General features: G+C 36.1%; 1 protein-coding gene and 2 pseudogenes across 1 annotated transcript in view; 1 reads left to right on the plus strand and 2 right to left on the minus strand.

The window, feature by feature from the left end:
* Nucleotides 1–28,007: 28,007 nt before the first annotated feature.
* Nucleotides 28,008–28,107, minus strand: LOC113300735 (annotated as a pseudogene).
* A 38,190-nt stretch (nt 28,108–66,297) lies between these two features.
* LOC113298667 lies at nt 66,298–68,865 on the plus strand (annotated as a pseudogene).
* Nucleotides 68,866–68,968: 103 nt separating this feature from the next.
* The window catches only part of LOC113298668 (exocyst complex component SEC8-like), an 11,798-nt gene continuing 8,677 nt past the window's right edge, over nt 68,969–72,089 (minus strand). Inside the window, exons 20-27 of the mRNA XM_026547465.1 lie at nt 71,749–71,834; nt 71,178–71,376; nt 71,010–71,087; nt 70,781–70,882; nt 70,579–70,653; nt 69,834–69,929; nt 69,709–69,758; nt 68,969–69,490 (exon numbers count right to left, since the gene is read on the minus strand). Of these exons, the coding sequence (XP_026403250.1) occupies nt 69,403–69,490; nt 69,709–69,758; nt 69,834–69,929; nt 70,579–70,653; nt 70,781–70,882; nt 71,010–71,087; nt 71,178–71,376; nt 71,749–71,834 (774 nt within the window). The 3' untranslated portion in view covers nt 68,969–69,402. The remainder of the gene's footprint in view (nt 69,491–69,708; nt 69,759–69,833; nt 69,930–70,578; nt 70,654–70,780; nt 70,883–71,009; nt 71,088–71,177; nt 71,377–71,748; nt 71,835–72,089) is intronic.

Genomic DNA, 72,089 nt, shown 5'->3' on the forward strand with positions numbered 1-72,089 from the left:
AAACTATTCCTTGGCAGCAGCAGCACTCTTCGGTGGATGGGTAGCACCAGAACCCTCCTCCTCATCTCCATCAACGACATCAAGAGCGTAAGGAAAATTCATACCCGCGAAATTCGGACGCCAAGGACATAAATCTCCATAACGAGCAGGAGGAGTTTCACGAGGCTTGCTGTTTTCAGAAGGACGCCAGCCGCGCGGACCAGGAATCCAACCATAAGCCCAAGGACCAACTACCTCAATAACAATAGCATGCCATTCATAATCATGGTCACGCTTAATCCTTTCAAGAGCAGGAAAGAGTTTCCGTTTAACAGATCCCTCAGTACCAGGAACATAATTCAGCTTGGCATCACTCACCTCACTCAAAAGACGAATTTCACCACGGGGAACAACAATATTACGAAGACTAACACTCCACGGCTTACAGTTTCTACTGTTGACATAATCCCCAAAGGAACTGTTAAAATTCTGAGGAGTGTACCACTCTATCTCAGCAGGATTTGGAACATAGCAGGTCATCATAGTCTCCCCCTTGCTTCGCAGGTAACATTCCTTCAGTGAACTTAGATAATTCCCAGATAGTTGTGACACGGAACGATTATGAGTGTTCGTGGAAGAGCCTTCGTGACTAGCCAACACGTCATAATAAAAGGAGTCACCCGACTTATATAGGGGCAACATGAGACCCTCCTCGAAGGCTCCAACCGTAGTCAACAGATGAAACTCGTCAAACTGATACTTAGCAAGGAGCTCGTAAGTAATATCATCGTCAGGGGCATAGAAGCGAACCTCAAAAGCTTGAAGCTCATGTTTTTCCTTGAACATCTCAAGATCAATATGCTTGAAAGTGACCTTCTTCTTACCAACGGAAATGCTGCGTATCACGGGGACAGTTTCTTCTTCATCTGCGGAGTCAGTAGTAGGACTCAATTCCGAAGCTTTCCTTTTAGAAGGAAGATTTTTAGACGGATCAGATCTCGACATAGTACCCTTGGAGTACTTCCCTTTGAAAGAAACCGTGGGGGAGGCGGCAAAGATTTCTGCGGAGGCACTGAAGGAGGAGCCGTAGAAGAAGGGGCGGAATGCTTCATTACAAGGAGGAGGAGCCCGCGTACTCCTAGAGTCATCACGAGGGGGAGCCTGCGCACTCCTAGAATCTTCACGAGGACTAGAAGGGGCACGGTTAACAGCATACCTAGACCCAGAAGAACCCTTCGGCACATCCCCTTTCTTAGTAGGCACAACCTTCGCACCAGAGGAAGATGAAACCCTATGACCCCGAGGATCCGATTGCGAATACTTGGAAGGACCTTCCCCAAGTGGAGATCTGTCAGAATCTCGACGCGGAGGGGATCTTGGCGGACTAGACGGCGGGGTTTGGTAAGGAGCCCGCGGACGATCAGACATATCTACAAGGAAACACAAAAACAGTTTAGAGAAGAATACGAGGAGATCACTAAAGATCAAAAAACCCATAGTTGATGGTTCATCCGGATAAACATTAAAAACCCTAAGAACTAAAAATAACCAGAAATACTCCATCCAACTCCAGGGATAATAATTAGATACAGATTCACAGACTTTGTAACAAAGAACAGGGGCAGGCATATGTGCTTCAACATGTGTGTTCTTCATCACAAAGCCAAGAATACAGCAGCAGGAAACAAACGGGTAGATACATGGATAAATAAATGATGAGCAGCTAATGAAGAACCCCATACTTGTATAAGAAGAGGACGACAAGCACCAACACAGTCGAAGAAAAGAAGATCGGAGATATCAAAAGCTAGTTGTCTGCGATACAGGGGAAACAACAATCGAGAGCGAAAGAGACAGAAAATTGAATGTTGTTATAGCTAGAGAAGACAATAACTGTCCCTCGTACCAAGTAGCAGTTATGGGGAAAGTTAATGCAAGGTGGGAAACGTGTAGGACGACCTTTATTCTTCTAAATTGCAAAATGCGCCCAAGTCAGAAGAAGAGGGGAAAATTATATGTACACCTTTCATCATTCACCACGTGTACAGAAAGAGACACGTGGAAGGCATGCAAAACAAGATATCAAAACATGATAACAAGCATCTCATCAGAAGATGCCACCGGTCAGCAGATCTGGCGGTCAGGGACAGAGGATCACAGAGGTATGATGTTTTAGAGGAGCACCAGATAATACCCCTTGGGTGTTAATACACCCAATCCCGAGGAAGATCCCAGATCAACGGCTGAGAGGAAGTTTGACTGACACAGATGTGACCAGACTAAGAGACACTTGTCTGACACGAGCAGACATCCATCTACCCGCATTAAATACCAAAGAGATATACACGTGTCAATCAGCTCGTGGAAGAGGCGAGGATAACCCTTCGTATTCAAGCTCAGGCCGCAGCATATGCCGAAGACCTCTGCGTAATGGGAACAAAGCACAAGAAGATAAGATTACAACGAACCTCAGAAGTAGGACCCACGTTCCAACCCTATAAATACCCCTCTCCACTAAGAGAGAGGGGGGTCGACCAATCCAGAGCAATTATAGGAGAATATAGGAGAGAGAAATATGAAGAGTAAGTAATCCCCCTACTTCCGCAGACCTATGTATACTCTAAAGTCATTCGACTATCTTTGTAATCATTCAATACATAGTGAAACACCAGCCCCGTGGATCTAGGCATTAGTGCCGAACCACGTAAATCTTTGCCTTATTTACATTTCAGCACCTTACATTCAGCGTTGAACTTCATGTGCTTTACATTTATACTTGATTCTCTGTTTATTCCTTTATAGGAACATTATTTATGATAATATTCGACTAGACAATGACAAGCTCGAAGGCTTCGAGTCGATGAATCGATATAATCATCCCCTTTACACATACAACGTACAATTCTATAATTAGACTGCATGCGAATATTGTTTGTGAACACGTGGATGGCTTCGTGATTTATGTGTTCACATCGTTAGTTATATCTCCAATCTTTTGAGATTTAATCTCCATTCTTGGGACCACATTTTGAGATTTATATCTTATACGTATGGAAGGATTGTTCTTCTTAGTTCCATCGATTTAGGCATCTTCGTTAGTTATTAAGACAACCATGACCTGCAAAAACAGAGATAAAAAGATAATTAGGCATACATGTGTCCATTGTGCTTTACTGTTACAAAATCAAAATGAAAGCAGCTTAATCTGGTCATGTATGTGTTCAAAATCTAAAGAGAAGTACAATAAACAATCAAATATTACTTGAAGCGGTCCCAAGAAAACCAATATTCCATCCGTTTAAAAGATTTATGCCATTCAAAAGTTATATCAAATATTTACATTCAAATCAGTCCTTAAATAACAACCATTTGGATTTCAGGCGATTTTCTTCTTCTACAAATTTTTTAAACTTGCTTGCGTCGTCAAGTATCTACAAAATAATCAAAATCAAAAAGAAGAATTTCAGCACATATCTGTTAAATCAGAGATGCAGAATGATGATCATTCAATTTAAAAGAAAGAAACGGAATAGAACCCGAACATTGATGAGTATGTTACGCAATGATCATTCAGAGGTGTTTCAAATTGATAACCCTACTAATTCGTCTTTTAAATTTTCGCTTCAAATATACGGGAACAAAGTGAATCTACGCATCTCTTCATATTCTCTGTTTCACATTCTCGATCGAAATAAAGATATATAGATTAAATATCATGGAAGGAACTGAAATCTTACCACCATTACATGAAAGACTCATCCTTCCTCTCAAAACAATCAAAATTGAGTAAAACCTCGTGACTCTACAGCATTTGAAAGAGTCTGTGAATAAAAGATACACAGAGGAAGGGTTTGACGCAGCGTATGAGGGGTCTGGATTCGACCTCATTATTAAAGCAACTGGAGAGTCGTGTCGGTAAATCCAAAAACCTATTCAGGAAGACTATCTTCTCATAATATTTGATTGAATCTTTTAGGAGACCACCGTTTATGAAAGACGTATCTATTCAGTTTTTTCTACCTATGTTCCACTTGGCTTACTTCTATTGGAGAAAATATGAGGGTTGTTGTGGTTACGACACATCAGCAAAATCATTCTCCTTTATATTAAGAAGAATTGATTGAACCACTAACTACGGCCAAACTATTTCCATCAATAATGTGCAACAACCGAGTAGGTAGCATATGAAATCAATTGATAAAAATAACTAAAATAATGAAGGCGGATCTGCTCATATTACGAAGACTAACACTCCAAGGCTTACAGTTTCTACTGTTGACATAATCCCCAAAGGAACTGTTAAAATTCTGAGGAGTGTACCACTCTATCTCAGCAGGATTTGGAACATAGCAGGTCATCATAGTCTCCCCCTTGCTTCGCAGGTAACATTCCTTCAGTGAACTTAGATAATTCCCAGATAGTTGTGACACGGAACGATTATGAGTGTTCGTGGAAGAGCCTTCGTGACTAGCCAACACGTCATAATAAAAGGAGTCACCCGACTTATATAGGGGCAACATGAGACCCTCCTCGAAGGCTCCAACCGTAGTCAACAGATGAAACTCGTCAAACTGATACTTAGCAAGGAGCTCGTAAGTAATATCATCGTCAGGGGCATAGAAGCGAACCTCAAAAGCTTGAAGCTCATGTTTTTCCTTGAACATCTCAAGATCAATATGCTTGAAAGTGACCTTCTTCTTACCAACGGAAATGCTGCGTATCACGGGGACAGTTTCTTCTTCATCTGCGGAGTCAGTAGTAGGACTCAATTCCGAAGCTTTCCTTTTAGAAGGAAGATTTTTAGACGGATCAGATCTCGACATAGTACCCTTGGAGTACTTCCCTTTGAAAGAAACCGTGGGAGGAGGCGGCAAAGATTTCTGCGGAGGCACTGAAGGAGGAGCCGTAGAACGAAGGGGCGGAATGCTTCATTACAAGGAGGAGGAGCCCGCGTACTCCTAGAGTCATCACGAGGGGGAGCCTGCGCACTCCTAGAATCTTCACGAGGACTAGAAGGGGCACGGTTAACAGCATACCTAGACCCAGAAGAACCCTTCGGCACATCCCCTTTCTTAGTAGGCACAACCTTCGCACCAGAGGAAGATGAAACCCTATGACCCCGAGGATCCGATTGCGAATACTTGGAAGGACCTTCCCCAAGTGGAGATCTGTCAGAATCTCGACGCGGAGGGGATCTTGGCGGACTAGACGGCGGGGTTTGGTAAGGAGCCCGCGGACGATCAGACATATCTACAAGGAAACACAAAAACAGTTTAGAGAAGAATACGAGGAGATCACTAAAGATCAAAAAACCCATAGTTGATGGTTCATCCGGATAAACATTAAAAACCCTAAGAACTAAAAATAACCAGAAATACTCCATCCAACTCCAGGGATAATAATTAGATACAGATTCACAGACTTTGTAACAAAGAACAGGGGCAGGCATATGTGCTTCAACATGTGTGTTCTTCATCACAAAGCCAAGAATACAGCAGCAGGAAACAAACGGGTAGATACATGGATAAATCAATGATGAGCAGCTAATGAAGAACCCCATACTTGTATAAGAAGAGGACGACAAGCACCAACACAGTCGAAGAAAAGAAGATCGGAGATATCAAAAGCTAGTTGTCTGCGATACAGGGGAAACAACAATCGAGAGCGAAAGAGACAGAAAATTGAATGCTGTTATCTTCCTCACAGGAATAACGATAATAAATGACTAAAGAACAAGAATAGAAAACAAGAAGAGGATGAACACTGACAAGAAGAGGATAAAAGTTTTTTTTTCACATTCTCTTTCCTATTTATGAAGCTAGAGAAGACAATAACTGTCCCTCGTACCAAGTAGCAGTTATGGGGAAAGTTAATGCAAGGTGGGAAACGTGTAGGACGACCTTTATTCTTCTAAATTGCAAAATGCGCCCAAGTCAGAAGAAGAGGGGAAAATTGTATGTACACCTTTCATCATTCACCACGTGTACAGAAAGAGACACGTGGAAGGCATGCAAAACAAGATATCAAAACATGATAACAAGCATCTCATCAGAAGATGCCACCGGTCAGCAGATCTGGCGGTCAGGGACAGAGGATCACAGAGGTATGATGTTTTAGAGGAGCACCAGATAATACCCCTTGGGTGTTAATACACCCAATCCCGAGGAAGATCCCAGATCAACGGCTGAGAGGAAGTTTGACTGACACAGATGTGACCAGACTAAGAGACACTTGTCTGACACGAGCAGACATCCATCTACCCGCATTAAATACCAAAGAGATATACACGTGTCAATCAGCTCGTGGAAGAGGCGAGGATAACCCTTCGTATTCAAGCTCAGGCCGCAGCATATGCCGAAGACCTCTGCGTAATGGGAACAAAGCACAAGAAGATAAGATTACAACGGAACCTCAGAAGTAGGACCCACGTTCCAACCCTATAAATACCCCTCTCCACTAAGAGAGAGGGGGGTCGACCAATCCAGAGCAATTATAGGAGAATATAGGAGAGAGAAATATGAAGAGTAAGTAATCCCCCTACTTCCGCAGACCTATGTATACTCTAAAGTCATTCGACTATCTTTGTAATCATTCAATACATAGTGAAACACCAGCCCCGTGGATGTAGGCATTAGTGCCGAACCACGTAAATCTTTGCCTTATTTACATTTCAGCACCTTACATTCAGCGTTGAACTTCATGTGCTTTACATTTATACTTGATTCTCTGTTTATTCCTTTATAGGAACATTATTTATGATAATATTCGACTAGACAATGACAAGCTCGAAGGCTTCGAGTCGATGAATCGATATAATCATCCCCTTTACACATACAACGTACAATTCTATAATTAGACTGCATGCGAATATTGTTTGTGAACACGTGGATGGCTTCGTGATTTATGTGTTCACATCGTTAGTTATATCTCCAATCTTTTGAGATTTAATCTCCATTCTTGGGACCACATTTTGAGATTTATATCTTATACGTATGGAAGGATTGTTCTTCTTAGTTCCATCGATTTATGCATCTTCGTTAGTTATTAAGACAACCATGACCTGCAAAAACAGAGATAAAAAGATAATTAGGCATATATGTGTCCATTGTGCTTTACTGTTACAAAATCAAAATGAAAGCAGCTTAATCTGGTCATGTATGTGTTCAAAATCTAAAGAGAAGTACAATAAACAATCAAATATTACTTGAAGCGGTCCCAAGAAAACCAATATTCCATCCGTTTAAAAGATTTATGCCATTCAAAAGTTATATCAAATATTTACATTCAAATCAGTCCTTAAATAACAACCATTTGGATTTCAGGCGATTTTCTTCTTCTACAAATTTTTTAAACTTGCTTGCGTCGTCAAGTATCTACAAAATAATCAAAATCAAAAAGAAGAATTTCAGCACATATCTGTTAAATCAGAGATGCAGAATGATGATCATTCAATTTAAAAGAAAGAAACGGAATAGAACCCGAACATTGATGAGTATGTTACGCAATGATCATTCAGAGGTGTTTCAAATTGATAACCCTACTAATTCGTCTTTTAAATTTTCGCTTCAAATATACGGGAACAAAGTGAATCTACGCATCTCTTCATATTCTCTGTTTCACATTCTCGATCGAAATAAAGATATATAGATTAAATATCATGGAAGGAACTGAAATCTTACCACCATTACATGAAAGACTCATCCTTCCTCTCAAAACAATCAAAATTGAGTAAAACCTCGTGACTCTACAGCATTTGAAAGAGTCTGTGAATAAAAGATACACAGAGGAAGGGTTTGACGCAGCGTATGAGGGGTCTGGATTCGACCTCATTATTAAAGCAACTGGAGAGTCGTGTCGGTAAATCCAAAAACCTATTCAGGAAGACTATCTTCTCATAATATTTGATTGAATCTTTTAGGAGACCACCGTTTACGAAAGACGTATCTATTCAGTTTTTTCTACCTATGTTCCACTTGGCTTACTTCTATTGGAGAAAATATGAGGGTTGTTGTGGTTACGACACATCAGCAAAATCATTCTCCTTTATATTAAGAAGAATTGATTGAACCACTAACTACGGCCAAACTATTTCCATCAATAATGTGCAACAACCGAGTAGGTAGCATATGAAATCAATTGATAAAAATAACTAAAATAATGAAGGCGGATCTGCTCACATTTTGGATGTTATTCTTTTTAAGATAAAACTTAACGGTAGCAGATTTGAAGCTGATAGTTTCAGAATATATTCTTTTTACAAAATTCTATAACCTATCAAAAATAAACGTATTCCGAAATGTATACCACCAACATCTACTATTTTTAAAATTACCCAGTGAAAATTGACTATTATTAAATACTGAGAATGATATTTCAGAATGTATTCATTTTTAATATGTATATCGAGTTATGTGAAGAACATATTATAAATGTAAACTTAAAATCTGCTACCATTTAGTTTTTTTTTTAAAGTATAATGGTGTTTAAAGTGAGAGATAGTGTGAACGAATCCGCACACAAAATTAATTCCCATTCATAAAATCAAATTCCCATCACTAATACTTACATTGGAGTCTTGGACTGCAATTGCATGTTTAATATCTATTTCTTCACTAGTCAGTTGTTGATGCACGGTTGACAATTGACATCATCATTATTAGCTAATACTGCTTCAAAAAAAAATTATTAGCTAATATTGAAAGAGTGTAAACAGGGTGGTGTAAATTGCTTAAAAAAAAGGGTGGTGTAAACTGTAAAGTGACACTCCAGGAAAAAAACACGCTCCAATAAAGTCATTACTTGCGGTTGCAAAACTTTACAATGGGCGTCGATGTACTAAAACATTCAATATGCCGTCTCCCTTGTTCACGGGTTTAATGGTTGTTAAAAACGTGGTGAAGAAATGAGAATGGGATCTTCCAATTTTGATTTAGTGGGGCCCTGATTAACTTATTGTTTCAGAGCTCCACTTAGAGTGATTTTGATGTGTTGTTTTCGTGTTTGTGAGTGTATCTGATGTTCTGATGATCACTCGCTTCTTTACTTGTTTTAGAAAAAAAACAATCCTAGTATTGGGACCCGATTCGTAAAACCATCCTACTATTACAAATTATTAATAAAATGATCACATTTCCGTTAAAAAGGGAGTTAAGTGGTGACTCACGGTTAAATATGTTAACCAAATTACCTATGTATTCTCCCTACTTATCCCTCTATATACAATTTTAAATTTTGTCTTCATTGTAATTATTTTGACGGTGGTGCTATTTGTAAGTGGTGGTGCCGCCACTTACACACTGTTACACCGCATTCAGGATCGTTCCACCGCGTTCAGGTTCGTTACACCAGATTCAGGTTCGTTACACCGCATTCACTCAAAGGGTTCACCATTTCCCATCTGAGGTTTAGTGAAGATTTTTAAGCTTCCACCACCACCACCACCTCATCACCACCACTTCAACTAATTAGTAAAATGGAAAATGGAATTTTTAGAAAGAGGGTATTTTATAAAAAGATAACACCGTTTTATTCAAAAGTGTTAAATCGGATTGAAGTATGACTCTTCTGTGAACGAATTACAAAAGTGTGGCCATTTTATTATTCTATTACAAAAAGTATGACCATTCTGTAAATGGCCCAATAAAACAAAAAAAACTTGCTTCCTTGCTTTCTTACTCACGCACCTGCCGAAGCAATCGATTGATCAGTCAAAACAGCCGTATTGGTTAAAGATTCAAGGTGAGCAACGTCCAAAAGTATAGACCTGAAGAACAAAATAGATCAAGAGATTCACAATCTTTCATTAGTAATGGTCGCCGAAAACGTATCAAACAGATCAAAATGGGATCTTCGAATATAGATTTGGGGGGTCTGTAAGAAGTAATTAATCTATTGTTTGGAGACTTTGCCTTTGATTTGATGTGTCCCACTTTCGTGTTCTCCAGACATCTATGCACACAACCACTCCCACTGATCAAAAGGGTACTCAAAATCTAAAAGATTTATGGTGTTCAATCTTTTATTTTTTCACTCTTTCAAACAAACTCGAAATTTACGATAAAACAAATTATCTAAAAACTCCTTAGTCGTGTATAAATATAAAACTCCTTAGCTGGTATACCTGGCATACCTAAACTAATTGGAGGTCAGGTAATAAAACAAAACAGGATTATTAGGAAATAGAATCTATTTGATTAGTTAAGTAATATATATTTAAATTAAATTAGTTAAGTAAATATTTGTGTCATTGTTTTTGTTTGATTTAACTTTTGAATCTTATTGGAAAAGAATTTTGGAGAAATTTTGATTTTTAAGAATTTTATAACGAAAATGAATTATTTTGGTGTAATTCTTTATATAAAAATAGAGTTTTTTCGAGCGACGTGGTTAATCGGAGTTTCTGGTTGATTTTGGACCTACCATTCTAAATTTCAGCCAATAGAATTTCAAGAGAAAATTTTGGGCCCACGAAATATCATTTGGCCAATCACATTCTAGAAAATAATTACCTAAAATTACTAAATCTTATATAATCTTATAAAATTATGAAACAAAAAATATAACTTTATGTAATTATTTTAATCATAAAATTAATTTTAAAATTAAAAAATATTAGGCGCAAGATTTATTTGGGAAAGATCACATCAAGATATACAATATCCATCATGATTTCATCATAAAATTAAATCGATCATAAAATTTTTTAGAAAAAAGTTAATATTCTCTAGTGTCCAATTACACTTTTTATAAAAAAAAATCATCTAATTACAACTCCAAACTACCGATAATTAAAACCCTTAATTTCAAATTACAATTAAACTTCCAAATGAGATTAAATTATCGAATTATTAATCAAAATTTAAAAGAAAATATGTGGACGGGTACAAATCAAACTTCTACTAATTGAATTACTTCAAATCAAATTTGAACCAATGATAAAAATTGAAAATCAAAATTATAGTTATGGATACTTACATGTAGATCAAAGTATGCCTCTTCTTCCACAACAATAAATAACTAATCCTGTCAAATAGTCGAAACAAAATTATTGATGAAAATTTTGATGAAAAATACATGATATTAAGCATAATTTTGAGAACGATATTAAGCAAACAATATTAATAGAAAAGTGCAGTAGACAATCATCATAACGAATTTCAACATTATTTTGTTTTTGTTAATATTACTTACTTATTTCACAAAAAAAAACTACAAAAGTAAAAAAATTTATACATCTTCCAGAAGATTCTACCAAATTTTTTAGAAAATAATAGTTATGGATACTTAACTGTAGATCAAAGTATGCTTCTTCTTCCACAATAATAAATAACTAATCCTGTCAAATAGTCGAAACAAAATTATTGATGAAATTTTTGATGAAAAATACATGATATTAAGCATAATTTTGAGAACGATATTAAGCAAACAATATTAATAGAAAAGTGAAGTAGACAATCATCATAACGAATTTCAACATTGTTTTGTTTTTGTTAATATTACTTACTTATTTCACAAAAAAAACTACAAAGTAAAAAATTTTATACATCTTCCAGAAGATTCTACCAAATTTTTTATATACCAAAAGTGAGGCTTTGGAAACTCTAAAATTGGAGAGTTTTTCATATATTTTTAGTAAAAGAAACCTCACTTTTATAATTCTATTCTACGACATTTCAGGATATACACAATATTTTATTGGACAAAAATAATGCACCAAAAAATGTTCGGCATTCGAAATACAGAATGGTTAAGCTAAATAAAAAAAATACTGCAACAAATATTGCAAGAAATAATCTATTTCCATTTTTATGGGAATTTCGGGTTTGGGTGACTCTCTATATAAAGCCTTCGAGCAAGAAATATTTTTTTTTACGTTTTCTTTTCTTGCGATTTAATGGTTTTTGTCTGATCTATTTGGTGTTTTTTGTTATGCAGTACCGTGTAACCAATCGGGTCTAATGCGATCTTGAGCATTAACTTGAGGTGAAACAGGATAATATTAGTTTTTTTGAAGCTTGATGGTATCGAATTTGAACACACAAATACACTTCTTCTTTTTTTCTTCTTTTTTTGTATTAACTGTGATATGATATGATTCCCTGTACAAGATGAGGTGAAAGAAATCATTTCGTTTTATAAGTGCATACCTCTCGCTTTCTCGGCACAGGTTTTCATAACGAGGTAGTATTTTCATTTTCTGTCGTTTTTATTTTTTTTTCCTATTAAATTTTTTTATAATAGGGGATTTGATTTGGTTATAACTTTGTGTAATACGCAGAGATTTGATATGAAAAATTGATACACAATGCAGACTGAGACGGGTTTTGAGGAAAGAGGTGGTATTTTAACTTTCGATTGTTTTTCTTTTTTTCAATTCAATCTTTTGATAAAATACAATCTTGAGATTCGAGGGTATTTGATTTATAATGTAGGGTTTTACTTTCTGTTGATGGATTTGTGATTTTGAAAAACGAAAGTTAAGATTTTCGGTGTCTATTTTACTATTTGTGGGTGATGGATTCTTATTATTTATTTTTGATTTTCAGTAGAACCCTTGTGTTTAAATATTGAGGTTTGAGCGGATTTACAACATGTAAAGAGAAAAGTCTAACCAAATTGAGCATTTGTGTTAACATTATTTATTTATAGGACTCATAAGTTCGGATGGATTTTCCTTCTCTTGATGAATGAATAATTATTAAATCAAGACACCCTAAATTGTCCCTCTCTGAAGTCCGATGTTACAAAATATATTGATCTCGCTGGAAACTTGCTTTTCCAAACGAAATAAATTAATTATATCATCCATTGCTATTTGCTATTTACATTTTTGTAGCTTAGTTCTTATAAAGAACCTTATAATGAACTATATAAAATTAATTAAATATTTTTTTTTACAATTGATCCTTTATGTCAAGTGTCACGGGTTCGGCTTCACCAAGTGAGTTGACTTTTCTGCTGAGAAGTTCTCGGTGGCTTCACTTAATCCTAATCAAAATGTCTCTTTGTGTCAGTCCAAGCGAGAGTGCTTTCGAAATTCTTTCAGGCACTTATTGAGGTTATACATTAGCATTTGTTACAAGTATTACAAGTGATGATGATGATGAAAGAGTCTCTTTGTGTATCCATGAGAAACTTAAGTGATGACACATATTATTATCTGATTTCATTTGTCATCGTTGATCATATATTCTCATTTCCGGCATAGTGGAGGCTATTAAGTGTTAATCCTATAAATTACAGTTTAATGATATCAAATATGAGCTTATCCATAGTGAATGTCGTTTAATAGCCTTCCTGGAAGATTCTCTTCCAAGGCAAGAGATATACAAAAATCTCCAGTTGGAGGAAACCATTCCGCTGACATAAATGAATGTACGTTTGTGCATCTATTAGACAAGGTTAAGGGAATGACATAAATTTGATTTTATATTGTCCTATGTAAAACTCAGTATCCATTTGGTTGATATAATTGGAGATCATTTATTTCACAATTTGAGAAAGCGGTGTTTAGGATGATTATATTGCATCGGAGCCGCTTCATACGGTATTTGAGATTACCGTAATGCATTATGTTTTTTTTTTCTCGCAATATGCTTTTATTGGGCCGGTACTAAGACACGGGGACAGGGACTCCTCCCACTCCTTAAAAGAGAGACCAAAAATTACATTTAACTATGGCAGACTTGGCGTATAAAGGTTCATAACAGCTTCTATGCCAGCAAGTGAATGCAGAGTTGGCAAATTAAGAATGCGACGAAATAGACTTTAAGATCCCAGCGAAGCCAAATCTCATAAATGTATACAACTACAAGGTTATGGACAAGGTTATAACAGTTAATAATGTAAAGAAGTGAAGTAACCGTCCAACACTGCATTGATTCATCAACTCCCTTATTTACCAACAAGAATCCGGCTTTAAGCATTCGCCTACGGATTAATAGTACAATATTTATATTTTTCATTTTTCTTAGAGATTAAAATGCAGTTAGATGATGTCTTTGTATTAAAATGCTTTAACACTGACTGGTGCCATCCTTCTTGTATGAATATCTTAGGTATTAAAGTTAGCAGAAGCTGTATTTGGACAATTACAGGGCTGCATGTAATTTATTGTTAACAAAGTTTACCTAATTTGGTAATAAGTGTTACTTATTATAATCCATTTTAATCCACTTAGGAATCTTAATTCGAACCGGATTACAACTTCTGCTTATAAATGATGAATTATAATCCAATTTTCTACGTTGCCGATGAATTATAAACCATGATGCAATGTGTGTATCCGGTCCAGAAAAACAAAACTCTTTCTAGAGCGAGACCTCTTTCTGGTAGTAGATAATTTCACTGTTTGTACATCGATATATGGCTAGAGAGAAATGCTATGACTAAACTGAAAAATATCTTTTACGTGGTATAAACTTAATTTATATGTTGCCTCTTAAACTCGATTTTAATCAACCCACTCCGAGAGCTTAATTTATATGTTGCCTCTTTGGATCATACTGTATCACTTCAGAGAGCTTTTATGGGATCAACATCCTATGTGACAAATGTTTCCAAGTGATTCATATATTCTCTGGGATTCCTAAGTTGCCAAGATGGTACCCTTCGAAGAGTTGAGTGGTTATATTTACGACAAAATCTGCACTCCAGCGAAATGTTATTAGATGAGATCATAACATAACCTCCATGTGAACACCTGACTCAAGGCATTGATGCGAGTATCCTTCTAATCTACTGCTACCTGCAAAAGCTACATATATAACGAGAGATCGGGAAAAATTAAAGATTATGAGAAAATTGGTTTTATTGTTCGTTATGATGTTCCAAATGAAAATGCAGAAAAGTTCACAATCTCTTATTTTCGCACTGATAAGCGGATTATTTGGACCAAATCAGAAGCTTCCAATGCATAAATACTAAAAACAACAAATTGATTCAGATAAAAATAAATATTAAAACACTCTTCACTTACCGAACCAAGAACAAAACAAAACAAAACAAAAAACATTCAGTTCAGACTCTTCACTTACCATGCCCCGAAACTGTGTCGACTGTTTTCCTTCGCATCTCCAAATACAACTACTAATACATGCAATTTGGTATATGGGCACTTGGAAACCAGAACTCAACTTCCACATTAATGCATCTTCAAGGATACTGATAGACTAGAGCATTTCCAATGGTAATGTGGTGTAGATCCCTGTAACTCTTCTTTTAAAGATGTGAACGTAATTTCCTAGATTTAAGGAGGCGAGAAAAATTCTTCTTCAACTATAGAACTTCTCAGCTTATTTAGTTGTGCAGGTGTATAAAAGTTATCGGTTGAGAATATTTAGGACCACTAATTATATAACTAAGTATGTAATCCTAATCTTAGATATTGATGACTAGGATGTCTACACATTCTCTAATATAACCTCTAAAACTAGAGGATCACTTGGAGCATCTCCAACAGCTGGTGTCAAAATCCTACCTAGAATTTTACTAAGACCCTTACTCATGAGGAATTGCACATATCCTAAATATAGGACCCCATAACTAATAAATCATCTCCAATGATATAGAGGTTTGATCCTTAGAAACCCTTATGTGATGAAATCTTAACCGTTCAATTGTATATCATTTAATTACGAAAACTAAAAAAATATGACATGGAAGTCATTCATGTGGTCAAGATAAGGATTTCTTCAAAACCTTCAAAATTAGTATTTCATCCCTCCTATTTTATAGGACTTACTGTTGGAGATGGATTGATTAAAATGAAGGTCTAAAATCCTATATGTCACTAAAAAATAAATCTTCCGCCTTATACTAGAGATTCTCTTAAAGGTGGAGAATTTATCCTCACATTCACTTGATTATTTTTCTGACACATCACAATGCACTCTCTAACACGGCACAACACATCACAATAAGCCTTGATTTCTGACATATCACAACACGGCAAACAAATTTCTAAACAAATGATTTTGTAGTCCAAGATGGGCTGGAATGACACGTTTTACACCTTTATATTATGGATTAATTGGTAAATGACTCTTACGGATATTTCTATTGGCTTCATTATTTATATGTGTTCAAAGTGGTCTATAATAACAAGTAAAATATGAAATATGAGGGAATTCAACCAGTAAAATATATCTTACTAGATTTCCACTTACCTTAATAAAATACCAACAAAATCACCATGCATAAACGAAATAGAGGAATTTATAAAAAGTTAAGCGGTCGGACGATATTTTTTTAACGATATAATCTAACGTGATCTCGGTGACGTTTCTATAGACGGAGTGAATGAGCACGATAATTCGATGGACCAAAAGAGGCAAGAGTATATAAGAAATAAAAGCATGATGTTAAGAAGATCAGCTTCCGAAAAAAATCTGGAGCGATATAACTTTTAATCAATCTTTCAATTTTAAATAAGTATTGTTGGCACTTGGAAGATGTCGTGTTGGTTTTTTATCAGTTTACTAAAAAAAATTGTCAGTTTCTAAGGCGTGAACTTCTTGAATTTTCATTAGTTTAATTTATTTGTAATGAACTTAAATTTAAAACATGATCCAATAATTTTTTTTAACAAGAAACAGACCCATGCATCGCACGGGTGAAAAACTAGTACTTTTCAAAAGGGAGTTTCAGATAATTTTGTTGGTTTAATTCTTCAAATAACAGAAGGAATCTAGACTTTCAGAAGTCAGTCCATAAAAGTCGTCATGCTCGACTGAAACAAAACATGCCGACTACACTTAGTCGGCAAAATGGTATTAAAACAAAATGACGACTATTAATAGTGACATCGAATATCGTCATGGTTTATTTATTACAAACATGTTGACAAATTAGATTCAACCCTCGCTATACTCCTGAATTTTATACCATGACAACTATCTGGGGTTTTTCATTCAAAGAATGGTGTGATAAATGCCTCATGATATTAAATTCTTAACATTCTAACTTATTTGGTGTCGCCAAGGTTAGGATTTTTCATAATACCTATTTTGGTACTTGTACTATTTGTTTTGTCAGAGTCGTTATTTTTCACTAGACAAACGCTAACGACGTTAAAGTAGTCGGCAAGTTGTGTATTGTTGAATCATGACAACCATCAACAAAAGTGAAACTCAAAAGATGTAATCTAATTTATTTGCTCAACGTGGATTGATTTAAATTCTAAAATCTAACTCACTTTCGTAGGCATCGCGGATGCACTTAGCATGTGCAACAAGCCTTTTAACCCCTAGGCGACCCTAGTGGATGAGTTATAGTCTGGTGAGGTTTTACGTAGATATATCCCCACAAATTATACTTAAAATTACTATAAGTCTCAATCTTCATCGGAGGGATCTTTGCCCGAATCATCGAATAACATATAGTCCGGGCATAAACTGGAAATTTAGACTTCATGGATTCACAACTTGCATCATGTACGAATTTTTCTCATTTTTTCCTCCAATTAACTAGTGTATTTTTGCGATTCCCTCCTACACAAACCAAACAAAAACACAACCAAACTTACTTTGTAAGTGTTGTTTAGTTGAAATATCAAACAAGCTCACTTATGTAAGAGAAACTCGAAAAAATAATTACATATTGTTGGATCGACAAGCCTAAATGGTTACGGCAAAAAATCCGTTCATGTATGGATACATAATCAACTATCCCTTTCTGGATAAGTTGGCACCTGTCGTGAAACTGTAGCAAAAACCTTTGCATCGTATTCCCATAATCTCGCACATATTTGATATACACCCTCCCTCAATAAGTTTCAAGTTTACCTTTTCGGCTTTGACCGATGGGCTCCACTATACCATGTTTTGAGTATGGTCAAATTTTCAGATGAGTCAAATGATGCCATGCTTGCATTAATTGTAGAGGAGGCACTAAGTGAACTGAAAAGAGCAGATAATGAAATAAAATTTGTAGAGTATATAAAACAAGGTGTGTGTAGTTTGGTAGAGAAAACAAGCATATCTATAGGATAGTTTCGAAAACTAACCTTTTATGAGAGTTAATAAACGCAATTGTACTTGTACAAGCATTTGAATTTTGAACTCATTGTAATGGTTTACTTGTAAAACCAGGAGAAGCTCAAATTTAAGCACAAGTGGTCAATAACACTCAAGACTTAACCAATGATCCACAAGCACAAACTGATTTTGTAAATAAAGTTTTCTTAGAAGTGTCTACGAGAGTTGTAGCAAAAGAGAACATAAAAACGAGAGGGTAGCAAGTACACCACCAACTATTTCGTTCGGCCACTTGTATGGACAAACCTAATACAATCGCAAGTAGACCTATTTAAAGATCCTTGAACAATATGTATATAGAGTTTATATCTCTTTCTCTTCACAATAAGAAAGTCAAGACAATAAAGTCCATGAGCTGATTATATAGAAGACTAGTTGGACGATCTTAAAAATCAATATCCAAGATCAATCTAGTCGTATCAAAAATAATCGAATCTGAATTCTCCCAAGTATGAATTTTACAACAACGACTCTCATATTGGCCACAGTTAATTTGGACTTATCTACTAAGCTTGATTACGTACTACGTGTTGTTCCTATTATAAATATAAAACAATATAATAAGATAAAGGAAAAACACAAGACACCAGAAGTTTTGTTAACGAGGAAAACTGCACCTGCAGAACCTAGGAACCTAATCCAAATTTGAACACCAAACTTTATTAAGCCGCTACAGACACTAGCCTATTATCAGACTTCGAACTGGAATGTAGTTGAGACCGAATTAACCCTCTAAGTAATTCAACTGCGGTCATGCTCCTTACTTCTCTTGAACCTCGCAAGGCTCTATGCAATTGATATCCTTAATTGACGTCCTTTATAGCCTAAGAGAAGAATTTTGATACTAGTCTGCCTCTAACAGATAAGACTTTTTTGATTTCTCTTTATATCGAATAGATCGAGTCTTGGAAATGTATTTGCAATAAACAAAGCTAGCAAATCTCACAAATCTGGAACACTTACACTTAGATTAGAAGCCCGGATTACTAACCACCTCTCAAGAACAATCTCAAACCATTTAATTAAGAAGAATTTTATATATTTATCTTGAGGAATCACAAGGTCTGGGACGATTTGTGATTTCTATATTTCTCGTTCCTGAAGGAGATTGACGAAAAACTTCGACAACAGAAAGAACAAGATCAGTATACATAAACTATCGAGGTAAAGATAGTCGGACCTGGTTTCACGAATCCTTAAGTAAAGTCTTTAAGTCGTAAACCTAATTATATTTCTCAGAGGAAACCTATGTTGTAGAGGATGGCTTTAGCATACAGCTAGGATACACAGAAGTGTAAGGTATTAAAATTCCTCGTTATTTGAGTCTCTCTATTTGTAGACTTTCAAGACTGAGGGTTGCTCAGAATCTAAGATAAAATAACTCGAGAGTCAAGAAAACACTTTCTCTGTTTATATGAAACTATAGTTAGGAGTTCATGTAAGCATGTGAGAAGTTTATCTTGAAATTACATAGAAAAATATACATTATGGTCCAGGGTACCGGAATCGTGTATAATGATAGTCCATGGAAAATATGTTTGACACTTAAGAATTGAATCATGATGCAAAAACACAGAGCGATCAAGTGATCAAAGATGCCTTAGAGTATATATGAGAGTCGTAAATACGCCAAACATATTAAGAAAATAGTCTGAATACATCTGCTTTAATTCGTACAGTGTAGGTATGCTAAAGGGTATGCATACGTATATGTCAGTTCATGAACTCAGACTGCAAGGGTACGCATACTGGGTACGTGTACCCCTAGCATTTCACTAAATCGGACCTTTGAAACTTTCACAATTTCCATAGATGATGAACATCATTGCTTGGGAAATTTCCAAATGATTAACTTGAATCAAAATGGTTCATGAATAATAAATTGTTCTTAAATAAGTTTATCAAGTATATAGAACATCCATTTATTGAATCATATTTCGATATGTTTAATAAGAAAAACTTTACTCGAAATTTCTTCTTTGAAATATTAAATATACTAGGAGTCATATGATATAGTCTCATATAAATAGAATGGTAATCAAGTGAGTAAATAGAATGTTGTCTTCACATACCTCTTTGTTGATGAAGCTATCCAGATGTGTTCATTTGATCTTCAATCTTTGAGGGTAATTCAGTAACGTATGATACTCAACTGCAGACTTCTACTCCTAGTCCGAGGCTTAACTTTGGTAGACTAGAAATCAAGATATAATTTTGTGCAACCAACATTGACAAAAAGCTTGAGATAGCAAAACTTGCGATTTTGACCGGCAATACTCAAACAGAATAATCATGTAAAATAGTTTGTGGGCTTCTAATAATACTGAAATTGGACAGGTTTGAAAACGTATCCGTTGCACTATCAGTTCACGAAGTCAGGCCCAAAGAGTTTGCAAACTTAGTTTCAAACCTTGGCAGTTGGCAAAGTCAGATTCAAGGGATTTGCAAACCTTCCCACATTCTGTAATACATGGTTCGGAAACCTCTACAATCTGCGAAAATTAAATTGACTTATTAGTTTATACACACAATAGCCATAGACAGTATGCATTGTTTATTGGGTAATTCCAAAATTTATTAACTTAAAACAAAAATAGTTTGTGAACAATAAATTGTTCTAACTAAGATTGCTAAGGATCTACGAACATTCATTGCTTAATCATATTTCAAGAGTTTAACCAAGACAAGCTTGAACTCAAAATTTGTTCTTTGCAATATTAAATCTACTAAAATTATACGACATGGTCTCATAAGATAGAACGGTAAATGCCATTAGTAGATAGAATATGTCAGTCTTCACATACCTATTTGTTGATGAAGTTCTCGTAAATATCTTCGTTTTTTCTTCAATCTTCAATTTTCGAGGGTTATTCAGTGATATCTGATACTCAACTACCATCTCTAATCCTAGTCCAAGACTTGACTAAGTAGACTAGAAATAAAGATATAGTTATATGACATTAGCAATAATCTTGAGATAGCAAAACTTTTGAGTTCGACCGAGCGATTCTCTAACAATCTCCCACTTTGTCAATTTTAGTGATGAAACTATCAATACATATGGATTCAATAAAATAAACCTTTCATCACAATATTCATTGTGCTTGATTTATTGAATCTTTCTTTGTATTTCAAGTTATTCCATGGTTCTGCATATGATATCATGCCAGCATCTTTGTTGTTGAAGATCCATAGTGAACAACAACTTATGATAATACTAGTTAGAGCTTTCTTAGAATGACAAGTCAATCCACTCAATGGTTGTTACATCGTTGCGTAGTATTTTTACCTACATCAAGTTCCAATTGTGCCAAAATTTTGAGGCAGTACTACGGTGATATGTTCTTCCTCTTAGTCGTTACTTGTCTTTTTTGCATGATAGGTAAAATCTATAGTTTGCAATTCACTCTCACTTACATAATGCTCCGAGAAGCCATATGCTATAGTAGAATACTACAAAATAATTCTCCCCATTTTTGTCAACAAAATTGGCAAAGGTGAAATAAAATGGATCTTAATGAACTACACAAAAGAGTTATTGAGATTAAAGATAACATACCAGCTTTTTAAGACGATTTTACTAAGTAAACTTAGTGTCTTCATCAAGGAGAAATAAAGGTACAATCATCTCCTATAATTCCACTGCCGCACTCCCCACAAAGATATAACATCGAAGCACAACTTCAAAATTGAACTCTCCCCCCATTAGATATCATTTTCAAGAGATCAACATGAGCTACCTTTCTCTAACAACAAGAGAAGGATTTCTTGGACATTAACAAATTTACAAGTAAATTTGTATCCTTCTTCTCTTATCGCCAGTTACGAACAAAGATGTTTAAAACAATGATTTTCATGTTAGAGGCACTAAAAAACATTATTTTCGTAAGAAAGATAACATCGACACAAAATTATTTCTCTAAGTCAGTTATGAACGAATAGCATAAGTTGAGCGATATGACTCACATAAAAATTATATCTTCACTAGCCATGTACGTACGTAGAGATCAAAGTTCTCGAATTAATTCCTTGGCGGTTATGCATTCAGAGAGTAAGACGACGACTAGGGACATGTTATGGAATCCTTGCAGTATATTCACAAAGTGTAATGGCGAGAAGATCAATATTTCAATTCTTAAAAAACTTTACTCTTATTTAGCCATTTAAGAACAAAAAAAGCTAAGTTTTGAACCTGTGAAAACATATGAGATATCCATTATAATTACCAGAAATATGATAGCAAAGAACAAATCTCACAATATAAGCAATACACAAAATATTTGATAAAGAGTAGGTACCGAAATCAAATATGATAATATTTGAAGTATCTAATATAGAACACATAACTAGGCTACTTCAAAAGCTTAATTCCTATAAGGAGTTAACTAAAAAGAAAACCAAATATCAGTAACATCTTCATACCTTTCAAGAAATCCATCATAGTGTCTTTAACTCGCTTGATAGTAGGTTGGTTATGCTCGTGAGTTAGAGCATATACCTTTCGGCTGCGATGCAAACAAATTCCCTGTTGTTCTTGCTTTATGAGATAAGCTTATTTCAGTTTCGAATCCTAACTCTTTATTGTTCAAGTATTTCGGCTTGAACATCAACAACATTAGCTAGCAATAGTTTAAGATTTGTTATTTTTGCCTTAGAATCATTATAGGTATTGGTCAGATTCTTTACTGTTTTTATATACCAGGAGTTATGTTCTTTCATGCTCAAAGCCATCCTTTTTCTCGAAGACCCTTGTACTTTTTCTTCCTTGACAGTCTCTTATTCATCAAGAACAATTGTTTCATGAGATCTCTTTGAGTTTCTCATTATTGTAGGTATGAAAATAGTTGAAGAAATGCTATGAACTATATACTTTTTCATATCCAGGAGTTAGAAGCTGGTTGGTAAACTGATTACTTCCTTAAAGACAAGCAAGGGTTTAAGAGAGAGTTACCTAACATCATAGTGAACCGGTTGACAAACCCAAGTGAAAAAGAGGGGGTCTACCAACCTCACCCAATATTTCGATTAGCAATCTGTATGGACAAACTCCAATATACTTTTATGAGAATCAACTAGACAGTTAGACTCAATCAATAGAAAAGTATATCAAAGAGTTTTATATCTTTATCTCTTGATTTAAATCTTACTCAAGCAATCTGCGAGTCTCGATTAAATATAAGAGAGATAAACTTGGATGGTACCAAAGACCAATATCCATGGATCAGATCGCTCAACTATAAGAGAAGTAGTTTCGTCTGGCTTCACAATCCCAATGAAGTCTTTAAGTCGTTAATCGACAGGGTCTCGAGAAGAAACCTACGATTAAAAGAGAATCGACTCTAGCAAACTAACTAGTATCACACATGAGGTGTGGGGATTAGTTTTGCACAGTTGCTAGACGTCTCCTTATATAGTTTTCAAATCAGGGTTTGCAATCTAAGTTACCTTGGTAACAAAGCCTTCAACAATCAGTGTTAGATGAAAAACCTGATTTATCCAAGATAATATCTTTCAACCGTTAGATCGAAACTTAGCTTGTCACAAACAAATGAAATGTATTCATTTAGGTTTGAGTAACTGTACCTAAACGTGTACATTTGTTGGTTTACAAATGGTTGACCAATGATTAGCCGGTATGAGTGCTTTCATATTAACCGTATTCATCTTTGTCATAACTAGTTCAAATGACTCATAAGAACTAGTTCAAGAGTTGTTCAATTGCTTAGGTCTTTATACATAGACACAATCGAAACAAAATCGGTTTGATTATTTTAAATCAATTCATGAACAATATAGCCACGGTTTGCAAAGATTACATTCCTTATAATTTATTGTTTTAAGTCCATGAACTACCGATTTAAGAAATAACCAGCTTGGGTACGCGTACGGGTATGCATACCTTAGCTACCGGATTTTGAGTTGGTTTTAGTTTCCAAACTCATCAGAATTTTTCGGGTGAAAAGTTCCGCCAGTACGCGTACCTAAGGTGACTGGTTTTGATTTCGTAAACTCCAAACTCAACAGAAATTCACAGACGTGAACTTCCGCCAGTATGCGTACCCAACCTGTCTCCTTCACCAATACCGCATGCACACATACACGCACTTGGTTTCCGGCATATGGATTTATACACTAATGTGCGAACACACTATATGATTACATCCATAGGTGGTTACAAATTCTCAACTCTACATTTCAATCATTGAAACATTCTTTTATAATGTTATAATAGTCGTTAGACATAAAGAATCCACTATCGTCATCAAAGCTATTTTCAAGATTGAAACGTCATCATGACTTTCGTCAAGGGTATAGATGAAAATGGTTAAAGAAAAATCTTACCAATACGTATTTCGAGAAACAGATAGGCGAGTAAACTCGGCTCGAAACAGCAAATGTGTATGTATGAAAACTATCATACTTATACGACTTTTGTCTCAAGAGTAGGAGATAGAGTAGATAGATTTTTGAGTGACAAGATGAGTTCAAGTCTCCACGTACCTTTTAGTCGGATGAAGTTCCACTGGTTCCTTGAGTAGTTCTTCGTCTTTGCAAGATAATCGCCATGGAGTCTGGAGTTCAACTATTCCTAACTGTTAGAGCATTGCTCGGTCGAACTCGCATGTGTTGATATCTCAAGCATGTTTTTCAATGTTAGTGATCAAAACTATAAGTCTTGATTTCTAATCTATTATAGCTAAGTCTCGGACTAGGATAGAAAGTGTAGTTGAGCTTAAGGACTTCATGACGATTCATCATACAATAAGAAGAACTACTCAAGGAACCGGTGGAATGATAGACGCATTTATGTGTCTAATTTGTCCCAATTGTATATATTGTTAGTGCTCGATTTTGTACTTATTTGGTTATTTTATGTCTTTGTAGGTGTTTTTGGAGAAATAAGCTTTTGCGGTGAAATTGGCTCAAAATGTGGCATTTGAACCTCCGTAGATAACGTACCAGAAGCGCCCCATAAGTATGCCAGAGACACCCCAGAAATACCCCGGAGGAACCCCGAAAAAGTGTTGAAAACATCCCAGAAAAATTACTAAAGGCACCCAAGGGAAAGTGTTATGCGGACCCCAGCACCCTGGATAAGGGGTAACCTAATTACTAGGGGGAGGTCACCTTAACCTTTTGAATTTTGAATTTGGCGGAAAATTGTGACAGACGTGACTCATATTAGAGTTCGCATTCTTGGGACGATTTAAGGAGATTCAACCTCGGATTTTCGTTGGGCTGGACATGTTAGAGCACAACAGGGTTGCTACAAGTGATTGGACCGAACGAATTGGGCTAGAGAAGCCGGTAGAAGCAAACAGAGGCGTCGGAAGTTTATTGGGTTCTGTTGATGATTGGGCTTAGTTTTAGTCGGAGTTTGACGTAGAGATGGATTGGGATTCGGTTGATACACCAAAACAGGATTGGTATGTGTCACAGATTCGGAAAAATAGGCAGCAATTCTCGGTAGAAGCAAAACAGAGAGGCGTAAAAAATAAAAAGAGAAAACTTTCCGTGGAAGAAAAGAAGGATTTACTCGCAAGACTTTCGATCATGTTGGCTATATATAGGATGGGTCAAGTCACAATTAGGGTTATGAAGTCATTGGAGCAGTCGTAGAGAAGTTTGTAACACTACAGAGCTGAGAAGATCAAATTGCAGGAAACCCGTGTTTTTGCTGCTGCTGCTGAAGAACAAGCATTGGAAATAAGAACAACGTCTCAAATTCGTAACGCTGCTACAGTAACTTCTTCGTAACAGTCAGTCATTTTTTTTGCAATACCAATACATCGTTTCAAACAGTCAGTGTTATAGTTTTTCATCTTTTAATCAACTTTTGAACCATAAACAAATATTTTGAGCAAGTGATTAATATAAGGAGCTAAACCCCATTGCTGAGGCGATAGAGGAAGCTATTTTTCCAACAAGAAGTGGTATATCCTATTTTATTTATTTATTTGCAATTATTATATGATTATTTGCCTTGGTTGAAAATTGTTTGAATGATTTTTGTTAAGAAATTGTTATTTCTTTTGATAGAGCATACTTGGACCTAGGTTTTTGATGTTCTATGCTTCGGATTTACACTTGTTATTTTGAGAATCTACCTGTTGCAATAGTTAGAATCAACTTGAACGAGAAAATTGCATAAATATAATTATTGGGATTAAATCACTTTGAACTTGGAAAATAGTGGAATCTTAGCCACAGTGTTCTTTTAATATTGATATCATCTTTGGTTGATTTTGTGACAATTTTTACTTTGTTTTCTATTTTAGTTTTAGAATTTAAGTCTATATTTTATCATTCGCAAGTCTGAGAATCGAACCACTTTTATCACTATCTACAATCACATCAATTTTTGGCGCCGCCGACGCGGATTTGCTTTTAGGATTTTAGACTTATTTTTTCTTTTATTTTTTAGGTTTTTATTATTTTTGTTCTTTTTTACGTTTTTGGGTATTTATCTTTTGTCTACAGGTTTTAGATCATAAAGAGAATTGAGCCAAGGAGTTTGGTGATTTCGTAAAGATTGGATCTTAAAGCATAAAGACTTGGAGCGAAAGATTAAAGAAAAAAGAACGGAAAAGAAAACAATTTCTTTTTAGTTATTTTTCTTTATTATTAAAAAAAAAAAGAGAACTGTATTAGGATTTTTTATTTTTGTAATTTTTTCTTTTCTTTTTGGACACTTGGACATTAAACTTTGGACATTATTATTTTTAAACCCTAAGGAAGGGTTGGTTTAAATATAAACTGTGTGCAGAGAAGGACGGTGATTACGATATCGCCTCGGCCCCTCGGGTTCGTACATGACATAGGAATCGTGGCCTGAGTCGACTTCAGCGGTTCTTCGCCCGTCTGGTACGGGAGGTAAGTTTTTCGAAACACCCGCGAATCCCCTATCAGCGGGTTTACTGTATTCCTTCGTTTGCATATATGCTGAGGACTTGAAAACGGCTGCTTTAATTTCCTAGTAAAGGGCAAGGACTGGCCATACAAGATAAGGGTTCGGATTTCATCACCGTTCTCTTCTTGCCCGCCTTAGGAAAACGAAACCAAACGCGAACCTAAGCCTAAAATTTTGACTAGAACGACACCTATAGGGTAACGAGCTTAATAGGAAAGTCGTTCGAAGAATATTGGTTACTCTTTTGAGCATACTTCGAAGTTCTTGAAGGTTTCTGTGAGTTGAATGCGTGACTGCGCCGCCTTGTAACCGGTGAGGCCTTGGGTATCAAAGCTCCACTAAGCTTCCCTCGCCTCGATTCAACTTACTTTGACTCGGATTGATTCTAGAGGGGTTTTCTCAGATTGTAACGAGTTCCTTTTCGAAAGAATAGAAGATGGTCTAGAAACAATCTAAGTGGAGCCATCATGCTTTTTGTTTGCTAGAAATTTAGGTTTGATTTGGTTGAGTCAGCCTTGTTTTGTATTTGCATAGAATTCCCTACCTTATTTTGTTGCATGCCTGAACGTAAAAGAGACGCCTAGGTAGATTTGTTAAAGAGAAACCTAGTAGTTCTAAGCGTCTTGATTACCTCAATTTAGAAAGTCCGATTCGTGAAGATTCCGTTTTTGAACATCCGTTTGAGGAAAGAATCCCTGATAGTCCAATAGCGCCAGAAATGGCAACTTTGAAAGCCTTGTTGAATCCTACTATGACTACTCGTCCCTCGTGTATCAGGTAACCTGAAACTGAAGCAAATTATGAACTTAATCCTGGAACCTTATAGTTGCTCCAAATATTTTTAGGGAAAGAAAATGAAAACCCCTATTTCCATGTTAGGGACTTTGAGGAAATTTGTAGTACCCTGAAAATTAGAAACCTTGATGATGATGCTTTAAAACTCAGGTTATTCCCCTTTTCCTTAAAAGATAAAGCCAAGTCGTGGTTGTATAGTTTGGCTTCCGAATCAATTGAAACCTATGAACAACTTACATCTGCCTTTTTGAAAAAGTTTTTCCCTAGGCACAAAATCTCGTCTATTAGGACGCAAATCTGCACGTTTACACAACAGGAGGGAGAATCTTTGTATAGGTATTTGGAAAGGTTCAATGATTTATTAGCCCAATGTCCTCATCATGGTTTAGAAAAGGTTAGGTTAGTTCATATTCTTTATGAGGGTTTAGATTATCCCACCACAACTACAGTAGAATCCATGTGTACAGGTGGGTTTGAAAACCAAACAGTTGATGATGCGATGACATATTTGCATGAAATCGCCGAAAAGACCCAACAATGGGAAAGCAATAGGGTACCCCAGAAAACAATTCTTCTAGACAGAGGAAACGTTAATAGGGTAGAAGGAAGCTTTGAATCAGATGCCAAAATTGTTGATATAGCGAAAAGGTTAGAAACTTTAGAAGTGGGTCACACTAGTGGTAGATTGGAGCCTTTTTGGGAAGGCCAGAATAATGAAGAGCAAGCCAATGCTCTCTATAATAACACTAGGTATGATAACCGTCAGAAGTTTGACCCATATTCAGAAACCTATAATCCTGGTTGGAGAAACCATCCGAACCTTTCATGGTCTAAGGGACAGAGTCAAGGTCAGTTTAGTAATTCTAATGATTCCCCAGGTTTTGGTTACACTAAGAACTCATCAGGCCCAGAAAACAAAACGAATAGCTTAGAGGAATCTATTAAGATGTTAGCAAAAACTCAGGATATGTTAGCACAGAGCCAAATTAGTTTTCAACAGGAAACCAAGCAGAACTTTCAAACTAGTGCTCAGAGCCTTGCTAAGCTAGAACTTCAAGTCGGCCAAATAGCTAAGACCTTAAGTGAGAGAGATAACGAAGGCTCCCTAGTCAGACTACCCCCAACCCTAGAGGAGTTCATGAAGTAGGTGCAAAACCATCGAATCAATTGAATGCTATTAGAACCCTTAGGAGTGGTAGAGTAGTAGACAATCAGGTAACCATGCCCGATAGTGAACACACTGTAGTTCACCCCTCAGGATCTCATCCCTCAGGACCACTAACTGAGGAGACTGATAAAATTTCCGATGATGCCAATTCGGTTCCTGAGAGGTCTGATTCTGTGCCTAGAGTCCCATTTCCCCAGCTATTAGCATCAACAAAGAAGGAATCGAACTTTAATGACATATTGGAGGTTTTTAAGCAAGTTACCATAAACCTTCCTTTATTAGATGCAATTAGGCAAATTCCTGCTTATGCCAAGTTCCTTAAGGATATGTGTACGCGAAAGCGAAAACTTAGCGTCCATAAGAAAGCCTTTTTAGCTAGTCATGTAAGTTCAATCATTCAGAACACTACCACTCCAAAGTACAAAGACCCAGGTTCCCCAACCATTGCTTGTACAATAGGTAAACACCGGGTAGAAAAAGCTTTACTTGACTTAGGGTCCAGTGCGAACTTACTGCCGTACCATGTGTACTTACAGCTAGGACTTGGTGAAATGAAACCTACTCAGATAACACTGCAGTTAGCTGATAGGTCTGTCAAAATTCCTCGAGGTGTTATCGAGGATGTTCTTATTGAGGTCGACAAGTTTATTTATCCAGTGGATTTCGTGGTCCTAGATACCCAACCTATCCCTGACCCAGAGAACCAGATACCTGTGATTTTAGGTCGCCCATTCTTAGCTACGTCTAATGCGATCATAAACTGTCGAAATGGTGTGATGAATTTATCCTTTGGTAATATGACTATCGAAATGAACATTTTTAATGTCAGTAAGATACCTTATGAGCTAGATGACACATGTGTTGAAGAGGTGAACATTATAGGAACCTTAGTTCAGGAGTCATTACCAAATATCGCATCGGAAGATCCATTAGAGAGTTGTCTAGCCCACTTTAACATGGATTTCGACGAAGATAGCAATATTGAACAAGTGAATGCTATGTTGGATTCTATTCCTATGTTAGATACTGATAAATGGAAAGCTAGGTTCGAACCATTACAAGCTTTTGAGTCTACCTTACTCCCTTGTTCAGAAGAGCCTCCTAAGTTGGACCCTAAATCTGCATTCTTAGGGCCATCTAAGACTTTTCCTGTGATTATAGCATCCGATCAGGACAGCAGGCCAGAAATCATGCTTCAAGACAATAAGGAAACTCTATGGTTGACCATACAAGATATGAAACATATAAGTCCTACAGCTAGTATACCTCAAAATAATTTAGAGGATGAACCACCTGGTTATAACTCAGAGAAAGCAATTGACCTTTTCAGAAACCTGATGGTCTAGAAATTAGGAATATTGTGACTAGTATATCTAGAGACACCCAAAATTCTAAGTTTGGGGGTAGTGATCGTCAATTATCCCCAGTAGAAGTCCCTAACTTGGGACTCGATCCTAGTGCTTATGAGGTATCACTTGAGTCTATTCAGACTCCACAACCCGATCCTCCTGATACTGTCCAGGAGGAAATCCAGCTATTAAAGTCCCTTTTTTCGGATGAATCTGTTTTTCAAGACACTCATATGAAGCCCAATTGGGTGCCCCAAATAAATCCAGTTGTCTTGCAAGAAACTTTCAATGAGGTTGTGCTCCTTATGTTATTTTTTCTGATCCTGTGTAGTTGTTTCATATTAGTGGCAGTTTTATTTGGTTTTGATGACCCACGGTTAGTTCGACTACTGATATATGATTTGAAAGATAACTAGCCATTTTATGAAACTTGATGTCTGGCTGAAGACTTTAAACTTAGCACTTCTTGGGAGGTAACCCAATCTCATGCAACAAGGTAATATCTTTCCTTAACTCTTTTGCTTCAATGGTAACAGTTTCTCTTTGTTCATGCTTTTAATTTCATCTTTAGAACATTGAGGACAAAGTTAGATTTAAGTTTGGGGGTATGGGAGAAACTTTTTAGTTGCAGTATGAATAAATAAACTCCAGGGCTTAGAAATTTATGCCTATTGAGGATTGCACTAACTAATCTAAGTGGATGGAAGCATTTTGATCGTAGGAGTTGAGGAACCAATCTGATTAGATGGAAACATCTAGAAGAGTCTATTCATAAAAGCACAGATCTCAGGTGTTAGAAATAACATGATAGTTTCACCATATCTCATTGAGTCCTTTTCACTTCTATTTTTATTTTATTTTGTTTTTAAACTATGTTACTCTAAGTGATTAGGTGGGGCTCACGATTCAAGTTGTTACCAATGCTAGGGTGAATTAGAGTGAGATACCAACAAAAAAAAAGTTGAAAAAAAAAAGTTGAGACCGGACCAATTAGACCAATCGGAATAAATATTAACACTTGGATAGCAATATGTGTGTTCTCCCTGTCTCCGTCGCCTAAACAAGCGTGGAATGCAGGACCCGTGGGAACTATCGTGTAATATGCTGACAAGAAGCATGCGCTTGGATCCAAAAGATCTATTCATGCCGTTAAAAAAAAAAAATCGAGAAAAAAGGTTATTATTCTATGTAGTCAACCACTGGTTCCCTTGTATATGCCAGTTTGTTGATCTAGATTTAGGTTATCGGCCGCTGGTTCCCTTGTATATGCCAGCAGTGTTGATATTAGTCAGACCGGTATCTCAGTCCATTAGGATAGGTTCATTTTAGCAGTGGCCTTCAGACAGATATGTGAAACATCGATCATTTGGTCAACATCAACACCATCTATGTTTTTCTATATCCATCTCTTAATCTTTCCATGTGATTAGTTTGACTCCGAATATGATGTCCATAGTGCAACTATCTGAGTAGAGCTCTGTCACTTATATATGAATTTTAGTATGCTTGAGTGCAAACTCGTGTACATCAATTGGAATTTCGCATCAGGGTACTTCCTCTTGTAGTCAATAAGTATGCCAACCAAGGAGATTCTTTAGTGCCTTCCAAGGTTCGTTGTAGATAGCTAGGGTCTGGAGTATTAAGGTTTTGTGGGTATATCTCTAGTAAGCCCTCCCGAGACTATAACTCGGCCACTAGGGACACCTAGGGGTTTAAAGGCTTATTGCATACGCTAAATGCAATCGACGATGCCTGCGACAGTGAGTTAGGATTTTATTTTGTAGTTTTGATTTGCTCGGGACTAGCAAATAATAAGTTTGGGGGTATTTGATAGACGCATTTATGTGTCTAATTTGTCCCAATTGTATATATTGTTAGTGCTCGATTTTGTACTTATTTGGTTATTTTATGTCTTTGTAGGTGTTTTTGGAGAAATAAGCTTTTGCGGCGAAATTGGCTCAAAATGTGGCATTTGAACCTCCGTAGATAACGTACCAGAAGCACCCCAGAAGTATGCCAGAGACACCCCAGAAATACCCCGGAGGAACCCCGAAAAAGTGTTGAAAACATCCCAGAAAAATTACTAAAGGCACCCAAGGGACAAGTGTTATGCGGACCCAGCACCCTGGATAAGGGGTAACCTAATTACTAGGGGGAGGTCACCTTCACCTTTTGAATTTTGAATTTGGCGGCAAATTGTGGCAGACGTGACTCATATTAGAGTTCGCATTCTTGGGACGATTTAAGGAGATTCAACCTCGGATTTTCGTTGGGCTGGACATGTTAGAGCACAACAGGGTTGCTACAAGTGATTGGACCGAACGAATTGGGCTAGAGAAGCCGGGAGAAGCAAACAGAGGCGTCGGAAGTTTATTGGGTTTGTTGATGATTGGGCTTAGTTTTAGTCGGAGTTTGACGTAGAGATGGATTGGGATTCAGTTGATACACCAAAAGGATTGGTATGTGTCACAGATTCGGAAAAATAGGCAGCAATTCTCGGTAGAAGCAAAACAGAGAGGCGTAAAAAATAAAAAGAGAAAACTTTCCGTGGAAGAAAAGAAGGATTTACTCGCAATTTTCGATCCTGTTGGCTATATATAGGATGGGTCAAGTCACAATTAGGGTTATGAAGTCATTGGAGCAGTCGCAGAGAAGTTTGTAACACTACAGAGCTGAGAAGATCAAGTTGCAGGAAAACCCGTGTTTCTGCTGCTGCTGTTGAAGAACAAGCATTGCAAATAAGAACAACGTCTCAAATTCGTAACGCTGCTACAGTAACTTCTTCGTAACAGTCAGTCCTTTGTTTTGCAACACCAATACATCGTTTCAAACAGTCAGTGTTATAGTTTTTCATCTTTTAATCAACTTTTGAACCATAAACAAATATTTTGAGCAAGTGATTAATATGAGGAGCTAAACCCCATTGCTGAGGCGATAGAGGAAGCTATTTTTCCAACAAGAAGTGGTATATCCTATTTTATTTATTTATTTGCAATTATTATATGATTATTTGCCTTGGTTGAAAATTGTTTGAATGATTTTTGTTAAGCAATTGTTATTTCTTTTGATAGAGCATACTTGGACCTAGGTTTTTGATGTTCTATGCTTCGGATTTACACTTGTTATTTTGAGAATCTACCTATTGCAATAGTTAGAATCAACTTGAACGAGAAAATTGCATAAATATAATTATTGGGATTAAATCACTTTGAACTTGGAAAATAGTGGAATCTTAGCCTCATTGTTCTTTTAATATTGATATCATCTTTGGTTGAGTTTGTGATAATTTTTAGTTTGTTTTCTATTTTAGTTTTAGAATTTAAGTCTATATTTTATCCTTCGCAAGTCTGAGAATCGAACCACTTTTATCACTATCTACAATCACATCATGGAACTTATCGACAAAAAGGTATGTGAATACTTGAACTTATATGTCACTCAAAAGTCTATCTACTCTATCTCCTACTCTTTGAGACAAGAAGTCATATGCTATATATATAGACTTGGATTATACACATTTGGTATTTCGAGCCGAGTATACCTCGCCTATCTATATCTCAAAATATGTGTTGGTAAGATTTTCGCTTCGATCAAGTTTATCTTTACCTAGTGACGAAAGTCATAATATGTTTCAATCACTTTGGAAAATTGCTTTGACGAGAAATGGTTTGTGAATAACAACTATATAACGTCCTCTAAAAATGTTTCAATGATTGAAATGAGAGTTTAGATTACATAACCAATGGTGGACATAAACATTGTTGTGGAAACACATTTATGTATATGTCCTATTCCTTGAACCAAAGTTTGCGAACTTTGTTGATCAAGAGAAACCGGAAGAATGGCTTTGCCAAGTCCGCGAACTCAGTCCGCGAACTTCCGAACTTCTCATCCCGAGAAATTCTGCTGGAATTGACAAACTAGACTAGTCCGCGAACCCAGACCGCGAACGGCGGAAGGTCTTTGCCGAGATTTTCTGCTGGAGTTTGTAAACTCTACCGGTTGCTTAAGTCCGCGAACCTAATCTGCGAACTTGAGAAAGGTTATATATCTTCTGGAGTTTGACTAAGGAATGCAGTATGCAAACCGTGGCTATAAAAGTTCATGAACCGATTCAAGTGAATCAAATCATCTTTGCTTCAATTGTGTCTTGTGTAGTACATGAGATTTCCTTGCAATTGAGCAACTCTCTAACTAGTTCGTTTGAAGTCATTTGAACTAGTTATGGTGATGAAGAACATAGTTGATATGAAATGCTCATATGGCAAAACTTTTGGTTGACTATTATTGAACCAAAAGTGCATACGTTTGGGTACGGTTAACAAACCTAGAAGTGTGCATCGTCTAGTGAGTGTAACAAGCTAAGTTTTAGATCTAACAATCGAGAAATATTAGCTTGAATCTAAATCAGGTTTTCATCTAATGGTGGATATTGTTTGCTTTGTGACCAAGGCAAAACCCTGATTTGAAAGACTATATAAAGGAGACATCTAGTATTGTGCAAAACCAATACCCACAACTTACGTGTGATACTAGTTTGCATACTAGAGGCGATTCTCCTTTAACCTCTGGTTTTCTTTTCTCAAACCGGTTTAACAACTTAAAGACTTCATTGGGATTGTGAAGCCAGACCGATACTATTTTTATCATAGTTGTGTGATCTGATCTTGCATCTTCTATCGTACGAGTACAATCAGATTGATTGGCTTGAGATTGATATCTCCGATACGAAAGATATAAAAAGTAATCACACACGTCTTCGTCTCATCGTTTGTGATTCCGCGACATCTTGATTCACTAGCATATGATTAAGATTGTTGCGAGGTGATTGATTAATCTAGGTTGTTCTTCGGTAATATAAGACCGGATTATCAATTGGTTCCTGTTCACCTTGATTATTATCAAAAGATGGAACAAAACCTTTAGGGTTTATCTATGGGAGACATATTGATCCTTTCATAGACTTGTCTAAGTGAGACAGATTTTTTTATTGTCAAAGCCTGCGATTTTGGGTCGTAGCAACTCTTAGTTGTGGGTGAGATCAGCTAAGGGAATCAAGTGCGCAGTATCCTGCTGGGATCAGAGGCGTAGGAGCATAACTGTACCTTGGATCAGTGGGAGATTGATTGGGGTTCAACTACAGTCCAGTTCGAAGTTAGCTTGGAGTAGGCTAGTGTCTTTAGCGGCTTAATACAGTGTGTGTTCAATCTGGACTAGGTCCCGGGGTTTTTCTGCATTTGCGGTTTCCTCATTAACAAAATTTCTGGTGTCTGTGTTATTTCTATTTCCGCATTATATTTGTTTATATAATTGAAATAATACAGGTTGTGCGTTTGAATCAATCAATTGGAAATCCAATCTTTGGTTGTTGATTGATATTGATTGATCCTTGGATATTGGTATTTGGTACCATCAAAGTTATTTCTTGTATTTGATAAAGACTCGCTGATTTTTATTAGCATGAGTAAAGATCAAATCAAGAGAGAAATATTAACTCCTCGATATACTTTAATCTAGATTGAGTCTGACTATTTAGTTGATTCTCTAACAAAGTATATTGGAGTTAGTCCATACAAATTGCTAAGCGAAATATTGGGTGGTGTTATTAGACCCCCGCTTTTTCAATTGGTGTCAGAGCAGGCAAGCACGTTTAAGACCTCAAAAGTATGTGTTTGTAGCGATCTGACTCTATGGACAAGAGTAGTATCTCTGATAAACGCGTCGCCAGAAATAAAAGTTCTGTCTCGTCTAATTCTAATAAAGAGAAAGATACTTTAATCTCGAATATAGACGAACCTTGTGTTCTGACAAGACAGACAAACACTGACATGTGTGATTCCGATTACCCTTCTAAAGAGACTTTCTCTATTAATGAATGGATGCAACTGAAGAGAGTAAATTGATTCTAAATCTTGCTAGAATCCAAGCTGATAGATCTAATCTATTAAAACACCATGTCAATGTTCTACTTGGTGTTATAAGAGATTGCAAACTCAAAGGTAATGTTGAAGATCAGTCTTCGTGCACGAATCTTGAGGCTAGCCTCGAAAGATATGCCTTGGAAATTGAACATCGCTTGAGTAAGCTCTCGATTCAAGGACGTTCAAAGCAATCTAACATGCCAAGTACTTCTGACACTGCTGGTGTTGTGTACTCAGAAGTAAAAACAGATGTGCCTAAAGTCTCCATCAATCAAGGATGTTGCACATCTAATAAAGAGAAGAAATCTTCTAACGATGATATTAAGACCGTACTTTAAAATCATTTTGATGATCAGAAAGTATGTATTGTCTGTGAGACAATGAGTTCTGTTAAACGAAAAGGAAACTCTAGGTTGAAGAAAAACTCCTTGGTTCAACTTCAGCACATCCTGGATTTAATTCTCAAAGGTGTAACTGATATTCTTATGTCTAAACCAATTGGTTTTCGTACCTACCCTGTGTATGTTACCAGGAAAGTCAGTTCAATGAGTTCCTCGAATTCTCAAGAGCAGAACAGACATCTTAATAAACATCATCTAAAGGAAGATCGTGTCATGTTCTCTGGAAGCAACATTACCCCTAACGTGAACGAAATCCTAGGAGAAAGAAGGAAAATTAATGAGTTGAGAGATAATATAAAAGAGTTAATTGAAGGATATAAAGAAATTGTCAACAGTATGTCTTCCGCCTCATGTCAAAATCCTTCTGGTAAGAACTCCAACTATGTCTCGTATTTTGATGATAGTAAGTTTTATGATAATTTCTTACATCAAAAGGGATCTCGCCCTAGTTTTAGGAGAAAAAAGAGACTTGATCGTAAACACAAATCTCTTGATGAGATGGTTGCTCATACTTGTGCTAATTAATCACAAGGAGGAATCTCATTCACAAAAATCCTGGTTGAGTGAGATATTGTCAGGTGTGCTTGATGGCAAAGTGTTTTCTGATTCTATAAACTATTTTCTTATCGTCTTTAGCTGGACTATCAATCACAAACATTTTTGCATAAGTATTTTTTTTGTGCTTTGTTTGTTTTATTCTTTTGGGTAATGTTGTACTCGGACGGATACCTGTTCTGGCTCGAGTCAACGGTTCTAAGAAACCCTATAATATCTTCCCCGAGAATAAATATCCGACCTCTTGGTTACAAGTCACGTACGTGTACTTCAGGTTGGATTTTGGGTTTTCAAGAATGAATTCCTCCTCATCTTGCTACGGTGGTTTTGCAAAAGGATTCCTTGACAAAGAGATTGTTGTTGAATCTAAGAGGAAGAGAACAATCGTAGATGAAGATCATCCTAATGCTTCATGTTTCTTTGCCAATGATCATGAAGATGCTGAGAAGGATGATATGCTGAAATTGTTCATGACTTTCTTAAGTACTTTGGGGAAGCAAAACAACAGCTCGTTGATACTCTAAAAGGTCTTGATAAGTTGAAAACTGAGTTGGAAAAGGTTGTCTCTGACCTTGGTCTCATAAAACATCAAATCAATGATCTTCATAAAGAGAATCATCTCTCCGATGATACAATGGTAGTTGTTGATCACAAGCTCAAAGACCCTATGACTCGTGAGGATCCTGAACCGTCCATATGATCTTAGTTCGTGTTCGGGCATAGCGATGGAGTCTGTTTTTCTTTAGCTTGTTGCCTAGTATGTCTTCTTTTTGATTTAGTTATAAGTAACTAGTGCTTGAATAGCAATGATTGTGACTACACATAGCTATTTTTTTTCACCTTCTTGTTTTTTAGGTTTATTTATTATTAAATTCTAAAAATATTTGGAGGATGATGTTTTTTGAAGTATTAATCTTTATGATTTGTTATATCGCAATTTGTTATGGGATATGTATGTTTACGTCCGTGAACTTGAAGGTCCCATATTTTGTCAAAAGTAAAGTCGTTCATGAGTTGGTATTCACGTATTGGTAAAAGAATGAATAGACTTTTGACAAATACAAAAGTTAAGCCTATATTGTCAATTCTTTGACGGAAGAAGGTTAAAATCTTTTGTTTTCAAGGATTATGTCTATTAATATCGTTATGAAAATAGTGATTGAAGATAGAATGAATCCTTGAGTATTCTGCAGTATTGATCATCCCTGATCCATATTTTATGTATTATTGTGAGGCTCCGTAATGTGTCTTATGTTGAGCACTATACGACCGAGTTCATTATTTTTTTATTAGCTTTGTTGGTTGTTCCGTAAGGTACTTTATGTTGAGCATTTTTGAACTAAATTAATCATCTTGTTTGGTTATTTATTTATTGCTCCATAAGTCTTTTTATGTTGAGCAAAACAATTGACAATTGCATTGATTACTTTTGTAATTAGTTTGGTTGTGTATTCCAATTAGATTAATTATGGGTTCACTTGTAATTAATCTAGTTGAGTATCTTCATACTCCATAAGATTCCTATTATGTTGAGTATATGAACGACTATCCTATTCATTTTCTAATGGTTATGTTAGTCGTATGCTCCGTAAGTTCTCTTATGTCGAGCATAATCAATTAAGTTGGTCACTTTTTGTGTTTAATTTGATTGAGTATTCCGATTAAGTTAATCATGGGTTTACTTGTGATTAATTTGATTGAGTTTTTGGATATAGAAAATCATTCTCATGGTTTTTGGTGTCCAATAAAATCCTTCTTTTCTTTTGAAATTAAGGTCGCTCTTGTTGTTCTTTCGGGAACGACATAAAATGGGGGAGAGTTCTTTTGAACTTGTGCTTAATGGTAATATCTTGAGGGGAGTGCGGTTGTGGAATATTAGAGGGGTTATCTTGTATCTTTAAACTCCTTGATGAATGCTATTAGCTTTGGCTATATGATTGCATCTAAATTAGATGGTATGTATTTTTCTTTTAGTCATGAAATGTGTCTTACGGAAATTTCATTATGATCCCGTACTTGTACGTTTGCCAATTTTATTGACAAAAAGGGGGAGAATTAATATGTAGTTTACACTACAAATACATATGGTTTTCGGATCATTGTGTAAGGGGGAGTGGTTTCCATGTGAGATGGAGTATTGACTGAGGGGGAGTGATACATATCACCATAGTATTATTATTGAAGTTGTGATACAATTGAACTTTGAAACTGTGTAATAATACTATGACACTGTATAACAATGATCGAGACCGATGCTTTCTCATTGTTATATCTACGGATCTTCGACAACGGTGATGCTAAACTTACAACCTTTAGGATTATTGGAGTACTTGGAAGTGACGAAGATTTCGAGGAATGTTGAAGATTAGACATGTGGAATAGGAGCTACTAAAGTTTCTTTATCTTTTTTGTATTCCATATTTATTGATAGTTTTGTCACTAAAATTGGGAAAAGAGGAGATTGTTAGAGCATTGCTCGGTCGAACTCGCATGCGTTGCTATCTCAAGCATGTTTGTCAATGTTAGAGATCAAAACTATAAGTCTTGATTTCTAATCTATTATAGCTAAGTCTCGGACTAGGATAGAAAGTGTAGTTGAGCTCAAGGACTTCATGGCGATTCATCATACAAGAAGAAGAACTACTCAAGGAACCGGTGGAACTTCTCGAAAAAAAGGTATGTGAAGTCTTGAACGTATCTGTCACTCAAAAGTCTATCTACTCTATCTCCTACTCTTTGAGACAAGAATTCGTATGCTATATATATAGACTTGAATTATACACATTTGGTATTTCGAGCCGAGCATACCTCGCCTATCTATATCTCGAAATATGTGTTGGTAAGCTTTTCGCTTCGATCAAGTTTATCTTTACCTAGTGAAGAAAGTCATGATATGTTTCAATCACTTTGAAAATTGCTTTGATGAGAAATGGTTTGTAAATAATAACTATATAACGTCCTCTAAGAATGTTTCAATGATTGAAATGAGAGTTTAGATTACATAACCAATGGTATACATAAACATTGTTGTGGAAACACATTTATGTATAAGTTATATACCTTGAACCAAAGTTTGCAAACTTTGTTGATCAAGAGAAACCGGAAGAATGGCTTTACCAAGTCTGCGAACTCAGTCCGCGAACTTCCGAACTTCTCATCCCAAGAAATTCTACTGGAGTTGACAAACTAGACTAGTCCACGAACCCAGTCCGCGAACCCGCGGAAGGTCTTTGTCGAGATTTTCTGCTGGAGTTTGTAAACTCTACCGGTTACTTAAGTCTGCGAACCTAGTCTGCGAACTTGAGAAAGGGTATATATCTGAAGATGATTTCTGAACTTAAACTTAAAAATACTAAGGAATGCAGTATGCAAACCGTGGCTATAAAAGTTCATGAACCAATTCAAGTGAATCAAATCATCTTTGCTTCAATTGTGTCTTGTGTAGTACATGAGATTTCCTTGCAATTGAACAACTCTCTAACTAATTCATTTGAATTCATTTGAACTAGTTATGGTGAAGAAAAACATGGTTGATATGAAATGCTCATATGGCTAACCTTTTGGTTGATTATTATTGAACCAACAAGTGCATACATTTGGGTACGGTTAACAAACCTAGAAGTGTGCATAGTCAAGTGTGTGTAACAAGCTAAGTTTTCGATCTAACGGTTGAGAAATATTAGCTTGAATCTAAATCAGGTTTTCATATAACGGTGGATATTATTTGCTTTGTGACCAAAGCAAAACCCTGATTTGAAAGACTATATAAAGGAGACATCTAGTATTGTGCAAAACAAATCCCCACACCTTACATGTGATACTAGTTTACATACTAGAGTCGATTCTCCTTTAACCTCTGGTTTTCTTTTCTCAAACCGAGTTAACGAATTAAAGACTTCATTGGGATTGTGAAGCCAGACCGATACTGCTTTTATCGTAGTTTTGTGATTTGATCTTGCATCTTCTATCGTATGAGTACAATCAGATTGATTGGCTTGAGATTGATATCTACGATAGGCAAGTTATAAAAAGTAATCACAAACGTCTTCGTCTCATCGTTTGTGATTCCGCAACATCTTGTTTCGCTACCATACAATTAAGATTGTTGTGAGGTGATTGATTAATCTAGGCTGTTCTTCAGGAATATAAGACCGGATTATCAATTGGTTCCTGTTCACCTTGATTATTATCAAAAGATGGAACAAAACCTTTAGGGTTTATCTGTGGGAGACAGATTGATCCTTTGATAGACTTGTCTGTGTGAGACAGATTTGTTTATTGTCAAAGCCTGCGATTTTGTGTCGTAGCAACTCTTTGTTGTGGGTGAAATCAGCTAAGGGAATCAAGTGCGCAGTATCCTGCTGTGATCAGAGGCGTAGGAGCATAACTGTACCTTGTATCAGTGGGAGATTGATTGGGGTTCAACTACAGTCCAGTCCGAAGTTAGCTTGGAGTAGGCTAGTGTCTGTAGTGGCTTAATACAGTGTGTGTTCAATATGGACTAGGTACCGGGGTTTTTCTGCATTTGCGGTTTCCTCGTTAACAAAATTTCTGGTGTCTGTGTTATTTCTATTTCCGCAATATATTTGTTTATATAATTGAAATAATACAAGTTGTGCGTTTGAATCAATCAATTGGAAATCCAACCTTTGGTTGTTGATTGATATTGATTGATCCTTAGATATTGGTCTTTGGTACCATCCAAGTTATTTCTTGTATTTGATAAAGACTCGTTGATTGTTATTAGCTTGAGTAAAGATCAAATCAAGAGAGAGATATTAACTCCTCGATATACTTTAATCTAGATTGAGTCTGACTGTCTAGTTGATTCTCTAGCAAATTACATTAGAGTTAGTCCATACAGATTGCTAAGCGAAATATTGGGTGGTGTTGTTAGACCCACGCTTTTCACTAACTATCCTAGACCGAGAATTAGTCATAAGTATACTAGAAATCAAGACATATAGTTTTGATCACTAATATTGACAAACATGTTTGAGATAGCAACGCATGCGAGTTCGACCGAGCAATGCTCTAACAATCTCCCCCTTTGTCAATTTTAGTGACAAAACTATCAATACATATGGATTACAAAATAAATAAAACTTTGTAGCTTCTCGTCCACATGCTTGATATCCTTGGTGCTTCAACATTACTTGAAAATTTCGTCTTTTCCAAGTACTCCCATGATTCCATAGATGTTCAGAATCATAGTTGTTGAAGTTCCGTAGCCATAACAATGAGAAAACAAAAGCTCTCGATCATTGTTATAGAGTTTCATAGTATTATTACTCAGCATCAAAGTTATTATATCACAACTTCGACAAAAATACTATGGTGATATGTATCACTCCCCCTTAGTCAATACTTTCATCTCAACATGAAAACCACTCCCCCTAACATAATGACCCGTAAAGCACGTAAATAATATGTATTCGTAGTGTGAACTACATATTAATTCTCCCCCTTTTTGTCAATAAAATTGACAAAGGTACGAAAACGGGATCCTAATGAAATTTCCACGAAGACGCTTCAAGACCAAAGAAAAGTACATATCAACCTGTTTAGATGCAATCATAAAGCCGAGGCTAAATGCATTCATCAAGGAGTTTATAAAGATACAGTATAACCCCTAAATAATTCCACAACCGCACTCCCCACAAAGATACGAAATTGCAAGTTCAAAATAACTCTCCCCCATTTGATATCATTCCCGAAAGAACAACAAGAGTGGCCTTACTTTTACAAGAAAAGAAGGATTTCTTTGGACACCAACAACCAAAAAATGATTTTGTTATCCAAAAATTCTCAATCAAATTAACCACAAGAGAACCCATGATTAATCTAATCGAAATACACATACAAAATAATCACAAACGAATCTATGATTAGTTTAGTTGGACATGCTCACACAAGAAGACTTATGGAGCCACACAGTATATACATAAAATATGGATCAGGGAAGATCAATACTGCTGAATATACAAGGATTCATTCTATTTCCCGTCACTATTTGCATAACGACATAAAATAGACATAATCCTTGTAAACAAAAGATTTTAACCTATCTTCCATCAAAGAATTGACATAATAGGCTTCACTTTTTTTTGTCAAAAGTCCATTCATTCTTTTATCAATACATGCATAACGACATATAAACGAGGTAACTTTTGACATCGTATGGGACAATAATAGTTCACGGACGCAAACACACATATCCCATAACATATTGCAATATATAAAACCATAAAGATTAATACTGCAATCATCATCTTCCAAAACAATTTTTTTATAATGTAAACAAATAAACCTAAAAACATGAAGATGAAAATCGTTGGACATATCTATGTGTAATCACAATAATGGCTATTCCAAACTCTAGTAATCCTTCTCAAAAACAAGCATCAAGACAAACTCGTAATGCACATATAAGATGATTTGTCCTTAGAGGGTAGAAACAATCTTTTTCTCCCGGATTTACGCGAAGAATAGCTACCAAAGGCGTATAAAAATATTTACTTGACAAAGAAGAATATACAAAGTTCACACAAAATGATTGTGAACATTCAAGAATCCCATAGTAATGCGTGTTACTTCCCATTATTGAACTTCCTTCTTTGTGATTCACCAAAAACATTCTTGTAAAAGCTACAAATGAGCTTAGAAGAGTAGTACTCCAAGAATCCAAGTTCTCAAGTCCAAGAGAAGTGGAACAAGTGTGACGAGATGGAGCAAAACACTCAAAAACAAGAGTCAGGACAAATACCAATCTTAACTCATCCAAATTCATGAATTCTCATCTCCAATTTGAAGAGAATTCAAAGAGGAAGAGAATTCAAAAAGAATTAGGTCATTCCGAGTTCGGACGAAGAAGTTACGGCCAAAACAAGTTTACTGAATATCGACGTTAAGTATGCATACGGTTTTGCATACTTAAACCCCTGGATTTTGACTTTCAATGATTTTATGCATACCTGGTAAGCGTACCATGAAGTCCAAACATCCCAAACTACTATTTTCAAACCTAAACGTTTGATAACCTTAAACACAGATCAAGTTAGGTAGAAATGAACAATAAGCAAGGTACATGGATCATTATAAAAACACAAATATTTCTCAGGTTTATAGACATACCTTTTTAGAAAAATCCAATTGAATTCTACAGCCTTACCGAACATAATCTGTGTGCCCCAATTCTTGTGCTTCCATCACCATGTACATAGCAGCGCATTCCTTGGTGGGGATGCACTTACAACACAATCAAGTTGTGTTGTGGTGAACAATGTCTTGCTCACCACAAGTGACCTTTGAATTATCATGAAAAAAACTTGTTAAGTTCCATCATCATGGATACTTCCTTCTTCATAGTCATGGAATTTTCTGGAAGGTCATTCCTTTTCACACTCAAAGTATCATTGGTTTTCTTTGGTACCCACTTATGAGTGTGTTTAAGAACAACCGGAACCTTCTTCCCATTACTCTCTAGAATTCTCGGAAGAGAACTGGATTGACTATTCTTTTGCAAGTTAGTCTTTCTCCAATTGGGAGCATCGGATCTTGTCTTCGTCTTTACGAAGTTATCCTTTTGATAACCATTACGATTTTGAAAAGGGTTCGTATGATGTCTATAGGAAAAACTAGGATTATCACAGCACTGATTCCTTTGCCTAAAGGTTGGACAGTTACAACCTGTAACGTTAATGGGATTAGTCTTAACATATGATCTTGGTTTCACAACTTCTTGTGATGCCCAAACAAGAACATCATGAAGTTTCTCATTCCTTATACGGAAACGACATCTCCTTTTCAGGTGACATTTATTTCCGCAATAGTGGCAAACATAAGGAATGTTCTTACCTCAATCAATGTGTGCTGACTTTGGAGGTTGATATACTTTGCTCTTCCGAACTTGAACTTCCGGTGAAGGTATTTCACTTTTTCCATCAGTGGAAACCTTTTGTTGAGAAGAATCACTAGCCTTGACAAATTTTACCTCTTTGCTAATACTTGGAGCATTTATTCCCTTATAGCCCAATCTTCATAGAGGTTAATTTGTTTGAACTAGTAATGAACTTTTTCAAGTCATCTTCCAACATCTTGATTTTATCAAGAGCAGCAGTTAAATATGCCTCAATGAGGTGTGGGGATTAGTTTTGCACAGTTGCTAGACGTCTCCTTATATAGTTTTCAAATCAGAGTTTGCAATATAAGTTACCCTGGTAACAAAGCCTTCAATAATCACCGTTAGATGAAAAACTTGATTTATCCAAGCTAATATCTTTCAACCGTTAGATCGAAACTTAGCTTGTCACACACAAATGATATGTATTCATTTAGGTTTGAGTAACCGTAACTAAACGTTTACATTGGTTGGTTCACAAATAGTTGACCAATGGTTAGCCATATGAGTGCTTTCATATTAACCGTATTCATCTTTCTCATAACTAGTTCAAATGACTCATAAGAACTAGTTCAAGAGTTGTTCTATTGCTTAGGTCTTTATACATAGACACAATCCAAACAAAATCGATTTGATTCGTTTGAATCAATTCATGAACAATATAGCCACGGTTTGCAAAGATTACATTCCTTATAATTTATTGTTTCGTAAAATGGGTCATTTTTCCAAATATTTTTAAAAAATGGTTCAAATGGACGAGTAAAAATTATTATGAGTGAAATGGACACCAAAAAAATAGCAAGGATGAAACTGGATGCATCCTGATGTAAATTATAAATAAGAAAAAGTATTTGAAAATGGGTAGGATGAAACTGTTTACATCCTGGCTATTTTTACATTTTTGTCCATTTAAACAGTATCAAAATCTAAATGTCCTTTTCACTCAGGAATTGTTGATTTTGGTCTTTTTGACCAATTTTGTGTTATTGTTTTAAGTCCATGAACTACTGATTTGAGAAATAACCAGCTTGAGTACGCGTACGGGTATGAGTACCTTAGCTACCGGATTTTGAGTTGGTTTTAGTTTCCAAACTCAACAGAATTTTTCGGGTGAAAAGTTCCGCCAGTACGCGTACGGGTACGCGTACCTAAGGTGACTGGTTTTGAGTTCGTAAACTCCAAACTCAGAAGAAATTCACGGGCGTGAACTTCCGCCAGTACGCGTACCTGTACGCGTACCTAACCTGTCTCCTTCACCAATACCGCATGCACACATATACACGCACTTGGTTTCCGGCACATGGATTTATACACTAATGTGCGAACACACTATATGCTTACATCCATAGGTGGTTACATATTCTCAACTCTACATTTGAATCATTGAAACATTCTTCCATAATGTTATAATAGTCGTTAGACATAAATAATCGACTATCGTCATCAAAGCTATTTTCAAGATTGAAACGTCATCATGACTTTCGTCACGGGTAAGGATGAAAATAGTTAAAGCAAAAGCTTACCAACACGTATTTCGAGAAACAGATAGGCGAGTAAACTCGGCTCGAAATAGCAAATGTGTATTTATGAAAACTATCATACTTATACGACTTTTGTCTCAAGAGTATGAGATAGAGTAGATAGACTTTTGAGTGACAAGATGTGTTCAAGTCTCCACATACCTTTTAGTCGGATGAAGTTCCACTGGTTCCTTGAATAGTTCTCCGTCTTTGTAAGATAATTCCATGGAGTCTGGAACTCAAATATTCCTAACTATCCTAGACCGAGACTTAGTCATAAGTATACTAGAAATCAAGACATATAGTTTGATCACTAATATTGACAAACATGCTTGAGATAGCAACCATGCGAGTTCGACCGAGTAATGCTCTTACACCAAGGTTCGCGAAATGTTCTTGTGGATATGCAACAAGGGCCTCTAATATTAATCCCATAATCATTAGAAAAAAACTTATTTCTTAAAATTATTATAATTTACCGGATGTTATGTGAAAGAAAGATGTTGATATTCTCCTTAATTTTTATGTTTAAGTATTTAAACTTATGATTAGATAGGAATATGAGAACATAAATTTCATATTAGCTTGTTAAAAAATATAGAATTCACATGGGTCATGTTCTCGTCTCTTGCTTAGAAGTCGGATAGGCAGGAAGAACTTCTTTTAGGAGCGTAATATTCTTTGAAACCAACATCGATCCATTACATTTTGGACTCACAATTGCGAAGTGATGACACCATGCCTGGATTAATTAATGGTGTAGTAAAGACAGCAAAGACGACATCAGAGAGATTGACAGTCGTTTTGTATAATTAACAGGTCATCAAACCTAATTAATTGAAAAGTAATTCATTTCAATGGAGCTAAGCTCAACAAAGCAGAACTGTTTACAATCTTTATTTTCGGAGATAGGGAATTGTAACATGAATCATAAAAAAGTATGTATAAGAGTTATTCCAACCCGAAAGAACAATTAACTTGAGCAACCTTATAATCAGAAAAGTTATAAACAATCCTGACGTCTCTGCAATCCTCACAACTCTCGAGTCAGTGTTGAGGATGCACCCATCAATACAACTAAATAATGATGGGTGATATTGAGACTCACCACTTGTATCCCAATGGGCACTCCGAGTTTGTTTTTCTTATAATAAGTGGTTAGATTTTTACATTTTTCTGCCTTTATTTTAGTAATCTCTTTAGAATGAGTCATGATCCTCGTATTCCCATTAAGTGAAGACTCTGATAATTTCCTCTGCCTCATGAACATGTTACTGTTAATTAATTATCTTTCAGAAGAAGTTTTACTCAAAAACGAATTCCCTGGATCTTTTGAAATCCATGTTCATAGACAGGAGCCTTTCGAATTTTGTATCCAGGATTAATATTGAGTAGGTAAAATGTTTTTATCAATAGGAATTTAGATATTGGAAACGTCATTTTTATGTTTGGACATTGTACCATGAGAGTTACTTGACTTATGAAATATTCAAGGTGACTAATATTGAATATTCTTAACATAATATAAGTTCTTTGGTTGAGCGTGTAACCAGGATCATTTGGAGATGCTGAAAGACTAGTTATCTCCTTGATTGCAATAGAGAGCAAATTTTGAAGATTATTAATTTGTTTCTTCCTATGGAAGCATTCATTGCAAGATGACCCATTTTACCATAATGAGAACAAAACTATGAATTACTAGGAGAGGTGTTCATCACATGATCATGATTGGAAGCTCTCTTTAACGCTGATTTTTTGTATATTTCGCCATTGTTTATCAGCTTAATCAGGGGTGACTCTATCATTATCAGATAATGTCTCTGAAGGAATATCAGCGGCTTTGTTAGATATTGAGTTGAGTTTGCACTTTAAGTTTGTATTTTCCTTTTTTAAAGAAATACATTTCTCATGTGCCAAGGTGAGATATGATTTAATTTATTCTTCAACAGATAAAAGTTATCCGTCACTGAGAAATGAGTCTCAACCAGCTGTTTTTCTCGTATAGCACCTTTTTTGACGGTATCCTAAAGTACACAAACCTATTCCCTAGTCAGGATTCAGTTCTTGGATAAGTTTATTGATATTGTCACAAAAAAACTCAACAGTTTCATAGATATTATTACATTCTTTGTTGAGAGATTGGTTGAGATCATCAGCACACTAAGCATACTTCTCTTTGAGGTCATTTATCTCATAGACTTGATGGTCACGGACCTTAGATAGATTATCAAAAATTCTTACAAGTTCCCTTTTAGATTCTAAATCAGGATCTTTAAAAGGTTGGAGAACATCTTCATCAACTGAAGACATTACAAGTTCTATACTTCTGGATTCGGAAGAATCAACTAAGGAGTTATCCTTTGAGGTAATTCTCAAGCACTTGGCATAATTAAAGCCGGAGGGGGCCATATCATCACATATAGCCACAAGTTTAGATTGCTTATAAAAACAGACTTATTAGGTCTAACGGTGTGAAAAAAGCGGGGGTCTAACAACCACACCCAATATTCTGTTTGGCAATTTGAATAGACAAACTTCAATATACTTTCAAGAAAATCAACTAGACAGTCTCAATCTACTGAAAAGGCGGGGGTCTAACAACCACACTCAATATTCCGTTTGGAAATATGAATAGACAAACTCCAATATACTTTCAAGAGAATCAACTAGACAGTCAGACTCAATCTAGAGAAAATTATATCAAAGAGTTTATATCTCTATCTCTTAATTCAATCTGCAATCAGCAAATAGGAATTTGTGAGCCCGATTGAATATAAGAGAAGTAACTTGAATGGTACCAAAGACCAATGTTCAAGGACCAATATCAACTTCAATCAACAAACAAAGGTTGGATTTCCCAATTGATCAATTCAACGCACAACCTGTGATATTTCAATTATATAACAAAATATAATGCGAAAAATAAATAACACCGGCACCAGAATTTTGTTAACGAGGAAAACCGCAAATGCAGAAAAACCCCGGGACCTAGTCCAGCTTTGAACACCACACTGTATTAAGCCGCTACAGGCACTAGTCTACTACCGATGAACTTCGGACTGAACTGTAGTTGAACCGTAATCAATCTCACACTGATTCAAGGTACAGTTGCGTTCCTTATGTCTTTGATCCCAGAAGGATACTACGCACTTGATTCCCTTAGCTGATCTCACCCACAACCAAGAGTTGCTACGACCCAAAGTTGAAGACTTGATAAACAAATTTGTCTCACACAGAAAAGTCTATTGGAATAGATAAATTTGTCTCCCACATACAGATATACAAAAGTCAGGCCTTGTGAATAGTTTTACCAACATACATAAACAAGTTATGAGCGTTTATACTAAATACACATATTGGTAATCTAAAGATTTGAAGTGAATAACAATACCAATAAGCCTAGCGATTTCCCTTTCGATTCACGAAACAAGTTCATGAATTTACTTCCTTTAAACGAATGTAAAACATTGTTTCCTAGGACGAAATCTTCACCCATACCCATAAATAATCACAATAGCATTCATACGATTATGTCGATGTCTTATATACGAAGTTCAAAAGATAAGCGTTATACTTCGTATTGTATTCCTTAATACTACGTCTAACTAGAGTATAATCATTCACAGTTTCACAGTTATGTTTTAAATATGCACGACTTGAAAGATACGTTAGGGAATGAAACAGTTCAAGTCAAATATTACTAACCTCAAGTGGAAGGATGATGTCGTCGTTGTAGCTCCTTAATTCTTCACATTCTTCAAGTCTTCATGTAATACTTGTAATGTCTCATATCCTAATACTTTCAAGCTAACCTATACGAATTTGACTCTAGTAAATAATCAAGCGACTCTTTAAATGAGTTTGGGTTCACTAAAATATTACAACCAAACTTGACATACCAACGCTTGGTGGGTTCAACCGAGCTATGCTCTAACACTATGCCAAGCCATAAGATTCAATCCTACATAGTAGAAACCCCCTGATGTATTTTTTCTATCTTCCACACATCCTACCTAATCAACATCTGAATAGACAGAAAGATCAGTGTTAGTATCAAAAGTGTAAGATAGACCATACCCGACCGTGAAATTGACGTATCGTATGATATTTTTCGCAGCTTCAAGATGAGATCCCTTTGGATTTGCCTGAAACCTAGCACATCAACCAACACTAAAAGCAATATCAAGTATAGTGGTTGTAAGATATAAAAGACTTCTAATGATAGATCGATAGAGTTTTTGATCCACATTTACACCTTTCTCATCTCGATGTAGTTTACCCGTGGTGGCCATAGGAGTCAGTTTTAAGGTTGACTTATCAAGACCGAATCTTGTGACAAGATCCCTTGCATATTTTTCTTGAGATAAGTAAATTCCATCCTTGTGTTGTTGAATTTGTAAACCCAAAAAGAATTTTAATTCACCAACATTGTTCATTTGAAACTCCTTGTCAAGAGAGACTTGAAAATCTTTTGCAAGTTTCTGAGATGTTGTCCATAGATGGTATCATCTATATAGATTCGAGCGGTAACAACATCTTTCCCATTCCATTTGGTAAACAACGTTTATCATCTCCACCTCTCAAAAAACCTTTTCTAAGGAGGAAAGTAGTCAGTTTTTCGAACCAGGAACGAGGTTTTTATTTTAACCCATGTAATGCCTTATTAAGCTTAAGGACATGATTTGCGAAATCAGGTTTTTCGAATCCCTTAGGTTGAGCGACATATACCTATTCCTTTAAATTTCCATTTAGGAAAGCGGATTTAATGTCCGTTTGAAACATCTTAACCTTAAGAAAACAAGCATGAGCTAATAACAACCGAATGGACTCAAGGCATGCCACAGGAGAAAAGGTTTCTTCAAAGTCAATTCCTTCAATCTGTGAATATCCCTGTGCGACAACTCTAGCTTTGTTTCTAGTAATGGTGCCAAATTCATCAGACTTGTTCTTGAATATCCATTTAGTACCAACAATATTGATATTGGGGGGACAAGGTACGAGCTTCCATACATCTTACCTTTGGAACTGATTTAACTCTCCACGCATTGCATTCACCCAAGAAGGATAACTAAGATCTTCATCAATGTTTCTTAGTTATGCTTGCGATAGATAACAACCAAAATTACAAATATTTTAAATTTTTCCTCTCGTCTTAGTTGTAGAATCTCTCCCACCAATAATACTGTTAGTATCGTGATTTCTTTGAACCCAGAGATGTTGCGGAGGGGCACGTTCTTGTTCAACAGGAACAGCCTGACTAGGGCTTTTCTCCTCATCACTAGAAACATCAGGATCAGTAACTGTTGGAATAACTTCTACTGATTCGGGGATTTATTTTATTTTCTCAATTATCTCGGTTGGAGGCAATTCAACAGGAGAGTCATCATGACGAAAATTACTTAGATCGTCAATGATAACATTTGCGGATTCCATCATGACTTGGGTTCTGAGATTAAAAACTCGGAAACCACGACTATCATATGCATAGACAAGAAAAATACCTTCATCACTTTTTGAGTCAAATTTCCCTTTCTATTCACGGTCCTTTAGAATGTAACACTTACTGCCGAATACTCTGAGATAATGTAAGTTGGGTTTATTACCGTACCACAACTCGTAGGGAGTGTTTAAGGTCTTTGATCATAAGTAAACACGATTGATCAAGTAGCAAGCTGTAAAAACCTCCTCTCCCCAAAACTTCAACGGTAAGTTTTTGTTATGGAGCATTACTCTTGCGATTTCCTGAATGTTCTTATTCTTCCTTTCTGCAACTCCATTAGCTTGTGGAGTAATGGGTGGAGAGTATTGTTGAATAATCTCCAGAGAATCACAGTATTCAAATACTTTGGTGTCCTTGAATTCCGTGCCACGATTGCTTCTAATTTTCTTTAGTTTGCGACCCTGTTCATTCTAGATTCTATAAACAATAATCTTGAATTCACTGAGGGTTTCATTCTTGTGATCCAAAAAAGCTAGCCAAGTGAATCTGGTGTAATTATCTACCATAACCAAAGCATACTACTTTCCAGCCACAGTAGGTCGTTGAATTCGCCCGAAGAGATCCATATGAATTAAATCAAGTGGAGATTTAGTGAGAATATATCGAGATGATTTCTGTGGAACTTTCGTCTGTTTACCTTTTTGACAGGCACCACATACACCTTCAATCTTATCATTGACTTTGGGAACACCTCTAACAAGTTTTTTGTTAATGATTCTAGTTAGAAGACGATAATTGATGTGACCAAAACGCTCATGCCAAAGATGTGTAGATTCCACCTTAGTCAAATTGAAACAATTACTGAATTGAGTATCCAACAGATAACAATTATTTTTGCCACGTGATCCTTGAAAAATCACTTTTCCAGATTTGTCTACAATGCTACATCCATTAGCATTGAAGACAACCTTATGGCTTTTGTCACAGATTTGACTAACAGAAAGAAGATTAGCAGTCATACCTTTAACGTATACTACATGATGAATTTCAGGAACACCATGTAATTTGATCATCCCCTTCTTGCTTATGTAGCAGCAGCTCCCATCGCCGGACGTTACTAGACCACCATCAAAGTCACTTGTGTTGACAAACCACGAGAGATCTCCAGTCATATGCCTGCTACATCCACTATCAAGAAACCCTTGAATGGGTGATGTTGATTTCAGAGAAAAAGCTCACATACTGGCACCACTAACAAAATTAGGCTTTCTTGTTGGTATTGATTGTCTTTTAAGAGCGGACAAAAGTTGTACAGTATTCTTGTGAAGATTACATGCAACATTTAATATTTTTCTAAAGGACAAACATACATGTTGAAAGTGATCATGAGAACCACAAAACACGCATGTATCAACATCTTTATTCTTGTTCGAAGAATTCTGAGCACTTTCAGTTTTCACAAAGCCTAAACCTCGCTTAGCACCTGACATACGACAATTCTTCAATGAACAATTAGAGGAGTTACTCAAATCCATTAAAGATGACTTTACAGATTTCAAATCCTTAAGTTTTGCAATTTCTGCAACAAGATCAGAGTTGATCCGGATTTGTTCATCCAACTTCTTTTGAAGATCAACAACCTCTTCAGAACGTTCTCGAAGCTCGGAATTTTTTATATAAATCTCGCAATGAAGTCCATCAATTTTCCTTATCAAACGATGTTTTTCTAGATAAAGATTATTGATGAACTTTTTTAAACTAGGATTCTAAACCATGTCGATGGTTTTTTGAATACGCTCAAAGTTGAGCTTATCCATTTTTGGTGAAGTGTTTTCAGAGACAAAATCGTCCATACTCAGATCGCTACAAACACAGACTTATGAGGTCTTTAATGTATTTGTCTGCTCTGATACAAACTGAAAAGTCGGGGGTCTAACAACCACAATCAATATTCCGCTTGGAAATATGAATAGACAAACTCCAATATACTTTCAAGAGAATCAACTAGACAGTCAGACTCAATCTAGAGAAAAGTATATCAAAGAGTTTTATATCTCTATCTCCAATTCAATCTGCAATCAGCAAATAGGAATTTGCGAGCCCGATTGAATATAAGAGAAGTAATTTGAACAGTACCAAAGACCAATGTTCAAGGATCAATATCAATTTCAATCAACAACCAAATATTGGATTTCCCAATTGATCGATTCAATGCACAACCTGTGATTTTTCAATTATATAACAAAATATACTGCGGAAAAGAAATAACACAGACACCAGAGTTTTGTTAACGAGGAAAACCGCAAATGCAGAAAAACCCCAGGACCTAGTCCAGCTTTGAACACCACACTGTATTAAGCCGCTAAAGACACTAGCCTACTACCAATGAACTTCGGACTGGACTGCAGTTGAACCCTAATCAATCTCATACTGATTCAAGGTACAGTTGCGCTCCTTACATCTCTGATCCCAGTAGGGTACTACGCACTTGATTCCCTTAGTTGATCTCACCCACAACCAAGAGTTTCTATGACCCAAAGTCGAAGAATTGATAAACAAATTTGTCTCAGACATAAAAGTCTATTGGAATAGATAAATCTGTCTCCCACAGAAATACCTACGAGTTCTGTTTCGTCTTTTGATAAATCAAGGTGCACATGAACCAATTGATAAACCGGACTTATATTCCTGAATAATAACCTAGTATTATCAATCACCTCACAGTAATCTTAATCGAATGGTAGCGAAACAAGATATTGTGGAATCACAAACGATGATACGAAGATGTTTGTGACTACTTTTAATCTTACCTACTGGATATAAATCTCAAGCAAATATTAGCAAAGATAATACTCAATCACGATAGAAGAAGTAAGATCAGAACACGCAGCTACAGAGAAAATATTTGGGGTCTGGTTTCACAATCCCAATGAAGTTTTTAAGTCGTTAACCTACTGGGTTTCGTGAAAACCCTAAGGTTAAAGGAGAATCGCCTCTAGCTTATACAACTAGTATCACAAAGGAGGTGTGGGGATTAGGTTTCCCAGTTGCCAGAGTTCTCCTTTATATAGTTTTCAAATAAGGGTTTACAATCTAAATTACCTTGGTAACAAAGCATTCAATATTCATTGTTAGATGAAAACCTGATTAGACTCAAGCTAATATCTTTCAACCGTTAGATCGAACTTATCTTGTTATACACAAATGAAATGTACCCTCATTTAGGTTTATGTAACTGTACCTAAACGTGTACACCATGTTGGCTCAACAGTAGTTAACCGAGGTTAGCTATATGAACATTCTCATATCAACCTTATTCATGTTAACCATAACTAGTTCAAATGACTCAAATGAAACTAGTTAAAGAGTTGTTCAATTGTTATATTCTCATACAAGTATACAAGAACACAATTGAAGCAAAATCGATTTGATTCACTCAAATCAATTCATGAACATTATAGCCACGGTTTGCAAAGAATGCATTCCTTAATATATAAATTTATTAGTTCATGAACAAACCGATTTTAGAACTTTAGTCACTCAAGTATGCAAACGGGTACGCATACTTAAGTAGCCGGTCTGAGTTTGGGTTCGCCAGTATGCGAACGGGTACGGATACCTTAGTACACTTCAAAACCCAGCAGAAAATCCCGGACCTATATCTTACGCAAGTATACATATCAGTATGTGCACTTTGTACACGGAATTTCACAACTACAAGTACGCATATGGGTATGCATACTATATTTCCGGTCATGGATCACATACATGCAATAATGCAAACTATGTTCATAATCCAATAGTTCTAAACTCTATTTCAATCATTGAAACTTTCTTAGAGGATTAGAATTGTTGTTTCACACACTATTAGGATCAAAGCAATTTTCAAGTTATTGAAATAATCATAACGAAATATTCCAAGTCTACACCAAATGATTGTATCATACAAACTATGTAAAATATTACTCGGAGATTTTCACATGATCATTTTTTGACGTCAAGAATATAAGATGAACTTGGTTGAAGCGAAAACTTACCAACACATATTTCTCGAAATACGTAAGCGAGTTAATCTCAGCTCGAAATCTCAAATGTGTATAAATGAAAATCATAGTAATACAACTTCTATCTCAATATAGGAGATAGAGTAGAAATAGACTTTCCAAGTGATAGATGAGTTTTAGTCTCCACATACCATTTGTTGATGAAGTTCCACAATCTCGCCTTAATAGTTCTTCGTCTTCAATTGATGAACGTCGTGAAGTCTAATGCTCAACTACACAATCTATCCTAGTCCGAGACATCACTATAAGTAGATTAGAAATCAAGACTTATAGTTTTTATCACTAACATTCACAAACAAGCTTGAGATAGTAACGCTTGCAAGTTCGACCGAGCTGTGCTCTGACACGGTGTTTTCCTGCTCTAATACCAATTGAAAAGGAGATGAACCAAATACACCACCAACTTTTCCGTTCTGCAACCTATATGGACGAAACCTAATACAATCACAAGTTGGTCAAAGCAAAGACCCTTAAATAAGAATGTATATAAAGTTTTCTCTTTCAGTTCCACAATCAATATGTTTAGAATAAAAGTTCGTGAACATGGTTGTGTATAAGATTTCTTGGACGATCTCAAAAATCAATAAGTAAGATCAATCTAGTCATATCTGAATTCTTACAAGTATGAAACTTTCAATCTATCTTTCAAGATGGGAATTCAACAAAAACAAGTCTTGTTTTTTTATCTCTATTAGTAATGACTTAAACTATCTAGATTGATTACGTACTACTTGTATTATTCCAGTTATAAAGATAAAACAATATATTGCGAAAAAAGAAAAACACAAGACACTAGAAAAAACCTGCAAAAAACGATAGAGAATATATGCACCTGCAAAAAAACCTCGGGACCACGTTCATCTTTGAACATCATATAAGGACCCTCAAGCTCGTCAACGCTATTAGACTAGTCAAAAGACTATTATCTGATAATAATTCGATTAGTTTAACACGAACGTTAATTAATATAAATTAATCTAACAACGACCTAGATACGAAACTAGTATCGTTAGATAGGTCTCGGGAAGTTATGCGAGATGGACTACTCGAACGTGTCAATCGGATATCAGATGAAGAAGTAATCATCGGATTTATTTGAAGGAAAATAGTCATCTTGCAGTTTAGCCGCCATGGATGCCCGTATCAGTTTTCGGGTGCGTTTAACAAAGTCGGTCTGGCCTTCCCTTATCCAGATGAGTGTGCGTATAGGTGAATTTCGTTGGTCTTATCTAACCAAAACGAGAAGAGATAATCACTTTTTCTTATTCTTATTCTTATTCTTCTTATTCTTTCTTCTATCTTCTTTCTTCTTCTTTCTCCTCAGTTCCTCTGCTTTCTTCTCGGTCGATTTTTGAGCGATCAAATTGAGATATATTTGATGGAATTAATTGGTAAAGTTGTTTAGATGAACAAGGATATGTAGTTTTTGTGAATTGTGAAGAAGAAGTTGGAGCTGTTGTGATGAAGATCGAATAGAAATTTTTAGGGTTTCTGTAAGATGGTGAGAAAAAGATTCGATGAAACAAATTGAGATGGGTTTATGTCTACTTGAGTTATGAAGTTGATTCTGTGAAGAACCGAGGGGTTAGGGTTTCTGCATGTGGTGTTGGAATTCGATTTGAGTAAGAATTAAGAAGATATAGAAAAAATTACAAGGTGGGTTGTTTAATTGAAGATTTGATGGATGTTTTGAGTTTGAATTCGGGATTGAATATAATTAGGGTTTTTTGTGATTATGAATTGGGGTTTCGAATTAGTAATGATTAAAATGAAATTGAAGATGAGTTCGTTCTTAATAGGGTTGACCTGAAGTTGATTTGAGGATCGAATTGAGAAGTTAGGGTTCATAAGAACAACTCAGGGAAGCAATAGGTGATGAAATTGGTGATTAAGAAAGGGGATTTGAGACGGGTTTGATGTGTATTAAGGATTTAGAGTGGTATTACAAATGAAGCTAAGCTTTAGAGGATGAAATCGATGAAGGTGATTGAATTTAGGGTTCTTGATGGAACAGAGTTTTGGGGTTCATGGGTTTAAGATGCAGATGAGGGGATTCCAATCCAGCGGTTGCTGTTACTGGGCTGAGTTTGTGGTGAACTGCAAAAGATAATGGGTGTGCTGGTGTTCTTGAAATTGATGAATCAATTCAGAGGTAATTGATATTATTTAATTTCTTAGATTGAGTTTATGTGATTTTGAATGGAATTGAAGTGATAATGATAATTATAAAATTATTGAGTATATATTGTTAACAAAGCTAATACCTGAGGAGAATATGGATCAGAATTGGTTTCTTATGGAAGTTCAGGCTGTGTGAAATTACATGGAGATGAAGAAGTAAGGTAATACTGGGTTCTGATTGGTTGAAGTTATGGGATTGTTAATAGACTCACAGTTGAGTTAGATGGATACATAAGATATCTATACGTAAGATATCTATGGAATGAATGATTTATTGTAGACTAGTGGGTTTTGGTAACCAGAGATGGTGATGTTCTGTGTATGTGAAGTTGCAGGTGTTATGAGGTGAATTGGTAGTGAACCATGATATCAACAGATAAAGATGTAATAGGTGGAGGTACAGGGAATGATGTTGGGAGTAATGGGTTGCTTGCACTGGTAGTGGTGATATTATGGAATCTGGTGGTGTTATTGGTGCAGATGAAGCGAGATGAGTTGTAGATGGAATTGAGTCACTGTCGATGGGTTGAGATGATGGTTGTAAGTGTGTTGAGATGGCAGATATTGTGTTGTGAATGCTGAAATGGATGTTGGTATGAGTAGTGTAGGATTATAGTTGTGAGTTCAGTAAAAGCTTAAAGCTGCAACTGCAGGTAGGCTGTATTACCTTTGTAATTCAGTTTGAAGTTTACTTGTTGATTCAATTGATGTATTATTAGTTTGGAATTAAACCTGAATTAGAGTTGTAGAGTTTTGAGTTTTGGTGTTGCACAATGATTGTGCATTAGCTTTCCTTAGCCTGAGCAGTGGCTCTGACGTGTTTTGGCCTTGTGTCATTCAGCCTAGTCAAGATCTGACTCTAGCTGACTTAGTCCATCTGACTGAGTCGAATCGGATTTGACCCACAGTCACTAGTCTTGACTCATTGACAATTGACCCTGGACTTTGACCTGACCTTGACTCTGTTGACTGACGTTTACTGTTAGTTGACCCTTGACCGTCACTTTGACCGTTAAATTGACCCAGTTGGATCAGGCCTTGTGTAGTGGGCCGGATCAGGCCCACGGGCTTGGGCTTAGGGCCGTCAATCTTAATTAGTGTTTGGACCATTTATGGTCTGAATTAGTCTTTGGTTTCTTCTGCAAAGTTGTAGATATTCTTAAGACTTAGCTATGGACTATAGAATCAATATAAATGGATTAGTAAACTCTTAGCTATGCAAGAGATGGATAATGAAGATGTGTAGAACCATTAATGGGCTTGAACCATTAGATAGATTTGTATGTTTCTTGTGTGAGCCTCTTTGGCTAGTTTCTTAGAATTTTTGTGTGATTAACAGTTAGTCTATATTAACAACGATCGATTCAAAGGATGAACCAGTGGATCGTGGATCTCGAGGTAGGCGTGGCTTGTCATCAAAAGAGGTGGGAATACATTTGACTCTTTTGTAACCATTGTTGTTTCTTTTATAAAAGTTTATATTTAAGAAACCATGCATTGTCTGTCTATGCATTCCATGCTTTATTTAAATTGCATTATGATAATTCTGTTGATTCTTTGAATCTTTCCATGAAATGGAAAGAACTTGTAAGGTATGTCATTATGAATTGTTATGGGAAATGAGAATTTCCACTTTTGGTATATAGGGTACGCTCTTTCACATTTATATCTACATGAATTCAGCTTTTATGCTTATATCGGTCGACAGTTTGCGAGTTCGGAATTGTCGACATCCATATTTACGATTAGGTGTGGATTTGCGAATTCGGAATTGCACAACCATAGTATACATTATTTGAAGAAGGAGTTTGTCCACATACATGTTTGTTTACTTCTGTGAGGATATGCTCTTTCACATTTATAACTACATGAATTCAGCTTTTATGCTTATATCGGTCGTCAGTTTGCGAGTTCGGAATTGTCGACATCCATATTTACGATTAAGTGTGGATTTGCGAGTTCGAAATTACACAACCATAGTATACATTGTTTGAAGAAAGAGCTTGTTCATATTCGTGTTTGTGTATCTCAGTGACTTGGTCACTATTTAATATCTGGGAAAACATTATTGTTTTTCTTAATCTTGTTTATGATTACTTAGAAGTTAAATATTAATTATTCCCACTTTCAGTTTTCAGAGACAAATCAGAGTTGCGCAGCGAAAACCACAAGTGTTGACTCCGTTAATTAGTTAAATTCTGCTATGTTTATTATGTTGTTTATTGTATCTGTAAACCAATTGACTATTGTATATGTATCATTTGAGAGAAGTTCATGTATATATATTCTGAGCGGGGTTAGTTTTGGGATAAATTTTATAACAGATTTCTTAATTGAATGTTTAAGTATTTGAATTAGATTAGTAGTGCCTCTTTATTTAGTTAATCTCTTGGATTAGTCAGCTGCTAGCTTAGGGGGCGCTACACATCATATTGTAGCAAACTACTATAAACACTAGCCTATTATCAGATTTCGGAATGGAATGTAGTTGGGAATGAATTAACCCTCCAAGAAATTCAGTTGCAGTCGTGTTCCTTACTTCTCTTAAGCCTCGCAACATTCTAGGCACTTTATTCCCTTAACTGACGTCCTTTACATCATAAGAGGTGTTCAACCTCAGTGAAGACTTTTGATTGCAGTCTGCCTCTAATAGACAAGCTTATTTGATTTCCCTTCTAGGTTTGGAAATATGTTTGAAGTAGACAAAGTTCAGCAAATATCACCATATAAATTACACTCGGTTACATGAGAAGTCTGGATTACTAACCACCTCTCAAAAACAATCCAAACAAATCAAAGAATAGTTTACATACATATCTTGAAGAATCACAGACGAATAGAACTTTGTGACTTCTATCTCTCTGTCTACAGATCCAAGATCACGAAAACCTCAAAGGTCGAACAAGATCCACATTCAAGAACTATTAGGTAAAAGATAGTCCGATTGGGATTCACGAATCCCCAAGTGAGGTCTTCAAAGTTATAACCTAGAATAAAGTTCTATGAAGAACCTAGTTTATATAAGACGACTCTAGCTTAGCAACTAGAACACAAGAGTGCCAGAAATTAAAAAATCATGTTGCAAGAGTCTCTTTATTTATATATTTTTAAAGCTCCGGGTAGCTTTGAATTCATGTTAGGGTTGCTTGGATTCAAGAAAACACTTCTCAGTTTAGATGAAATTCTTATTAGGAATTCATGTAAGCATGTGAGATGCATGCCTTGAAATTACACAGAAGAATATGCAATATGTTTTAGGGTTCTGGAACCACGCGGAATGATAGTCCATAGCAGCTAATTAACCATTGAACTTATATGCACTAGTGTTGTTGAATAACACTCAATACTTAACCAATGATCCACAAGCACAAAATGATTAAAGTTATCTTAAAAGTGTCTACTAGAGTTGTAGCAAAAGCGAACATATTCATATAGAGTAACTCGTAGGCTTCTGCCAATTCTGAAACTGAACAGGTTTGCAAACCGTGTTTGAAAACCTCTGGCAGTTTGAAAAGTCAGGTCCTAGGGGTTTGCGAACCTTGGTAGTTCGCGAATTCAGACTCGGGGGGTTTTCAAACCTTCCCCCATTATGTAACTCTGATTTATACGGTTCGCAAATCGGGTTTGCAAACCTCTACATTATGCGCAATTTAAACTGAATAAGGTTATAATACAAGTATGTTTACCTAAGCAGTTACATATCTCTCATAATTAAATTTGAAATGTTCCTAATATCCATAGATAGTAGTATGTTCTATTGCTTGGGATATTTCCAGATGATCAACTTGAAACAAAAATAATTTGTGAACAATAAATTGTTCTAACTAAGATTGCTAAAGACAAGCTTGAACTCGAAATTTATTCTTTACAATATTAAATCTACTAAAATCGTACGACATAGTCTCATAAGATAGAATGGTAAACAATGTTATTAAATAGAATACGTCAGTCTTCACATACCTCTTTGTTGATGAAGTTCTCGTAAATATCCTCGTTATTTCTTTAGTCTTCAATCTTCAAGGGTTATCAGTGATGTCTGATACTCAATTACATACTCTAATCCTAGTCTGAAACTTGACTTTAGTAGACTACAAATCAAAATATAGTTTTAACATCTAACATTAACAACAAGCTTGAGATAACAAAACTTGTGAGTTCGACCGAGCGATGCTCTAACAAAATCAAATTTAATCTGAACACATTGAACGTCTTCAAGTGCGGATAAAAATAAAAACATTACTCTGTGTTAAGGCCTCCGAAGTTTGAATGAAGAACCTTTTCTAGCCTGGTGAACCTAAGAACTAAATTCAAATACTGCAAGCTATCAGTAAAAGTGTAGTTTATTCAAAAAAAAATGATAGTGATATAAGATATAATGAGTTTGATTTGACATATCCGGCATGGCGTGTATCTTGCGGATTTTGGTGGTATCACCTACGTCTATTCCGCCAAAACGATGTATTTGAAAAGTTCATCTGCATTAACTCCACCAACAGTGTTAGAGCATTGCTCGGTCGAACTCGCATGCGTTGCTATCTCAAGCATGTTTGTTAATGCTAGTGATCAAAACTATAAGTCTTGATTTCTAGGCAATTTGTATATATCTCGGACTAGGACATATTTAGTGTAGTTGAGCTTAAATCTCTCGACGTTCATCTCTTGAAGACGAAGAACTACTAAGGGGAGCTTGTGGAACTTCTTCGACAAAAGGTATGTGGAGACTTGAACTTATTTATCACTTGGAAAGTCTATTTCTACTATATATTGAGACATAAGTTGTGTTACGATATAGTTTTCTCTATACACATTTGAGATTTCAAACTGAATATATCTCGCTTACATATTTCTCGAAATATGTGTTGGTAGGCTTTCACTTCGACCAAGTTCATCTTATATCATGAGAAAATTACCGAGTAACATCTTACATGGTTTGTGTGATACAATCATTTGGTGTAAGACTTGGAAGATTTCAATAATGATTATTTCAATATCTTAAAAATTGCTTTGATGCTAATAGTGTGTGAAAACGGCTATTGAGTATGCATATGTGTTCGCACATTAGTGTAAAGTCCATAAACCGGAAGCCAAGAGTATGCATATGTGTGTATACGAAATTGGTGAAGGAGACAGGTTAAGTATGCGTACGGGTACGCATACTGGCAAAAGTTCTCGAACCGAGAATTTCTGCTGAGTTTGGTTTTGGAAAAACTCTTAAATAGTCACCTTAAGTATGCGTACCCGTGCGCATACTGGCGGAAGTTTTTAAACCGAAAATTTCTGCTGAGTTTGGAAACTTTACAAACTCAAAAACCGGTTGTTAAGTACGCATACCGGTACGCATACTTAAGCTGATTACTTTGTCAAATCGGTCAAGTCCATGAAATTAAACGTTTAAATCATAAGGAATGCAATCTTCGCAAACCGTGGCTATAATGTTCATGATTGATTCAAGTTAATCAAATCGATTTGATTTCAATTGTGTTTTCTAAACAATTGAACAACTCTTTAACTAGTTTTATTTGAGTCATTTGAACTAGTTATGGTTAAGATGAATAAGATTGATATGAGAGTAATCATATGGCTAACCCAGTTTAACTATTTGTGAACCAACATGGTGTACACGTTTAGGTACGGTTACATAAACCTAAATGAGGGTACATTTCATTTGTGTGTAAAAAGCTAAGTTCAATCTAACGGTTGAAAGATATTAGCTTGGTTGAATCAGGTTTTTCATCTAACGGTGATTATTGAATGCTTTGTTACCAAGGTAACTTGGATTGCAAACCCTGATTTGAAAACTATATAAAGGAGAACTCTAGCAACTGGGAAACCTAATCCCCACACCTCTTGTGTGTTACTAGTTGCATAACTAGAGTCGATTCTCCTTTAACCTTAGGTTTCTTCTCGAGACCCTATATAGGTTAACGACTTGAAGACTTCATTGGGATTATGAAGCCAGACCCAACTATTATCTTTGTAGTTGCGTGATCTGATCTTATTGTTTCTATCGTGTTGAGTACAATTGAAATAATTGGCTCGAGATTTTATATCTCCGATAGGCAAGATAGAAAAGTAATCACAAACAAACTTCGTCTCATCGTTTGTGATTCCATAATAACTTGTTAAGCTAGTCGATTAAGTTTATTGTGAGGTGATTGATAATACTAGGCTGTTCTTCGGGAATATAAGTTCGGTTTATCAATTGGTTTCTGTTCACCTTGATTTATCAGAAGACGGAACAAAAACTCTTGGGTATTTCTGTGGGAGACAGATTTATTCAATCGTATAAACTTTTCTGTTTGAGACAGATTTGTCTATCAAGTCTTCGACTTTGGGTCGTAGCAACTCTTAGTTGTGGGTGAGATCAGCTAAAGGAATCAAGTGCGTAGTATCCTGTTGGGTTCAGAGACGTAAGGAGTGCAACTGTACCTTGAATCAGTGTAAGATTGATCAGGGTTCAACTACAATCCAGTCCAAAGTTAATTGGTAGTAGGCTAGTGTCTGTAGTGGCTTAATACATTGTGGTGTTCAATCTGGACTAGGTCCTTGGGTTTTTTTGCATTTGCGGTTTCCTCGTTAACAAAGTTCTGGCGTCTGTGTTATTTATTTTCCGCGTTATATTTTTTTATATAATTGAAATATCACAGGTTGTGCGTTAAGATCAATCAATTAGAATATCCAACCTTTGGTTGTTGATTTACATTGATTGACACTTGAACATTGGGCTTTGGTACCGTTCAAGTAACTCCTCTTATATTCAATCAGTCTCGCAAATTTCTATTTGCTGATTGCGGATTGAATTAAGAGTTAGAGATATTAAACTCTTTGATATACTTTATTCTAGATTGAGTCTGATTGTCTAGTTGATTCTCTATAAAGTGTATTGGAGTAAGTCCTCTCAGATTGCCAAACGAATTGTTTGGTGTGGTTGTTAGACCCCCGCATTTTCAAATAGGCCGATTGAGTATCCACCCACCAAATTACAGATTAAGTAGGATGAAATTTGTAACATGTTGCAGTAAATAATCTTGGAAAACTTATGTAATACCCCTCAAAATATACCTTTATGAAACTTAAAAAATTCCCATACCTTCTAAAAGTGGAAGCAACTAGTACAAGATATTTCCATAAGTGGACGCAACTTAATACAAGTTGCTTCCAAAAGTGGAAGAAACTTTCTCAAATTAATTCTAAAAGAATTTATTTTTTACCCCTTAAGGATATTTGTGGAAGGTCAACTAAAATTGGGGGTATATATAACATTCCCATAATAAACTTTATAGACTTCGGAGGACCGAATCCAAGCCTAACATATGCAGTAGAGGGACTTAAATAGTTGAACTCATCTTTGATCCCTCGATAACATTAAAGGCAGAGGCCCTGGGTTTCTCAAAAAGTCTTTGCTAGAGCATAAATTGTTAGGAAAATTATTGGTACTTGCTAATGCAGTTAGGGGTGAGCCTGGTCTGGATTGGCTCCGTTTTAGCCTCATCCACATCCAATCAAATATATAATGGATTTCAAATTTAGCATCTGCTTCGGATCCAGCATCCAATGAATACGCCAATGAACGGATTGGATGCGAATCAATAGATTTTATTTTATAAATACTACAATTGGTAACCAAAATAATATCACAATAATTTTTTATTATAAAAAGAAAAATGCAGTTATTATTTGTTTTCTTTCTGCCTCTCAATTTCAAGTTCTAAATATTCGATGGAAGCAGATAATGAAGAAATAAGATGGATATAAATGGATCTTATGTAATTAATATTCTACACTCATATTTGTAAAGGGGTTAGATGTTCATGTTTTTTATACAACATCCACATCTAATCCCAAACGTGTTGGATCCAAAAATACATCCACATCCAATCCATTAATGTACTCTTCGGACACCGCCCACAAAATAATGGACGGCCCGGATTGAATTTGGGGATTCGGTCTCAAATGGTCACCCCAAAATGCAGCCCGGTCAAATATTACACCCTGACCCGATACTCTAACCCGTTGACAATTGACACCTTACCTGCTGACTGTTAATCCTCTTTCTCTCTGGAAATTTTCTTCAACCCCATAACACTACGAAGAAGATGAATTCTCATGGACCTACAGCCAAAATGATCAAAATCAAACAACACTCAGTTTCTCAAATTTCAATGCTGATTCTACTGATCTCCTTATCCCGCTTTGCATCTGCAACAACTCTCTTAAAACGCCCTCCACTTCCCATTTTACCAATCCCTTCATCTGCACAAATCTCGTGGCAACTTGATGAAATGGCACTCTTTCTTCATTTTGGTACAAATACTTTCACTGATTCAGAATGGGTACTGGTCATATCAGTCCTTCAGTTTTTAACCCAACTGAACTTGATGCTCGTCAATGGGTTAGTGTAGCTAAAAATGCTGGATTTTCTCGTGTAATTCTTACTGTTAAACATCACGACGGGTTTTGTTTATGGCCTTCTGCTTATACTGATTATTCTGTTAAGTCTAGTCCTTGGAAGAATGGTACTGGTGATGTGCTGTTTGAATTGGCTATTGCTGCAAAAGAAGCAGGTATTGGTTTGGGTGTTTATCTTTCACCATGGGATCGACATGAAGGTTGCTATGGGAAAACAATGGATTATAATGAATTTTACATGGGGCAAATGACTGAATTGCTCACTGGGTAAGATGGGATTTACTGCTTTTGTGATAATGTTAATACAATCTATGAAAACTGAATCCCTGTTTTGTGGTTTTGCATAGGGTGTATTGTTTTTGAAGAATTGGTGTTTTTTTCATATGCCTGATTGAGTTGATTACTTATACTTTAGATACATTACAGTCTTTGAAGAATTAGTGTTCTTGATTGACCAACGCTTGTGTGTTAAGGAGTCATCTGATTCAGTTGTAGGATAGACTAATTGAAACGTTTTATTACATTACACTTCAGATTTGCGAAATTGGTTGTAATAGCAAGTCGTTTGACACTGGAGCAGATATGGGGAGATCAAGGAGGTATGGTTGGATGGTGCTAAAGGCGAGGGAGAAAGGGACATGCAGTATTTCTTCAGGTCTTGGTTTAGTCTCATACATCAGCTCCAGCCTGGAGCAACAATATTTTCAGATGCCGGTCCTGATACTAGGTGGGTTGGGGATGAGGCTGGTGTTGCTGGCTCCACTTGCTGGTCTCTTGTCAACCAGAGCTCCCTCACAATCGGACACACTGATGCCAAGTGAGTTCTCTTCTTCTAACATCCCTTTTGCATTGTACGAAATTTGCTTGGAGTATTAATTTGAGGTTGCTGAATTTAATCAAGATGCCAATAGCTTGAGAAACTGAGAGTTTTGCTTACTTTATGGCAGTAGTTGGAGCTAGGTTTCCTTTTAATTGAACAAACTCCAGGCTAGACTCTCCTATCTATGGACTAGAACCCAAAGAAGTTCAATCTTGATAAGCTTACAAAACAGGAGTAGATTTCAGATAGGAATTGTGTTGCTTAATTTTATTTATCTCTGAAATTCTGCAATAGGTATTCCGGTGGAGGAGACCCACAAGGACAAGATTGGATTCCTGCCGAGTGTGATGTATCGATAAGACCTGGTTGGTTCTGGCACCCATCAGAACTCCCCAAGTCCGCACTCACTCTTCTTGATATATACTACAAATCAGCAGGCAGAAACTGCCTTCTGTTGCTAAACGTACCTCCCAATTCATCAGGCCTTATATCAGATGAAGATGTTCAAGTGCTCCGAGAATTCACAGAGCTCCGACGCGCCATTTTCTCACATAACCTGGCAGTCAATGCAGTTCTTACTGCAAGCAGCACACATGGAAGCAGCTTTGGCGATTCCCGATTTGAGCCATCTCATGTTCTTGAAGAGGGAATCTTTCATTATTGGGCCCCTGAGGAAGACCAATCAGACTGGATAATGTATCTAGATTTTGCAACATCAGTATCGTTTAACATGATTCAAATTCAGGAGCCAATTCACATGGGTCAACGTGTTGTCTCCTTCCATCTTGATATTTTAAGTCAAGGGATCTGGCAGACTGTGCTGAAGGGCACAACCGTTGGGTACAGAAGGTTGGTGCGCTTTCCCACTGTAAAATCACAACAACTGAGGCTTGTTATTGATAAGGCTCGAGCTGATCCACTGATTTCTTACTTGGGCATATATTCTGATCCATTCTCGGTTGTGAGTGATGCACCTGATGTAAGTTCAACGTCATACTTCAATGCCAGTCGAATTATTCAGCCAGTGGTTGGCAACCACTCTTCCAGTACTTCAGTGTAGATATGAGTTTCAGGGTTGCATAACAAGTTCGCAGAGTTTCTGATTACCCAATGGTTGGCGACCGCTCTTCCAGTGCTTCAGTGTGGATTTGAGTTTCAGGGTTGCATAAAAAAGTTTTCAGAGTTTCTGGTTAGAGATTGCTGCAGTTCATTCATATGATGTCCAATTTGTTGTAGCCCCTTGAATCCCTTCTTCTTTTAGTTGTGAAGAAGAGATTGATGATGCAATTAAGGAGGATCATGTGCCTTAGGATCTGGCCAAACTTCTGTATTACAAAAATGTTTGTGTTCATTGCATGATATCGCTCTTGTATAGTACAAAATATCAAATAAAATTCTTTGTTGATTGGTTGTGTAATCCATATACAATGTATTTGTCCAGATTCAAAAACAAAAGCTTCAAAAGGTGCCAAATCAAAATAAGGTAAAATAGAATTATGAGCTTTTGGACAAAATGACACTTGTGGAACAAAAATTCTTCTCATTTATTATGACATAATACAGGAAACCAACATGGTTGAAAACTCAAAACATATAATATGTTGCAAACAATTTGATAAAGAAAGACTGATTTGAATGTATATGTATACCTCGGACCTACAGCTATCAACATTACAAAAAATAAGCCCTCACATAGCCAAGAAGCAACAAATACAAAACCCTAACCATGAACGAATCAGAAAAAAAAAATATATATATATAGATGAACAAATTGGCAGATAATTGTCCCTATTGATGATAGATCACTACATCACAGACGGTGCTGAAACACCTTAGACTCGTATCCTTTACAACTGTCTGCACCTCCATCTCCTCAAAAACTCCTCGAGAAAGAGACAAACAATTCCTTCCCTGCCCCATTGTATGTAAGCTCAATGAAATGCTTCAGGAGGGACTAGTGGGACAGAATCTCAGATACCCGATCCTCAGCATCAGTAGGAATCTCCCTGCCTGGTACCTTGACCTTAAGAAGACTTGAATACCTGTCAAAACCACTTAAAATTGTTAAAATTGTTTGCTATACCATGTCTTGTGAATATTTTAATTTTATTTTTTGGATATCTTAGTATATAGCGATGTCCCTTCAACACAACATAGGTCATTGAAAGGCAAAATATCATATCAATCATGATTTCTACGCGTGTCCTTTTTAACAAGGATATTTACTCCAGTACTGTAACAAGACAAAAGAGCAACTTACTCTGCAGCTGTAAACAAGTACTCATGCTCCGCAATAAAGGCAAGCAAAGCCTGCAAAAACAAACCAAATATGAGAACTTCGAAAGCAGCTCAGAGAAAAGAAAAATCTTTCCAGTAAATGCTTACTTCAAATGGCAAGTTCAGCAGTTCATAATAAGTCCGAACACGGTCTAATCTTTGCTGAACAGCTTCACTATCAATCGACGGGATTGCTGCTATGGCCTGCAACAAGAAGTGTGCAGAATAAGAATTGAACAGATTTCAAGAGAAATAAATACTGAACTTGAAATAATTGTTGTTTCATTAGTAAACTATTTAAAAGTAGCAGCCAAAAGATAAATGCTAATATATTATGGATTAGTTGGGAAATATGAACCTTTTCCTATATTGATCATTAATATTTCATAGTTAAGCACAAGATCTCTGAAGTGACAGAAGCAACACAAAACAAACTTATTACTTATCTTCTTTAATGTTCAAATAAAGAACATATAACCTCCAATAGAAGGCACCAGAAGCCTGGTAGAGAGAAGGTAAGAAGCTACTCCCTCCGTCCCATTATTAGTTGACCTAGTTTATAACTAAATTAGTTGAACTAATTTAGTTATAAACTAGGTCAACTAATAATGGGACGGAGGTAGTATAGCATAATTGTGGGGAATCGGTGTATCATAAGCCTATGCCGGAGAGATCATGATCAGACATCATAAATAGTTGACCTTTTCACTTTTCACCAGCCAAATAACAATCTTACATAAAAGTAGCAGCTTTTTTGGGAAATACATAAACAGTTCTAATGTTTGATATGAAGGTGTTGGTTTGCTGAGGGTATTACGAAAGATATAAAATGAGTTACCAAAGAAAAACAAACCTGTTCTAATGCGATGGAATTCCGGCATATCTGTTGAACCCCAAAAAGGTTGATAGACTTAATATCCCCCAAAGCCTGATAAGAGATTTGAAATTCAACTTCATGAGAACTTGACAAGTGAGGAAGTGACCATATGCTGAAAAAATTACAACATGTATATTGAAAAGATATCATATTCAAATCACTATTAGCAACATGGCACCTTGATAGACGCATTTGCTGCAACACCACATATTCCACCAAATATGTAAGTCCGCTTTTTCTCCGCAACAAAAGGTGCCATCTCCTCATCCCTACGTGTTATCTGTAATACAGAATGAAAATTAGTGTAATACCATTATATGATTTCTTTTGTAAGAGTAAGATGTCTTCTTCTAAAAGTTTACATTCTGCTTTTTTAATAGGGCTAGCTAACAGAGATAAATCCCAACCTGTGCTGTAAGGGAAATAATGAAATCATCCGGCTCTTCCGCATCTTGATCCTCCACATATTCTCTACTACTCATTTCCTGTTTGAAACTGAAAATGTTTAGCTTCTTTATAATGGGAAAATGTCAGATCCACATTGATGTGAAGAATTAAATTAAAAGCGCACAAACCTGCATATGAAAGATTGTCTCTAGCTGCATCTCTACACGTAAAACCTTAAGACAATCAATCGCGAGTCTCCTGTACTCTTCAGCATATGAGGCCAAATCCCTGGTAGGTACACTGCTAGTTCGTTTATGGTGATGAGCTTGTTTCTTGTGGTTCTCCTCTTCTAATTGATTTGATGACCTTGAGGATGCTTGTCCAAGGCTGTAATACGTGGCATATCAGATATTGTGCTTGCAGGTATAAACATAGATAGCATTTTACTCCTACTATGCAACAAAATGTTGAGGTTTGGAAGAAGTTTGTGAGAAGAGACAGCAAAACAATACTGGTAGCATGAAGGTCAGAAGCATAGTCATCTCTACTTCATGATAATACAGAACTGCTTCTTTTTAAGTCCATAGATAAGAATATAATAATTACCTATGGATTTTAAACAAAAGTCTTAAAGGCATTCTATTATACTATAGAGTGTTCTGCCAATCTGGACACTTCATTTACTTTTCGTATGTACACATAACATGAATAGTACGGTATAACTAAAAGGGTACATACTTGTAAGATGAGAATTTTTACCTTTCGATGGAGTCGGCCACATATTCCAATGAATCACTAAGAGAAGCCAGCAGAATGAGTTTGTTATCGTCGCGAATTAAATTCTCCTGCAAAAAGAATTATTGAACAGAAGAAAGGAAGATGGTCACAGCATGCAACCTCTACTTAACAACATATTTCAACAGACCTTAGGGATTTCATTCACTCACTTTAAAAACCTCTACTTAACAACATATTTCAACAGACCTTAGGGACTTCATTCACTCACTTTAAATATAGATGACAAAATACAGTAAGAGTCACTGTTACTAGACTTACAAATACATAGATGTCTCTACCAACTTATTCAATGAACTGCTTTT

The sequence above is a fragment of the Papaver somniferum genome, chromosome 7 (assembly GCF_003573695.1).
Source record: "Papaver somniferum cultivar HN1 chromosome 7, ASM357369v1, whole genome shotgun sequence".
In the NCBI taxonomy this organism is placed as follows: Eukaryota; Viridiplantae; Streptophyta; class Magnoliopsida; order Ranunculales; family Papaveraceae; genus Papaver; species Papaver somniferum.